This window comes from Ascidiella aspersa, chromosome 5 (genome assembly GCF_963924565.1).
Source record: "Ascidiella aspersa chromosome 5, kaAscAspe10.2, whole genome shotgun sequence".
NCBI classification, from domain to species: Eukaryota; Metazoa; Chordata; class Ascidiacea; order Phlebobranchia; family Ascidiidae; genus Ascidiella; species Ascidiella aspersa.
Genome location: NC_139451.1, coordinates 6,293,750 through 6,354,926, shown reverse-complemented (window position 1 = coordinate 6,354,926; position 61,177 = coordinate 6,293,750). Strand labels below are relative to the sequence as shown.

The window sequence follows — 61,177 nt, the reverse complement described above, 5'->3', positions numbered from 1 at the left end:
CAACATTTCTGTATTTAAATATCCTAGTCATGAAATTTTAGCCCAAACAAGTCTAAATAGTCCACAAGATTAAAGGGGGACATAAGATTAAACTATGACGTGCATTGTGTGCGAGCACTGCCGTATAAAAAAATTCGGTATGCTATGGTTTTAGCTTCGCTTTTTATCCAAATACGTGAAAGAACAATTTCATTCAATTGAGAAATCAATAAACACTGTTTCGGTCGATTAAATCCGTGAAAGTAACGGTCCTGTAAACGAATTGCTACCAAAAGATTTTTTGCAAGTTTGATGTGTCCATAAAAAATGTTGTTTTTCAACCAGGCCCTGTTAAAAAACAAACTTTAGCCAGGTCATTGTTAAAATTCAGGAATCAGTCGTGTAACTACTGCAATTACATGCGTCAGACTTCTGTAGCTACTTGTGTACAACTTAGTTTTACAACAAAATGCACATATAATTAAAGATGCCTGACATAATTTTTAATTAGCAATAGCTACCCAGTCCATATCACGAAAAGTAACAAAAAAGCAAAAAATGCCCTTGGCTTTTCTTCTCCCTTATGCAATAAATATCAGTTTTCAATAAATATCAGAAATTGCCGTGGAAAGTGTGGATGCTAAGGCCTGGGAAAACAAGGTGTTCAACGCAGTGGTTACTGGTCCGCCGGTGTTTAAACGCCATTTTGTGTCAGTGGTGTTCAAGGGAAAGTTATTTATCATTGTCAAACCGAAAGTTGAAATGTTGTTTTTTAACCAGGCCCTGTCCCTTTTTACGAGATCTCCCGCCATCCATTTAAATGTACTTAAACTAGAATTTTAGTTACATTTAGTAAACAACAACAATGATAGCCCAAGGTTTTGAGGTTATGGGTTTGAGATGCCCATATATGAAGTAACTTTGTGAAGGCCTTTCAAAAAAATCACGCTTTCAGTTATAATATTCAAATATTTAATAGACAAAGCTGTTCTACTTTAGCCCATGCTCCAAACACAATAAACTTAAAAATGCTGGCGGAGATAAGAAAAGTTCTACCGTCATGCATAATATCCCATATGTGCCAACTACCCTACGTTAACTACAACCTCCCGCCAAAATGTTCAAAATATGCTATACCTATTTCAGTATGGGCTTTGATAATCATTCTACTTTTAACTATAACCTCTATAGGCATTATCTTCATATTCATTGCACACGTTCAGAAAATGCCACCTATTTTCATTCCATTCATTCTACGTCTAATTACAACCTCTGATCATTTTCCTTCAAAACATGGAGTAAGTTTTTATCCGAAATCTTGCAACACAAAGTCCCCGTATGTACGTAAGGAGCATTAACTGTTGTTTATTAAGAGACACAACTACAAGACAGTAACGCATACTTAAAATACTTAATTTAAGATACAACAAATGCGATACGTCGTTACGAGCTTCAATAAAAATGGCATTTTTACCATTTATTGCACGTCTTTAATTGCGAGCTTGCAACTTAACGACGCATTCGCGAGGTGAAACAACTGATGAGACAATCTCATTGTCCACAGGAGGCAGGTGATCTGTTCCAGAATAAACGTGAAACTTCTGTAGGATCTTCACAAAAATGATAAAGATCTCGACCCTGGCTAGCGATTCGCCGAGGCAAAACCGGGACCCGATTGAAAACGGGATAATTTTGTTGGAAGCGACGAATTTTCCGCTCTCGTCGATATGACGGTGTGGATTGAAGTGCTCCGGATTGGGCCATGTTTGGGGATCCATTTGTGATCCGTATAAGTTAGGGAAAACCTGCGTTGCATATAGTCTCAAGAAATGTTGTAAACAAGTAATTGTAATATGACTTACAGTAAGTCCCAGTTAATTAAGCCATTCGTTAAATAACCCAAGTCCAAGTCAAGTCATTTGTAAAATAACTTAAGTTCAAGTCAAGCTTTTAATAATAAATCACAAGTCAAGTCCAAGTCAAGTCATGAATATAACAAGTTAATTCAAAGTGAAATGTTGTTATAAAGTATAAAAAGTAAACGTTAAACTACTAAAATTGGACCCAAAGCTCGCAAAAACACATCTAAAAATACAAAACGCAACATAGAGAAAGCGAATTCAATTTTTTTATGTAGAAAACCTAAGATATGTAACCAAATTTTATAAAACAAAAATGCCTAGTACAAACAGCTCGTTTTAACCAAAGCTTTTGCATGAAAAAATTGGGTAATGCTACGTCTTAAGTCATGTTAGGTATTTGCCCAAACGACTTAAATTAAGTCAAGTGGCTTAAGTGCATTTAAGTCAAGAAAATGATTTATGTCATTACAACACTGGTCTCAATTTGCACTATAAAAATGCCATAGGCTTAACAAAATAAAATAAAAAATAAAGTCCTAAAATGAAAAGAAATAATATATATCATGCTTATACATTGGTCGCGACATTTTATTATTTAAATGTTTACAGTGTTTTCTAGCAATTTGTAATAGCGTGATATCCTGTATACATAGTGACAATTCAAAGTGTATTCTGATCTTTATTTATTTTGGCGGAATATATATGGTGTTCAAACGTTGTCAATCGAAAATATGCAAGGACTTTTTACGAAAGGTTTATATTTCTTTATTATGAGTCCGTCTCACTGTTATGAGGGATATTTCGTTTTTTAAGGTTGGTTTAATACACTTGTTACAATTTCATTGTTGAACTTTTATCCTTTAATCCAAATTTTAAAGTTGTAAACGTGTCGCTATATTAGCGTTACCACTTACCCTTGTGCCTTTTGGAAGGACATATTGGTCGACTTTAACCTCTGTTGTGGTAAGGTGGGCAACAGCAAGTGGTGAAATAGTTCTTATTCTCATCACTTCTTGAATGAAGGCGCACGTTATTGGCATGTTCGGTCTGTGTGACATCGAAGGAAGGGTGGACTGTCCTGTAATGCATTATGTTTATCTAAACACAAGACTCATATCTACTAATCCCTGTAAATGATCGTATTTGTCCAATTCTAAACAAGGTAATGAGGTGGCATATATATGGACATGGTCAAGATTTCAATATAATTTGTCGTTCTTTAGTGTGACCTGATTATAATATCTATACAAGGATGTCCGATAATTGACATTTTAATCCGATAAGGATATAGAATTTTTAAACAGAAAATGTCGTGATCCAACCCCATACCAATGGCATTGTAATGCCCAAACAAACAAATAAGTTTAAATAAATATTTTCAAAGTGAATGGTTATTAAACCGAGTGAAGTGTAACTACAACGAGTTGTTAACCTACTTTATTAAAATAAATTTACCTTTCAAGTTCAAATTGCTACATTTCATCGCAAACCATGGCTAGTAAACCTATGTTTAATTGTTATCGGATCGACACCGATATTAACCAAGTATCGGACGACAACCGATACTGTCACTTAGCATCGGGTATCGGCGATCCAAAATATCGGACATCCCTAACATTCACTAATGTCTCTGAAAGTTTTTGCAAGATTCAAGATTCAGTTGACAATTTATATTTGGGTAACTTAAACAGGCACAAGAATACCAACATACTTTCCGGCCATCGATTTGGCTACAATTTCACAATATCCATCTAACGTCATTTCAATGTAGCATCAGCACCTTTTAGATTGGAATCAGTAAAAAACAGTGTTGTGAGGACTTTATTCAAAGTACACTTAAGTAACGGTGTTTAAATTACTTGACTTGACTTTTTTTTACAGATCAAAAAAGTTTTATAGACTAAAAACTTGATTGATTTAAGTCTTTTGGACAAATGACTTCGGTTGAAATAAAGTCTTTTTATTTAACAGTTATGTTTATATATTTGGGTTATTTTTCACAAATTGTGCACCTATATAGAGCCTATTAGCTTACCATATATTAAGTATAGCCTATAAACTGACGAGTTTACCAAATATATCTAACGTTTTCTTTTTACGACAAGGACTCAAATTAAAACTTGCCTGGGAATTGACTTGCTATTTATTCAAAAATACTTCAATTGGACTTAACTTATTTTACAAATGACTTGACATGGAATTAAATCATTTCAAAAATGACTTGTTAAGAACATTGTTAAAACTCACCTAACACATCGTCGACTTCTTTCAACATCTGGTCTTTGTATTTCGGAAAATTTAACAAATAAACAAGTAGCCAAGCTAGAGATGTACTCGTGGTATCTGATCCAGCTACCACAAAATCTCGACAAATTATTCTCAGTTGAATATCCTGCAATGATAGGGTTGTTTATGCTGTGTTTTAGTCTGGTATTTAGCATTGAGTCAAAGGTGTTTATCCTTTTTACTGAATGCGTTTTTTTTATAAATTCTAAAATCAGAGCTGTCGAGTCGGTTTAAAATAACACGGGTACGACTTCCTAGTCCGATTCCGGCCAAAACAATTAACGTAAGTCCGACTCCGGTTAAAAGAGTCCCGAATTCGGCTCTGACTCTACAACCAACAATACAAGTTGTCGCCTTTAGCAGGCATCATCCCACTTCTTAAATCAGTCTGACGTCACAACGATCGGTGTCCACTGACGTGTAATTTACACCAGAACCGAGCGTTATCGGATTTTTGCGATTTATTCTACTTTTTACGGCTTTTAGAACAATGGCTTGGATCACCGTGTTACGTTATCGTGTGTACTGACATTTGTGAAAATACTCGACGAGCAATATCAACTTAGTGTATAGTCAAGTCACTATGTCTACAGTTCAAACCGTTAAGGACAGATGTTTGAGCGAATTGCACGATGGAGTCAGATGTAACAAGGAACGTGTGAAAGATTAGGCAGCCACCGGCCCTCGCCTTAAGGACCAGCGCTTTACTTACCTGTAGCAACCGACCCTCAATCGGCCTAAATTAACATTGCGAAAACGTAACTAAAATAACGTGGATATTCATCAATCCACTCATAGAGGGGCGTCATAATTAATCCACCCACAATATAGTGCTGGAGAATATTCCACCATTTGCCATTACGCTTTTCCAAATACAGTTTGCTGCCTTACCATTTCAAAATTTGGAAATGAGCTTGCGCACGTCGGTCTCGGTTCTCGGTTAGTTCTACGTAATCTTACTCGAGTCCCTAGTCCTACTCCACTAAAACTAACCGACTCCGTTGAGTACCGAGTCCGACTCCGTAGCCCTGCTTTGAATGGGATATTCATGACTTCGTCGACTTTCCTGCCGGTCCGCCAAATATATTACAATTTTGTATCTCAATTGCAAAATGCAAGATGTTGAAGGCTTGTCTATCAAATTTAGAACTATGCCAGTTCCGTAATTTGCAGCATTGTGACGTAACATAGAGTTGATGGTCTACGTTAGACTTGATTATACGTCACAATGCTGCAAGTGTTGTGAACCGCTTAAAAGTGGGCCACAGCTCATTTAAGTCTTTAATTTAAGACCAATTGTATGTAAAAGCTAGGAAGACTTTTAGTTGCCTACTTTTGTTGTAATTACATTTTGGTTTGAATTTTTAAGGTCTATACCGGTCCGCAAATTTGTTTGGAAATTTTACCGGTCAGTAAGCTAAAAAGGTTGAGAACCACTGTTTTAAACCCTTGTCTATCGATAATAGTTTATATTAAAATTACAAAAAAACTTTAAGAAAAATAAATTTAAAATAAAGTTTTCAAAACATCTTACACTAAAACCTTGCTCTTTCGATTGCTTGTTGTGCTTTTGCTCATAAAGGAAGGCTTCAACAAAACTCCCAATGTTGTTAGGATCAAACTTTTTTCTTAACTCGTCTATGTATATTTCCATGGAATCTTGAAGATCAATACAGATATGTTTGAACAGCTGAAATTAGGTTTGGACAGAGACTTGAGTTACCTGCTATTTTTCTTGACAATTCGTTTTGGTAACGCTGAGATTCTGAAAACGGATAGATTTTGCTCAAAAATCCCCAAACCAATATTAGATTCCAGTTAAATACATGTTTTGGATGGGAAAATCTGCAAAACATAAGGAGGCTGTAGTGCTTTAGGGCTTTTTCGGCCTATTCGGTTTAGTTTCTTCCCAACAAAGAATGCTACAACCAACTTAGCCTAATGTAAAAACAATATACTAACATAACGATGTTTTTTAATACTGTGCATTGTACAAGTTCTATTTAGCTGGGTGTTGCGATTAAAAAAGCTTCCACCATACCTAAAAATTAAAATTAAGAAGGTTGAAAATCTACGACAATAACAAACGTACTCATCTGATCGATTTTAATAAATGGCAACGTTGGTCAAAACGGTTTTGAGCTATTGAGAATCAAAATTAATATAATGTAAAGCAATTTCTTTTTTTCCGCGAGTTTCAGTTTACTAATGATATGTAAGCCGTAATCGTTGGTTAAAAAGCAGCGTCAGAAGGGCTAGATTTCAGTTGTAAACACTCATATGTGTGTTCATATGTTTCATTGAATAAATGATATGGTACTGTGGATCCCCTTCAATATGAAGTTGCTTGTACTAACAGATTGAGAAAGCATTGGCGTATGGTTGTTTCTCGACAGAAAAACTTTTACTTACCCTAAATTTGTCCATTCCAAAACATTGCAAAAGTCTGGATCGTCGTATGCGAATCTTTTTCCGAATGTTAGCTGCGTAATAACGTTCGCAGCCATTCCAAAAAAAATTTCCTGCAAAACATACATTGCACATGATAACAAGCATCGGTCTAAGAATTAAGAACTGAGGATATCCAATTCTCGATATTTTATATATGACGTCAATATCAAGATGGCATTTAAACGCTTGAAGATATTTTTCCTGCTATTAAACCATAATTTTGTTTAGTGATTAGAACTTCAGGTTTTTAACCTATATATTTATGATCAATTTAAATTACTGCATTGGACCGCAAGTCACGGATGAATCTCCGAAATTAATTTAATATCGTAAAAAAATTAAAAACATATATTTGTACCATATTAAATGTGAACCATTTTTTACACTGACGATGTCATTAGGAATATTAAACGAGTATTAATACAGCAACTTGGCTTCGGTTATCGGATGCGATACGATATTATCGGACACCCCTTTCGAGGACCATGCTCTATTTTTTTAGGACAAATATTTCTTAAAAGTTAACTAGAAAATTGCCTGACTAAAAAAAGTTTATTTATGTTTTTTTTTAAATGAATACAAAATCTCTTTGATTTCTTTAAGATATATTGCCTTGGCTGGCAAAACCTATATGATCAGAAATCTGATCAGAAATTAAGGTCGACGGTTATCTTGCAAGGGTTAAGGTGATTTCCATTATCACATATTTATTGCTACATCAATGTGAATTTTTAACAAAATATCTATAACAATATATTACCTTTATCTTTAATGGTTTTCCGGTTTCGGCCAACAAACGACTAACAAAGAAGTCACCTTCATCGTTTATAATCCGTTCCATTTCCTTTTTACCCAGACCTTTTCTAGAAAAATAGTTACAAATTGCTTTAGATAAGTTGGCACGAAAGATAGAAAATTTAAACGTTAAATTATAGTTTTGTTTCCTTTAACATAGATGTAGTGTTTTTAGGGGCCGAACTTATCTCATTAATTAATCCAACGGCTTATTAAATCATAATAAATATTTTGTTTTGGCAAATTAAGGTGTTTCTACATACTTCGATGACTACCTGTTGTCTCCCGAAGTTATTTGGTGGCCTAAAAAACTGTTTAGCTTTTCAAATATTGTAAACTTACTCTCTGAAGTATTTCAAAGCGAAATGTTTCTGGGTCTTAAAGTCGTCGCCATATGGTTTGAAGACAATGCCGTGTTCTTTGGTATATCGAAATAACTCCATATACGGTCTATCGGAGATTGCATTTCCCGTTTTAACGAGTGCCTAAACGGAATTAAAATCAACATACAATTGGCAATATGAGAGTAATTCTACTTAAACGAATACTTTAATAATGAATAACCTATTAATTGTATTCTTACTTTGCTTTGTACATGTATATTACTTTACTTACAGCAGGGGTTCTTAAACTGGGGTCCATGGACCCCTTGGGGGTCCGTGAACTGATATTAGGGGGTCCATGAAGGGCTAATTAAAGAACTAGTGTATACTTAAAGTAATTAATTTTTAAAAGAAAACACTTAATTCAAAATTAAACGGTTTTGCACTGAATGTATAGTTAGACTCCATTTACCTTTCACATTTTTTGGACCGAAATAACAGAGTCATGAAGTTTATTTGTATTGTGACGTCAATTTATGACGTCATTTTGGAGCATTTCTTGTCTACCGGGGTCCATGCAAAGCAAAAAAAATGTTATGGGTCCGCGGTAAAAAAAGTTTAAGAACTCCTGACTTACAGGAACCGACGATGCCAGTTTAGGCGAACTATATCCTTTTTCAAAAAAGTTTGATTCTGTATTTTAAGCGACTACAGAATACTCTACCACAGCTAGTAATTTAGGGCAGACAATATTGAATGTTCAAGATACATATATATATTTTGCGAGTAAAGCCATCGTCAGTATATATGAATCAGGAGTTTTTAAACTTTTTTTTCGCGGACCACTTAAATTTATATTGCTTCGCGTGGATCACGGCAGGCAAGAAAATTTCAAAAAAGTACGTCATACCTTGACGTCACAGTACAAATAGACTTCAGTCCAAAGGTCCAAAAATGTGAAAATGAAAAGGATATTTCAGTGCGAAAACCGTTACTAACATTTCGATTAGGCCTTCACGGCCTAAAAACTACTTCACGCGTCCCCAATGGACCCCGGTTTAAGAACCCCTGATCTAAATAAACTAATGCAACAGTAGCAATATGAGAGCAATTCTACTTGAAGGAATACTTTGTTAACCTCGTACATATTCCTTACTTGATGAATGGATTCAAACGTATTGAGAACCACTACATCATCCATTCCAAAGCGCACTGACATTATCGGACCATATTTGTCCAGACTCCATTTCTTGAAGTCTTTAGCTGGTGCAGAAGACAAGAATGGTACAACTCCGAAGAATGGAAGCCCTTTAGGTCCAGGTGGAAATTTTGGATGCGGTTTTCTTTTCCAGTTGAAATATATGAGTACAACGGTAACAGCAAGCCATTGCCAAACGCTTGATGCTAACAGCATGTTAACTACATATTGTAGTATAGCTTGTACACCCATTTTAATTATTAGCCTACTAACTTGGTTTGAAATAAAGCTTTCTGCAATTATTGCGGAAAAGGTGTATAGGTGTAGGCTATGTAAAACCGTTAACTTAGGAGCATATTGGTTGGAGTTTGTAGTAAGACGTAGTAGAATATCAAAGCTAATACAAAAGTATAGGTATCAGGTATAAGTATAGGTATTTTGAACGTTTCGAATAACTATTTTGTCTGATAAAAATATTAAAGATTTATTTGAAACGTTCCAAATGATACCTTTTTCTGTATCGGATTTAACTTCTTACTAGGCTACGTAAAAAGTTCACTGGCATGTTAAATATATTAAATAAATGGGCGCTGGTCTAGAATCAACATCGAACATTGTTTTGGTTAGGGAGCGGGTTAGCGTTTGGGTAGGTTGTGCAATATTATTAAATAATATTACTTGACCAACCCTCACCCAAACACTAACCGACACCCTAACCGAAATAATGTGCGAATAACTGTTTCAACCCTGTGGTAGGATTCTAGACCAGCGTCCAATATTGCCTTAGCCATGTTTCAATTAGCAACTAGCTTGGTCTAAAATCAAACTTCCTACAAGTATTACGCTAACAGGTACGGTAACGGAAAACCGTAAGTTTATTGACATGTTACATATATGTTGCAATATTACCCCTAGCCCTATTTGAATGAGCAACTAGCTTGGTCTAAAATCAAGCTTCCTACAAGTATTACGCTAACAGGTACGGTAACGGAAAACCGTAAGTTTATTGACATGTTACATATATGTTGCAATATTGCCCTAGCCCTATTTCATTGAGCAACTAGCTTGGTCTAAAATCAAGCTTCGTAAAGTTTTACGCTAACAGGTAACGGAAAACCGTAAGTTTATTGACATGTTACATACATTTTGCAATATTTCCCCTAGCACTTTTTTAATGCTAACTAGCTTGATCTAAAATAAAGCTTCCTGCACCGTTAACCTGAATGGAAAAATAATAACTTCACCGCAAATTGTATTTCCGTAGCGTTAATTATTAACGCTCGCTGTCTGACGAGGCCGTTTTAAAGAATTACTTGTTGACTTACCACGCCAGATTTAAAGTACCTCGATGCGGCTTAGCAGTTTGCGGAATGTCGGCAATGTCCGATAATAGCCGAATCGGCTGGCTGCATTTTGAGCTCGGCTAATGCTGGAGTGACGACACACCTAGACTAGTTTGTGATTTTGAGGTGATTTAAATCTTTATATTCTAATAGATAAGAGCACTGTTTTAATATTTCAAGAAATAGTATTAAATTTATTTTATTATATGAATATGCAGTAAAATGACTATGAATTCGGCAAGCCTTTCCGCAGCCATTTTGTGCACTATAAAATGGGTGCTGTTATCATTATCATTACGACTTAAGAAGGGCTTGATAAATGAATGCACATTTAGCCGACATGCACGTTCCAATTTCTAACTTAAGTTTCATTCTAGCTTCTCATGAAACAAATCGCATCTGTCGCTTCCGCTATTTTGACTGAAAATGTTTTGCGCTATTTTGTAGGCGCTATTTATAAATTTAACCAGACTTTTAACCTGGCTTTCTACGAAAATATACAGTACGCAAACAACTGAAGATAACGAAACTTCTCAGGGCCAAAGCAAACTTTATCTTAATAACATTATGGCGTCAATGGAGGCTATTTTATTGGTTGTTAGCCAATTTAAAAAACAACAAAATGACAATGCTGCAATTATGACGTGAACAGTTGATCGTTTTGTTGTTGTATATTATAAAAGTCAAATATGGTGCGCAAATCCCATGAAGAACAATAACACAGTTATGGCCTAAAAGTGTGATTGTATTTGTTAAAAACACATTGGTAAATTAAAATTTTAATATTTAGTTTTGTAACCTGCTCTGGCCAACTTCAGCTAGGTGTGTTTATCTGGACGCCGGGCGGGATTAAGCCTATGTATAAACAATCTATGTATAAAAAACAGCTAATCAAAGACTGTTCACCCCGACACCCTGTAACTTCATAAAACAGCTTCATGCAGGTCCAATAATGTTTTAAAGTCGAGCGTTTTTATAAATACGCTAAAAAAATGCTGAATAGTAAATGAAGGACGCTGGTTTGAAGTATCTTATAGATATTGTGGCGTTACTAATAATGTTTACATGTAAGTTGTGCTTAACATCTATGGTAATACACTGTCTACATTACTTTTGTTGAACTACATGAAGATAAGCAGGAAAATTCAATATTTCCAGATAAAACCGAATCAGGGTGAAAAGTTTAAACCAAAAAATAAGTTTAAAACCAAAAATATGTCACCCAATAGCGCAAAAATTCTCATAAATCCTCAACCGAGATTTTTGTAATTTATGCGTCACTATAGTTTGTCAAATTGAACATATTTAAACTAACAACATCGCTGAACTGAAGGCATTATAAACCAAAGTTGTCCATATCAGATAAATAGGTAACAAAACGCGAGTTACGCTTGATTTTCAAGAATAAATATATGGAATAAACAGGATTGTACTACGAACCAGACAAGTCTATAGAAATTTTGCCTGTGGTGAAGTATATTATAAAAATCTGTATATAACTTTCCTAATGTATTATTTTTGATCATAAAAAAGCGCTTAAACCTATACGCTATTGTTTGGTTAAAAATCTCCGATTTTTTTAATGGGCGCGCCGTTGCTTTAGTTGCAGTTGTTTTTCATTGTTGAAAAGACAATTAGGTCACAGTCTTACTACGGAAGAAATATTTTGTCGTGACACGACATACAACGAGTAACAAACGTTTGATAATGTACACCGGCAGGAATTTACAACAAATCTACGAGAAGCTAACAAAAGCACAGCGTTAAACAAAGTGAGAGATTCAGAGAAATTAGATCTGGATGTTCGAACAGCATATAGTTTAATAGTAGCATGAGAGAAAAGAAACATCTTAGATGATGACATTACAGCATTTTCGACAAACAGGAAACAAATTGATCTAACCAAGACGGATCTTTTAGTGGTTCAAAGTGTAAACTCCAAAACAAATGTATCGGAGTTTAAAACATTGCAGTTCAAGTTGTCAGTGTGAGAAATTTAACGAAACAATCCGCCAAGCGATTTGATCTAATGCTTCCGAATGGCGGTCAAACTCAAAGCAAAAGTCAAATACAGTAGAACAAAATAACTATCTATCGGCATACTTGATGTCACCCTTTACACAATATTTTGCGATGAAAAAATCCTCCACTGACCACCCATTAACTCTAAACGTACATTGCAGTTTCTAGGCGCCATTACAAAGGCCAAGATTGCCTTGTCGGTTGGTGGTACACCGTCAGTCGCCGGACGAATTCGGAATTTCTGAATCAGCTTGACCAGGAAAATAAAGAGTTCCGCGCGGACCAGGCTTTCGCCAAGACAGAAGCGACCTCCCATTGAAAAGGAAATTACGTGGTTTGGGGCGAGAATTTTCCTTCGCGTTTGATGTGTCTTTTCGGATTGAAAGACCAGAAAATAAAAAAAGCAGAAATAAAAAAAATATCATTTCAGCATTATCTGCTTGCTTCCATGTGTTTTTATTTTATTTCTCAAAATACATTTTCTTGTGCCACTATTTCTACCCCATTAACTGAGTAGTTATGCTGGGTACCTTTATTAAATACAAGGCTAGTGTGAAAATTTCAACTTTTTAACGAAAAAAAGAATTGCTGTTGGCGTAGTTTGATTACAAAGGTGATATTTGAAGCAGTTTTGAATTTTTCTCTTATGAATTAATTTAAACCAAAATAAAGACAGTTTTTGAAGAGTGCGTCCTCTAGTTTATATCGTTAAGACAGTTATAGGTGAAAATCGCTAAAATTGATATTCATCTCATTAACATTTTTCGCAAAAATAACGTTTGCTAAATAGTTAAAGCTAATACAAGGAATGTGTAAAATCAACTTACAAGCGGCATTTACAACACTGTCATTGATACTACACATACATTTTATTCCGGCTGTTTTTCTCAGAATATTTATATATATCTGGATGTTGAGTTTGGCATTTGTAGTTTTTAGAATTCCTTTGGCCGACTTGCTGAAATCTATTTTTGCAACTATTACGCCGTTGGAATAAATTTTGAGTTATCTCATTTGTTATTCAATAGTGTCAATATTTACCGTGGTTGGATTCACCTAAAATCGTCTAACCTGTACAGCGATGTTATGTCTATTTACCAATCTTGTCAGTCAATAATAGTGCAAACAGTGTTTAATCGGTACAGATAATATAATTTACAACCTGATTCCACTTGTTATCACAATTAAATTTCCAACTTAAACAAAATATTTTAACACAGCCAACATTTCTTTTAAAAACAGTTTATTTAACCTATAAGTGAACTTTTGATACTGACCATGCTTTTGCTGGTGGTATGTACATATATATCTTTACCTGAATTGCAAGCTTTGCTTTTCTGCTGTTACGTCAACGTTTTTCAACTGGTATAATATTTATAGACTTCTAAACTGCACCAATAACAGCGAAAATAATTTAGCGAATGGTGTTGCATATTCCGTAGCCCAGGGGACAACGGAATATGTAACGAATAAACACCAACAGTTTATGCAAGTAATTAAATATAAACAAGTGGTGAAATTAACCTCGCCTGGTCGATGCAAAGCTATAAACTCCATAACTCAAAAAAAGTTAAATTTATTTATTTATTGACCTAATGATTACAATTTCGAAAATGTGCTTTAATTGAAACAGGTTATCAATGCAATAATTGTAAAATATACAGTAGGCTGTTTTTATTGGGAATTAGCATATTTTGTTTGAATGTAGGTAACTTCCTTCTATTGAATGGATGTCGAAGACGCTTCAGTTTATTGTGTTGATAAAATTCTCTGGACATCTACAAAACAGTTGTCTTTTTAAAAGTACCTCACATACACAATGGTGGCCCCAAAAGAAATTATATATTGCCTGTTAACTTGAAATAATTTTGACTGTTAAACAAATAACCAACATAACCGTACGAGACCAACGCTTAAATTAGATAGCCTTATTGTTCATTTACCAGTTTACATGCATCTAAGCTCCAAGGGATTTAACCGCAATTATATTCAAGGATTTTTTAGTATGCAATTAATGAACATCAGCATTTAAATTTTTGGGACAAGAGCTTAAAAACAAATAAATTGGGCCACAAATGTTGTTCACCAGATAGCTAGTAAGATTTTGCCAGCCTGCTATTCAAAATGCCTAAAGACGTGTGATGTTTAAAGACGTAAACTTAAAATAATTTCAACTGTTAGACAAATAACCAACTAAAGCATACAATACCAATGCGTGAAACTAGAATGGTTTCTCATGTAGCCTTATTGTTCATTTACCAGTTTCGATGCATCTAAACGATTTAACCTCAATTATATTCAAGGCTCTTTTAATATGCATTCAATCAACATAGCATTTAAATTTAGGGACAAAAGCTAAAAAAAAGAAATTAAGCTACACATGCTGACCATAAGGCTAGCAAGATTCTACCAGTCTGGTATTCATAATGTTTAAAGAAACATCATTTATAGTTATTTATATAATATTTCGCTTGTTTCCAAATGGTTAAGCAGTTCTTACCTATGTTGCAGTCTCGTCCGACAAAGTTCAAGTTGCATAAGCATGAATAGCTGTTGCCGTGAAAAACGCATTTTCCGTTTTCACAGGGGCTTGGATTGCACAAATCCACTGAAACAAAAAGGTTTCCTTAACAGTTTGTTTCCAAAAAGAAAATAGCGTCTGTTCAAGGGAAGGATACAGGGGCACGTGGCCATAACCCCTGAAGTGCATTTGTTGCCTACTTTAACTACGCAAATGCAATAATATATAGGGCCTTTCTTGAACCTGGTTGACGATTCTTGTATGTCTTGCCACATTTTGAAATATTTGTTTTAGGTCAAAGGCATTGTTCTCATTTTTAACAGCAAACTTATTACAGTTTAAATGTGAAAAATCGGCACATATTCTCACCCTTCTCGCATCTTGTGCCGGTAAAACCAGCTGCGCATTCACACGTCTGCCCATTAACACTATTGGAACACGTGCCTCCATTTTTGCAAACCGGGTCATCGAAGTGTTTTTGATCTACGAAGTAAAAATCATAAGTATTTAAAAAGTGGAAATAAGCTTAGGTACACTATACACGGATCTGTGATGAAGTTTAATATTAAACGTCAAAGCCATAAAGGTAATTGACACCATCTTGATAGGAACGTTTCGACATTTACTTGTGTTATCATCAGTTAATGTATTTTTCAAAATGATGTCGATTTAATCGAACTAGTTGGACTTAATTTCAGCTTCACATTTGTTGGAGCGAAAACAACATGTTTCTAGATGCTGTCGATGTTTTTGATTTTGAAATTCATAATTAGAGTATAAAATTTTATACAATAGGTGTATTCCGATCTACTAAGATGTTGATTGAAGTAAAATTTAAATTTATTCAAACCAAAATATTTGTAACAAATCCGTTGCATTTTTAGTGTTTTTCGATTTTTTACCCGTGGGTTCAATTTGTAATCCCAATATACTAGAAATAAGTTCTTCTGGCACTTATTTGTTTTAACTGACGCCGGATGTTTACACATATATGTACTGACAATGTAATATTTCCAATATACAAACTTTGAAGAAGACGATTTGAATAGATTGCCGAGAAGCTGAATAACAATTAGAATTACCAGGGGAGCTGTTTAAAGTTTGTGTTTTTAGCTATGTTGGTGCAGCCCGCAGGCGGCGAAGACTCGGGACTCGACGGAGTTGGTTTGTTTTGCTGGAGTCGAACTCGGAAATCGATTAAGACCACGTAAAACTACCCGAGTCCGACGTGCGCATGTGCATTACCAAATTTTTAAACTGATATGGTCGCCAACTGTAAATTGTAAGGCCTGAATAGCTTAACGTGGATATTTTGCCTGATTTAGTTACCGGAACGTAATTTTTTTTTAGTTAGGTAAATGAGTAAAATACAATCTGTAATGTGGCAAGCGGACTCGGGGCTCGACAAAATTGCCCATTTGGCCAGAGTCGGACTCGAGTTCCTTTTTTTGGCCGGAGTCGGACTCGATTTCTTTATAAACGACTTCGCAGCCGTGCCGCTGGAGTAGTAGTAAACTATGTCACGCGGCCCTCAGTTAGACCTGAGTTTGACATTCCTTTCATAAAGAGTGAAATAAATAATATAAAACTTTTTGTTACCAAATCGTGCTGTCCAGTCTAGTTTCACATCGGGCTGTCCCCAGCCATATCCATCGAGTCTTCTCACGATAACTGTGAATCCCCACAGGTGAATGTCGGTGACGGTTCCCTCAAAACGGTCCGGCCATTTATTGGATCCCTTAACCGTTGTAACGATGCTGAGTGGCTTGGTCTTTACACACTTGTCGAATGGCACCTGGTAGGTCTTTCTGTCTGACGTAAACTGGTAGTATGCGCCCACCAGGAACCTGCCTGTAACCTTCCCTGGAAAAACGTATGTATATCGTGAGTAGGAATGTCCGATACTTGCATTTTACCGCGTTATTAGCCACAAAATTAAGAAGTTAGTTACCTATGGGTGTTAATTTAACATTTTGTGCTAAATTTGCAATTCAATATTTAATTGCTGCGTTGGAACAAAATTCGTATTAAATTCCTACATTAATTTGGTATCGGGTCGGCACCGATACTACATTTGTATCGGACGAGTACCGATACTACCATTTGTATCGGACGAGTACCGATACTACCATCTGGCTTCGGGTAACGGCTCCGATCCGATATATAGTTATTAATGCGTGTGAAGTTCACTTGCGTTAATTTTGACATTAATAACCATAAAACAGTAAAAACGTTCAACGTTTTTTTTTTGTTATCAGGGAAGCATATATTACCTGTTTTCATACAATACAAGTCTTAATATGTTTAACCTATTTAACTGTTCAACTAATATGTTTGTTACAATTTAGCAAGTTTTTTGCGGTTTCTGCACTGTATGTTGCTAAGTCAGCAAACACTGTTTAACAGCTAGATTTAAATGTGTAACCTCTCATAAGAAAAGGACATGTAGAATAAATTAGCAATGTGCTTTAAACCACTTTATGTGTTAGTCTGTGTAGAATTGTTTGAAGTCTTAAAAAAAGTCTTAAAATGGGACATTTTATGATTATTGGAAAAAACATACATTACCACTTGTCGTTACACAAATGTAAATATTACATAATATCAGAATGTTTCACAGTTGAAGTAATATATTTGTCCCAAATTAGCAGTTATATAACCGATGTTAATTAATACATGGATTTGTGTTAATTAAAACATGAATTACTGCCCAAACAAATTTATGGGAGTTTATTTATTGTTAGAAAAGCTATATATTACCATATAATATATCACACAATAACTGTGCATAAAATCAGTTTACATTTTTGACTTTATTTATGATTAGATTTAACATATTACCAAATGTTATACCAAACTAAAATCGTGATTATGTTAAACCCTCAGTATATTGGCCACAATTTAGCAGGTACAGTCTGCCTGTTCAACGTTTTTCCACCGAATGGTAACACAGACTAGTGTTGTAATGACTCAAGTCAATTACTTTACTTTACTTAAGTGCACTTAAGTCATTGATTTTAAACGTCCCGGGCAAAAATATTTTACTTGACTAAAGTCATATGAGCAAATGACTTGGTTTTAAATGATCTTTTTCAGTAGTCACTTTTTTATAAAATGGGTTACTTGACTTTGCATATAAAACAATTTGCTTGCTATATTGTCGTATTTTTGTTAGTTTTTACTTATGTTATACTACTCATAATTGAACGAGATTACCAGTTTTAAAAGCTACAAAATATTTTTTTATGACAAAGCCTTGACAACTTGTAATTGACTCGATCTAATCATGACTTAAATTGTTATTTATTTAAAATGACTTGACTTGGACTTTATTTTGCAAATGACCAGGTATGGACTTGACTTTTTTTACAATGACGTGTTTGCAATACTGGCACAAACCGTTTTAAGATATAACACCAGTTTGCACTTACTGTATGAGCAGTATTTTCCCATGAAATCGGGCGTGCAGTGACAAGAAATGTCTCTGTACAAGCTGCTGCATTGGCCGCCATTCAAACAGGGACTCTTGTCTTCGTAGCTGGTGCACGTGTAGGCCTCTAAAAACAATAAAACAACATTGTGTGCCATTGGACCTTGAACCAAGGTTAGAACCGCATTAGGTTAATTTACTTCGAATTTGGCATCTTCTACCAACGTATTCTGTTGGGCAGTTGCAATGAAAACCGTCAGTAACGCTTCTCGTGCATTCTCCGCCGTTTACGCAGGGATGTTCGCTGCAAGGATCTTGTTCTACAAGAACGAACATTTATTTATTAAAGGCATTTAGAAAGCTTTTGGGAATAAAAAAAGTTAAAACCTATTCGGACTTTTACACCCGAAGAAATTGCAACTTATTATCGAATGATGCAAGCAAGGCACTAGAAAACTAACTAACAGCCTGCAGTGAGGTTCGAACTGACGAGTTCTATGACCGATGATATTTAAGATGTCGTTGGTCAAATCTTGATTTATATTCAATTTCGTGATGATTCTTATCTTTTTTTTACGGCGAACCAAGTATTTAGCGCACACCAACTTTGGCGACCCAATTCTCTTCATTAATCTTGTTATAAAACACAAACTAGACAAAAACATTAATAAGTTTAAATTTGTTTTATGTCAGTCATGTCGTTGTAATGCCTTCCGCAATATTCTCAAATTGTAGAAATCCTGCTGAAAAAACGTAGTAAAAATATATCAAAGCCGATAAAGAAGTAGATACCATTTTGAACATTTCGAAACATCTTGATGTTGAAAATGACTAAAGATGTTAGTTGAAACGTTCATAAGGATCCCTACTTCTGCATGGGCTTTGATATTCCTGTTACGTCTAACTACAACCTCGAACCAATATCTTCCAAAATCAAAATTTTATGTAAAAGTGTGAAGTATTGCAACCAGCGATCCAACCAAACCAAAAAGTGACCCAATTTTGTCACGCGACTAATAGGGTGAGAAATACTGCCTTAAACTATAACAATCGTTTTTTAAACTAATTCATTTCTAATCAATGCTCTTTTATACCAGTAAAGTTGCGACAACAACTCATAACATACATTTCTCGACATTCTATACCCACCAATTTGACATGTTACACCAGAGAACTGAGGTTCACAATGGCACTCTTTCCCTCCTTGGACATTGCGACATTGTCCACCGTTCAAGCAAATGTTGCTCTCAACTATAGTTACCGAATCTGTAACGAAACCAGTGTTGTAAACAAGTCATTTGAAACGACTTAAATCTCAGTCAATTTATTTGTGAATACCATAAATGTAAGTCAAGTTAAAAAAGACTAACAAGACAAGTCCGAGTCAAAGTCACCAGTTGCCCGAGTCAATCCCAGTCATGTTATTATTAGAGCAAGTCAACTTCAAGTTAAATAACTGACATATAATAAAACGATAAACTAATAAATTGGTAAACTCGAACGATTATGATCAACAACTCAATAAAATAACCAAAAACAAATAATAGCAAGCAAATTTTTACGTGCAAAAGTTGAGATAAATAGCTGAGTGTAATAAATAATAAATGTGTTATAAAACTGTGTTGATTGAATAAATTACTTTTTAAAATTGGCTGTCAGATTTGGACTCAATTTGGCCGCCATTAAAGCAGGGACTTATTTTTCAGTTGACGCGTATTAACCCCGCTGCTAATTAATGCTCCCAATATAGAAACGCAGAATAATTACAATTGCGTCCCACCCGTTATATAAGTAATGCTTTGAATTACTTTTCAGTCACATTAACTGAAGATGATACAAGTTCGTATCGAAACGACTTAATTAAGATGATGTCGATCTACCTGACTGTTTTTCTTTGCTATTTGTTGTCAAAAATCACTCAGGTCTGTATTTTCTTTGCCCACACACTCAGTCGACATCAGCAATCTTCCCTGGTGAGAAGCAATTACAAACTTATGACTTACCGAATAAGGCCTTCCAGTATATCGTTATCGGGGTGTTTTGCCAGTCGACACTGGTGTTAGTCAATACTGTCAGTTCCACAGTAAACCCCCAATCGAAAATCGCGTTCACCGAAGGGGAAAATACACTGGACAAAGCACCCGAGGCAAATGCTTCAACACTGGATGGCGCCACAATGAAGCAATTGTCGAACAGAACGGTGGTGATCATCATATCTCCATTTGCAAACAGATTAACCGATGAAGCCCCTTTCACAACTCCTGAAACGAACGAAAAGCGTTTATTCGCGCTTGAACAGCTCTATAATCGACAGCAAGTATATTTATATTTGCCTTCAGATTTTTTGTGTGAGGTGGTGGCATTAAAAATGTATGGGTTTACGTCACAAAGTCTAAACGTAACGTATTTTTTAAACGTAGCGTCAACGTAACAAGTGGTTAAAAACGTAAAAGTAGGAGATTAACAACTAGATATAATTAGACTTTTTACCGCAAAAGCACATTTTGGCCTATTAGCTCGGTAATCATTTCCTTTCAACGTCTATTTTTTCTACTGTGATTTCTTAAGCATTGTGATGACGTCATTTAATATCTGATCTGATCTGGATAATTTGTGTCCAAAAAATATCGTGGATCGGCATTGGAATAAAATCTCACTTATCGGACTTCCCTACTTTACCGAGCAAGCCTGCTGAGCATCTAAAGGTTCATGGTTCAATCCCGGTTCGAGGCAAACGTTTAATTGTTATAAATCATTTTTTTCTTACCCGCTTTGAAATGTCTTTTTTTAGATGATGTCGATTTACCCGCCGTATCTCGCTTTAGCGTGCATTTTCAAGCTACATTACATATCTGTGCATAGTGTACCTAAGTAACCTTACTTGTTGAACAAGTTGTTCCAGCGTAGCCGAGAGGGCACGAGCAGACAAATCCCTTGATTTCAGGCAGTTCAATACAAGTCCCTTCATTGTGACACGGGTTGGACCAGCAATGGCTATTTGCTAAAAAAGAAAAATATTGCTAATTGTGCCATGGATTTATATCAACAGATACTCTCTTTTTCACTTCTGAAAGACTTCATTCTCTTTAACGTTAGATAGTTCTTAAAATATTTTAAAGTATATTAACTGGAAGTTGCAATTAGACGTAGAATGACTATTAAAGCCCATACAAAAGTGACGTAGTGAATAGCAAAGCTCACATAGAATAGATAGCATTTTGCTAATGTTTCGAGCATTTTTAAGAAAATGGCTAAATATCTACATCCTCTATCCAATATCTTAAGATTTATCTCTATTTTCACGCCAAAATATTAAACGGTATAGTCGTATATTGGATATCAAAGCCTATATAAAAGTAAGAAACACATAATGATGTTGAGAATGAATAATAATTAATTATTCGAAACCTCTAAAAAAGGCTACCTGTACCTCTGTATGGGCTTTGATATTAGTTCAACGTCTTGCCTCAACACTTAGCCATTATCTTAAGATTTATTGGAAACGTTCGATATGCTACCTCATTATGAATGGGCTTTTGACATTCATTGTACGTCAAATTACAACCTCCAGCCATTATTTTAAGTTTTATTGCTATTCAAGTGCAAAAATATTTTTTAGTTAATCGTAAAATGAATATTAAATCTATACGGTTGTTTAAGTAACGTATTAAGATGTTGAGACTAAATAAATAATAATTTTTTTAAACAATTGAAATATAATAGCTATACGTCTGAATAGGCTTTGATGTTTATTCTTTTTCTAAAGGCGTATTTCTCTATTATTTTGCCCTCCTTTTCATTTCTATTTCATAGCGCGTTTTTATCTGGGTTATCGATTGTTAAATAATTTCACTGCTTTGTCATTTAGTTGTAGCACTTGCGGCTAGTGCACCGCTTGCCTATGATCAGTTTTGAGTTTTTATTGGCTTACATCTTTATTTATATTGTGTTAAGTTTTTAGATACTGATGATGCTTTTAGTAGCGAAATATATTTATCCAATAACATCCAAACAAACCGATTTCGGTTTACTAAGTTCTGTACTTAATTTAATCTCTATGATAGAATTAAACATTCAGTTGGATGAGACTAAACATGAATAAAAAATGTCTAAATACTAAAAAACTAAAAAACAAAAAATGCAAACAAACAAACAAAACCACAATTTTTATTTAAACACTGAAAAGGTTCATAACTTACCTATTTCGCATTTGTCCCCTCCGAAGCCTTGCTCGCAATCACAACTTATTCCATTCACACTGTTGGAGCACCTCGCATCGTGATAACATGGATTCTTCGTAAATTCGTGACTTTCTGGAAGTATTCAAGTTAGCTTTTACCATGGGCGGAATCAGGATTTGGCGATTAAAACAACTTTCAAACATGACGTCACAAGTTATGTCATAACGTGACGTCATAATTCAAGCAATGGTAAAAAGTGCGCTGTTATCGAACGAAGTGCAACTGAAGTTAGGTTAATTGTGCAAAGGGCGAAAACATTTGCGTTTAACTTGGCGAAACATTTCCTTTAGGAGACTGAAGCAATGGGCACATGAAACAAATAGAACATTACAAGATATATATGAGGGCCACTGACATGACATTTGAGTGGCTGAACCGAAAGTGATGGTCTTTGGAAAACGAATTCGTATCACGAGCTACCAATGGAAAATACCAAGAACCAAAATCTTGTTTCACCCGACACTCCAAACCAAAACCCTGAATACTCCGGCACAGAAAACCAGCAAACCTTGATCCCTTCGGTACCAGATTGTAACCTCTCCAACACATTAAACAAAAACCTAGTAACCCCTGGCACACCAGACCTTAACCTTAACATCTCCGGTACCCCAAACGAAAACCTAGATTCACCCGGAAACGTCAATCAAAACACAGAACCATCTGGCTTGTTAAATCAAAACCTGAAACAACACGGACGCACAGAACCAGAAGTATCAGAAACCAAAGACTCCAGTCTTTTTTCTTCTACCAACTGGTACAAATCTTCCTCCTCTGCTGAAGACGAAAATCATATGTCTACGGCATCGGAACACGATGACGTTCCAACGCAACGGAGATACACAAAAGTACAACTCAAGGAAATGAAACTGAAAGCAATTCTTCGGGAAATAGAAGAAGAAAAAAACAAGAACCACCGACGAAAAAACGTTCACCATCCTCAGATCAACAACCGGAAGCATCTAGTACCCCCACTGGTTTCTCTAAAAGAGCAAGAAGTTCCAAATCCTCTGAAAAAAAGAGGAAGAAGAAAAAGAAAACCAAATCCAAGTCGCCTTCTTCTACAAAGGAAACAATATCTGACCAGAACAACACCGTTTCCTAAATTTCTCCTCTCCTTTACTCTTCCCTTTTCCACTTTTAAGTGTCATTAATATAGCAACACTCAACATACAAGGAATCACCAAAAAACAAACCAAATTCAAAAATTTATAAAAACCAATCATATAGGCATCCTTGCCTTTGCAAGAAATGAAAAAATAATTATTATTAACTTATATTTTAATCCACATAATGCAAATATAAGAAAATCCCAACAAAATTAAATTGCCATTTATATAACGAATTTAGAACTATAACAAAAATTTCCACTCAAGACCTTTACATAACATTAACTGATTTATTTCGTTCTTTGAAAATTGATTTCGCTTTTCGGTGATGGCAGCTATGGCGATGATCTTTCTCTGGATCTGTTTACTTAATATATTCTAATTTTCTCTTGGTTATGGTAACCAACTTATTACTTATTGATTTAATTTTACATTTCATTTTAATGGCGAATGTTTCATTTTCATCATAATTTGGTGTCAATAATAATTAATCAAACGTGGTAATTCACCGGCAATTGGCCGAATAGGCACAATTGGTATGATGATATCTAAAAAAATGAAAATTTGAAAATTTTTAAATATATCTGACAATTTTGCCTAAAATAAAAAAAAAAGAAAAAAAATAAAATAAATAAAAAAGAAGAAAAAAAAAAGAAATCGAGCAAAAAGCTCATGAGAATGCATATATTGCGTTCATGTTGATTTAAAAGTTAGAAATAGGTGTTAATCGCGATATAATGGTCATACTGCAAGGACGTTATAAATCTGCCCAATCTTTGTGATGTCTGAAAATTGTCATACGCTCCAGTAAGAAAAATTATTCTGCTTTCACAACTGGTTGAGATTCAGATTCAATTTATTTTTGTGCAAATTTGCAAACGATGAAAAAAAAGAATAACACAAGGACAGCGAAAGGACCTTTCGGTCATCGAGGCGAGCTGCCCATGAAAAATAAATAAATTCAGGAAATGTTGAAAGTAACAATATTTGGAAACAAAAATTGGATAGATAGAAATATGTAGATTTTAACAGTTTAAAATAAATTAAAAAAAAATAACGACAAATCAGTGGAAAAACTAGCAAAAATGATAGGATAAGAATGTACTACATACGGTTTACGCACTGCAGGATTTTTTTCAATCTGAGCGACTGCGCCTACGGCTGGCAATTATTAGTAATTAAATTATTGGTGGATTGAAAGTTGGGAAGAATGATTGTTACCCTATCCATAGACCGCGGGCAACGTCTGCTCCGTTTTTACATTTAGTTGTCATGGTGAGAATATAAAAACAAAATCAAAAGAAGAAACATTAGCTAGAACTCACCAAAGGTCGCTTTCCAGAAGATTCGTACGCTCGGCTGACCCCAGCCCCAATTTTTCTGGTCAGTGCGTTGAACCAACGCCTTGAAGCCCCAGTCATGAATTTCCTGAATTGTGGCCTCGAAAGTGTCTGCGTATCTGCTCTGGCCGCGTACCGTTGCGTTGATGCGTCTGGCAACCCCGCTGAAACATCTGCGATACGCAACATCGACCAGTTTGCCCTTTGTGGGAGGATCGACGTAGTGCGTACCGACATTTTTGACTCCCCTGATTGTGTTCTCTGTTGCTTGGGAGTTGTAGCCTGTCGCACAATAAACAAGGATTTACCAAACTGAATAAATCTTTATGGCGAACTGTTGCTTTATTAGCCCAACAGAAATGTATTTCTTTTTAAATCAACGCCATATTATCTTTAAACCTAATTAACCAATAAAGAATTTTCAGAAATTTATTAATGGGGTGTTTTAAAGTTTAATCAAACATTGGAGGTTTTGACAAATCTCGCAACAACTGGGTTTCACCATGTTTCGCGGAAAGATACAAAAAAGAAAAAATTATATAGGCTGCAAAACTTTCGGAAGTAAAATCTCTCGCAGAAAATAAAATGTAAAAGAAAGATTATTGCTTTCGTATCAGATGATGTTAGGACCGTTTATAAAAACGCATATAAAACATAAAATTATTTCTTAAATATTTCGCCTTATGAATAGACATCATCAGTTACTGTTAAAAAACAAATTTGTATAGAATGTTAAATTAACTAACAAATTTTATTAATTTTCTATCGTTTCGACCACCTATTCGAGAAATCTTCTTAGGGCAATAAAAAAAACAGTCGTCGTGCGCTGAGGCGCCCGCAAAAAAATTTCCAGAGTGCGGCAAATAGAATACAAATAATTTATGATAATAATATGAAGGCTATACATACGATTTTATATGATTAGAAGTTTATATACAAATCAATATTAATCCAAAAACACTTAGTAAAACTGAATTAAAATATGAAGTCATATTTTTAGCCTTCATAAGTAAGCTTATTACACTTATAAACAATAATATTAATCGCATTTTGAAATTCTAAAGGGGGCAAGTGCTTGGTACCAGGTATCGGCTCCGATCCGAACTATTCGGTCATACATTTAGTTAGGGCTCTAGGTTTATCCCTAATAATTAGCAAATATATGCGATATATATATATATGATCTATATGTATATATCGTAGACAAACAATAAATAAAACAACCCAATTCGACATATTTCGGTTGTGCGAAAGCTTGTCAAGATTTTAACACAATTGTTCGTTAAACATTTCCACCTGATTTCCAGATTTAAAATGAGACAAATACGGTTAACAATGAAGATAAAAAAATTGTTTAACAATTATACTTTTCTTAAATGTTTGGTTATATTTCCCTAGTTTTTGCTTCATTGATTCTCCACTTCTGCCTAACAACATGTTTCACCGCTAAAACGAAATTATAGTTGTTTTACTCTTACCTTTAATCAAAAATACCTGAATCAATAAAGCGATCAACGCCGGAGTAGCCGCCATTGCGTAAGCTTGTTTTTCAGACTGGTCGGTGAACTGAATAGCTGACTGCTTTGACTTGGTTCTTTGACCTACTTGCAACGAAAATCCACTTTGCCAACAATCAAACTAAATAGGTTATAAGTGGAGTTGATCGCTTCGTCAAGTACGGAAACAATTGCGAGACCAGTTGCAGAGAAGCAAATCACTCCTGCAAACTGCAGATGCAAAATGGGGTCGACTAACATCCCGGGAAATTTGTGGGAAGTCGTACAATGTCAATTGCGCGTTTATCTCGGGTATTTTTCAAGCGGAAACTAGCATAACCTTTATTTTGTAAAAATTAAATCAAATAAGGTTGTGTGCACCAGGGTTTTTTGTTGCTACGTATTGGGGTGGTTTTAACCCTTGGAAGTTATAAATAACGCATATGCCTATGCTTTAATCTCACCATATCGTATGGTTCGCTTCAGGTCAATTGATCAATTAATGAGGGAAATCCTATTGGCAATTGCACAACGAGAAGTACCTGTTTTTGAAGTTGATGTTGTATGCTGCAGAAACGCATTGCCGATTTCTGTTTGAACTTAACTTATATTTTATGATAATTAAATAGGTATTTCTCAAAGGGAAAATTAGCATTACCCTTTTTTGTGAAAGTTTAAATCAAATAAGGTTGTGTTGCACCAGAGTCGTTGGGGTGGTTTTTCACTTTTAAGTAATGAATAACAAATGGGCCTATTCTTAAACTGCACCATATTCAATGGTTCGCTTCAGGTTAATTGTCCTATTATTAAGGGGAATTTTATTGGCAACTGCACAACGAGGATAGCTTGCTTTTAAGTGTATGCTGCATGCGCAGAATTTTTTTAAATGGGCATTTTCAAGCGGAAACTAGCGTAACCGCTATTTTCTAAAAGTTTAAAATGAATACGTTCGGGTGCACCAGGTTTTGGTTTTGTTTGTACGCATCAGAAAGGTTTTTCACGTTTGGAAGTTATAATTAAAATATAGGCCAATGCTTAAACCGCACCATATCCAAGAGTCGCGTCAGGTCAATTGATCCATTAATGAAGGAAATCATATTGACAGGTGCACAACGAGAATTACCTGTTGTGGAAGTCCAGGCTGTATGTGCCGAATCCTGATGATTTTCTGTTTGCTTTTACCTTATATTGTCTAATAATGAGGGGTTGGCGGATTGCTGTGTAATAAAATATGTTTGCTAGTCTAGTTACAAGCGAGTCAATGTTCCTTAAATATTTCTCTTGTATCGTTTTTTATCTCGGGACTTAAAAACGCATTCTTAAAACAAACATTTAAATCATAAATTTTATTGTCAAAATGTCAAAACAAAAACACTTTCTCTGTAGTATATAGTAAACGTAACCTTGACAATGTACATACCAGCAGTATTAAAATAAACATCAGTGAAGTTACACAATGTATGTATCTGTAATTAGAATTAAAAATGATTTACAAAGCCAATAAGTTGAATTTAAAAAAATTACAAGCCAATCAACTAATAATAATACCAGCTCGCATCGAAGCGTCGGTTTTAAGATTATGTCGAATTACTCGACCTATTTGGCGTTGACTTTCGTTTTCGAGAAATATCACGTTACTCACTGTGGAAAGCTAAATTTAATTAAAGTATACCAGTAAACAGTTTTTGAAACTTTTATATAACCCTATTAATCTATTATTTTATACCTTCGGTCCATTTGAAGAACATGTATAGATCAAAAAAACTATAGATCAAAAAAACGCCTTCATAACGTTAGGTTGGCAAAATCTTCATTTATGAGGCTGAGATAAGTTTCACGGCGCCTTTGTACTAAAAACAAATTATTAAAATATTAAAATAGAAAGGTATTCTAGAAATGTATAGTTGAGATTGGCGAAGTCATAAATTTGCATTTTGCGTGTCTACACCAGGCTTAACAACTGTTTTGGAGCAGTTTTTGGCGCTCTTTCACTATTGTACGTAAAAACTAATAAAAAAAAAAACTTTCTTCAAATGCCGCATACCACAACGCATATTGTTTGGGTTAGGGTGCGGGTTATCATTTGGTTGAGGGTGGGTCAAGTTATTATTAATAATAAACATAATATTACTTGACCCACCCTCACCCAAACGCTAACCCGCACCCTAACCCAAACAATATGCGTTGTGGTATGCGGTATTATTTTGTTTTGTTTTTTGCATAACTTTTCACGTACATAAGTGAAAGAGCGCCCAGTTTTTTGGTAATATATCCGCGGAAAGGAAATTACACTCTATTTTACTGGTATAGGACGGGACCCAAATGTAGGCTTTTTGGCCATTTTCAGTGGGCCGAGAACTATTTGTCATAGTAGTGTGCCGCGTGATAGACCTATATTCGTTGTACTTTATTTTAAAAGTTGGTGTGGCTTTGAGGTTTTATCTGGCTTATTGTTACATCACAAGGTCCTGACAGGGCGCAAGTTCGCTCAAGCACAACAGATTTTTTTATGAATAATTGCAATATGACGTACTTGGTGACGTCATTCTATGGATTTGTGGACCTGGGTCACCCCCTGTTTTAGCAGTGTGCCTTTAATTGCTCTGGAAAGAGTATTTTGGGCCGCGACAAAAATACCGCTTTAATGAGTATAAAAGGGTAAACCCCTATGCTGTGTTGCGATTCTCTTATTGTGAGCCTCCAATGACTTGTCAAATATAAAAACTTACTTCCATAAAGCTTGTTACCTTTAGCTGGCCCTTTTTGACACAAATGAATTTGTTCAGGAAGTAATTTATTCTTTTAGAACTTGCATAAAGGAGCAAAGTCCATTCAGGGTCGAAAGTGTCACTTTTAGTGCGGTGCTAGTAAAGTAGCATATTTCAGTTTGCAATTAAATTCGTTAAATTATTTTAAGCCCTAGTCCATCAAAAAACAAAACAATCGAAAAGCAAGGAAAAAGCAATTGAAATTCATTATTAAAAGACTAAAGAAGTTGATTTAATTGACAAGAAAGTAATCGACGTGTTCACACTGCAATGTTTCCAAGGTAAAACGCTTGCTTTGTAATTCATTGTGAATGTAAGAAACGTTTGTTGCAAATCTATTGTGAATGACATAACGCTATTGAAGTTTAGATTATTCTGTTTTCGCAACGTGGTCCTTCAAATCCCTTCTTGCAGTGACACCGTTGACCTTTAATGCTGTTGTGACAATAACCTCCAGGACCGCAGATAGGTTCAGTGTTAAAACTTAAGGGTTCTGCGGAGATTGAAGTGCAATCAGTTTGTATAAAAAATAAATGATATATCGTATAAAAAAAATAATAATAACAATAATCCAAATAAGAATTTCTATAGGCACTAAGATATTCTAGACCAGTAGTTTCCAATCTTTTTATTCTTGGCAAGCCCTCTTTAGTATTTCAAAACTTACGCGACACCCAAATCATAGAACATCGCTTTTTAGCGATAAACAGATTATACAACTTATGAAAAGTATAAAACTCATGAAAGTACATAAAAATCCTTACAATTGACTTTACAAGTAACTTCGAAGCGCCTTGATGCCGAAAATACTGCTATGCCACAATGTAAACAACTATATAAAACAAGAACATACGCGCAAAGCGCGAAAAAAAGTGCGTTTACATAGTTAAAGGTGGCAAAAAATACAGTTTGACAGGCACTCTCAGGGCCACATTTGGCACCCGGGCAACCAAACTGCGACAATATAAAATTATTAGCCACAATAACTTTTAAAATGGAGTGTAATGATTGTATTGCTATCACGCGGCCCACAACTTCGTGATAACACTAAACTATTTAAAAGTAACTCGTGGCCCACAACAACATTATGGAACTCATCATTTGAAAAATAGCTCGCGGAGCACTAGAAATGGCTATGCGCACAACATTTAGGCCGTGGCCCACAGTTTGCCGACCACTGTATTAGACGTTTAAAAACAGGAACTTAACGTTACGTTGATGAAAAAGTTTTCGGGAAAAATTTAACTACAATTTAAGAAAAGATACATACACATTCGTGCACAATCACTGTGATATAACCTTTCTCAAGTCATTCGTTTTATTGCTAGACGATGGAATATTGACTTTCTTTATACTAACGCACCCAATGATTTCTCATATGGCCAAAAGCATTTATAAAAGTACTCACCAAACCAAGCTGTCCAATATATGTCAAGCGGTTTGCCATCCACCCACGAAAAGTACTCTTTTCGCGCCAGTGCAGCTACAAAGCCCGACACGGAACCGTTTACCAACTCTATTGAAAGTAATGATTGGTCCCAAAATGCCCAGGTTGCCGACAAATCGACTTTGCTTGTGTTTCTTGAGAAGCATCGATCGTACACAATTTGCACGTGCTCTTTGTTTTTGCAGTATACGAAAGCTTTTTCAATGTGTTCCTGTCCCGTGATGTATCCTGAAAGTAAAGTTACTATTATAGCGAAATCAAGTTTAATTCTTGGCGCAACCGGGAACTATAGGGGACGTCAGACCATGGCCCCAAACTGTAATTCTTGCTGATTTGTGCTATATAAACCTACCAAAAAATGTCTTATACATGTTATTTTTATGTTTTGTTTCTCTAAAAGCGCCATGGCTTGTTGCGCCGCGTGACTTATAAATATAAAGCACATTTTGTGTTAAGTTTGTTTATATATGCCATTGTTTCGAGTAATATACGAATCTCTTTTATGTGCCTGTATGCGTCAGGTAGCAATTAAAAGTATCACTAATTAAAAACAAATATAAGCAACATATTTCGAGCTTCGCGCTATAAGACTTGCACATCTTTGCTCGGGTTCGCGGGCGAACTAGAGTTGGTTTCAATATTTATTGTTTTATGACATACTTTTCTGATGATAAAAAAGGTTTCAAATAGGCTATAAAACTAGTTCACGTGGCACAAAGGGGTCCATGGACTTCAGGTTACGAACCCAAGGACTAACACATTGATTTCCAAATGTTAAAAAAGGTAGGGTCATTGTGGTATGTTAGCAGATACAATATATTGTCACAAAAACAACAAACTGCGCATTACTGCAAAATATAGCACTATACTTACTGAGCGAGCAAGTGTCTCCTCCATAACCTGGACGACACGAACAAAAATTGATTCCTGTCGAAGTGTTGCTGCATATTCCCCCGTTTTCGCAAGGATTCTCGTGACAAAGCAACGCAGCTGTGAAAGAGTTTCTTTAAATTATTTCATCTTTTGTTGCGAAACTTTCTGAATAAAGCAGCTCACGGATGAAGACAAAATGTGTACTTGTTTTACTGCGGGCAGCCAGTGCTACATATACCAAAAGCTTTACTTATTGTGGGGGTTTCTATTACGCCGCTTATTTCTAGGGTTCGTTCTTTTTTAAGGGGCGATGAAAACACTGGTTACTACTTATTTTGTCTCATAAGTTTTATTAAAGATACGTTTTGATTTTCGGATAATTTTTTGGTGTTTTTTATTTATATGACTTAACTCGGGCTATTTTGGAATACAATTTTTAACATTTCCTGATCAATTTATATAGGTAAGATAAAATTTTCTGTCGAAAAACCTTCCGTGATAGTATACATCTGGTGGAATCAAATATTTGGTGTAACTGTTTCAATATTTGGTGTAACTGGTGGAATGAAATATTTAGTGTAACTGTTTCACATGTATACCTCTACAATTAAATACAACCCGCTTATAAAAATGCAAAACGGTGAATCCAAGCTTGTGATAAGGCTCATAGCTATAAGTTCAAATAAAACATTATTCGATCATGAATAAATACTTTTTGACTTTAAACGTTTATTGAAACAGTTACGTATTATTAATATTTGTTGTTTACTACGTAATATTTGCTTCACTGATTACGTGTTACCGCAGCATTTATCTTGGCATTGTAATCGTGGCGCTACTTACAAATCGTGCTCACTTTTAAAAAAAGTAAACAGACTTAGTAAAACTGAGAACACAACAGGAACTTACGTTTTGTGCTTTGTGTGGTGACTGATGCTTTGGTCGTATCCATCATCCCATCCCAACGAATTGAACGGTAACCTGAAAAAAACATATTTGTTATGATCTCGTTCACTCCTAGCAGATAATGTTTTGACACACCGATATTTGTTAGTTTCTACAAACCATGGTTGCGGAATCGGTTAAAAAACAACGCTTGTGTTTGGACTATTGCGTTTTTTTTTCTAAAAACATTACTTTTTTTCGAATCGCGAAACTCTATCTAAACTTTCTTTTTTGCCAAAATGTTTTTTTTTTTGAAAAATTTCATGTCCCCCCTTACAACAAATATCTTAAATCTGCCTCTATATGTTATGTGTGGCCCACAATCATCTCCAAATAAAATTGTGGCCTCAGAAACTGCCAAACTTAATAACCCTGGCCTAGTGTTTGTAACGTCAAGCCACCGAATTAAATTTGAAGAATTAACAACAAAACTTACCGAATTCGGCTCTCCACTCAACCTTGACTTCCTTCCAATCGGTTGAATTTATTTTAACCGTAAATCCATTATGTCTAAATACTTTAGATTTGTATTTAAACTTTTGGATTTTAGCTCCAGCCGAATTTCTCACAACACCTTTAACGTGGAGAAGGTAGCTGTACTGGAAAAAAGCCGTGTTCAGCCACGGAATAAAATAACGATTGTCGGTTTGCTTGTGAGTGATAATTGTGCTTCCATTTTGCACATCTAAATGTAAACGCTTATGTTAAGTTCACATTAAACATGAAAAATAAAGTAATTGCCTAAAAAAAATAATTTACAAACCACAAAACGTTTTATTGATTTTTATTTATAAGTACTCAATTTTATTCACACACATTGTCAGTTTTATGCATAGGTAGATCAACTACTAAGAAGTTTAATTTTTTATATGAGTGCAGTTGAAACAATAGGAATGGTTCATATTTTTCGACCTGAACATATTTCAAACTAATTTTGTCGATGCGCAGTCAAATAAGAAATAAAAGGAATACTGATTCATGGTATTACACCACCAAAACTATTTACATGATCTACATACGTTGACAATAAAAGGTTCGTTCGCAACGATTCATCAAAGCTGTCCGTTTAGATCAAGAAGTTTAGAAATGTAATTCTTGTTGTTACAGCATATGTTCGGTAATTAAACCTCGCGAACCAGTGTTTTTTAACCCATGGGTGGCGACCCGAAATTGGGTTGCTGTTTGATATAAAATTGGGTCTCTCGATCTGGCAGTTCATTTTAAGATTTTTTGCGATCGGTTCTCATCAAGATTTCCCAACGTTATAAAAGATTTCGAAAGCAGTACGAAAACATGGATCGTAGTAATTAGATTTTAAACATTTTGTGAAAAAATTGGTCACCAAAGCTTCGCTAGAATATTTAGGTTTCGTATTTGGGTGGACGCGAAAAAGGTTGGAAAAACACTCTGTTTAAACAAAATCTATCGATTTGCGTTACGTTTACAGTTATTCAAGAATTCAAGGCTTGTGTAAGTTTAGTTATTCAAAGTTGAATAAACTTATATACGTTAATTTAATACAATGTATGATAATAATCTTAGTAGGAAGTAAACTTTCTCTTATTTAACATACAATGGTTGCATTGTTTTCCCGCATATTTCTCTGAACACTTGCAGAAAAAAGTCGTTTTTCTGTTGGTACAATTTCCTCCATTTTGACAAGGCATCGAGTCACAAAATGGAATTCCTGCAGGAAAAGTACATGGAAATTCCTTACGTGAAAATTTGAACGCATTCATTTAAATTTTCTTTTCGAAATTTCGAACAAAATTGTCGTACGTATTTTAGTTGAAAAATACACACACACTTGTGTTCAACAACTGTGATCTATCATTCAACGAAAGATGCACACACATATGTGTTCAACAACTGTGATATATTACTTATGTAGTGAGAATTGCAATACTGCGACTATATTAAAAGAATTTGTTCTTTATTTTAGGGTCATTTAAATTTAAAAACAATGGATTTATTTCTTAGTTTGTCTTGTTTCTAGTCTATCTATAATATATAGAAAGCCAACAACACTTCACACAACACAAAGAGAGTTGCATAACATTTTCAGAAACAAATAATTTGTATTGTAGCATATTAAACCAAGATATAAAAAATATAAAGCTTTTGCACTTGCCTCTATGTGAAATGGTACATTTTTGTTATGTTGTTGCAATATTGTGCTGTTAAAAGAAGTTAGATACTTATTACGTTAAGCTGTTTTCAGAATCTCTCCATTTTTGATTAACTTAGAGAAATATAGGTCTAGAAGGGTATATTTACGTTTTTTGCAGGCGTTTGTCGTCGAATTCTCGTTGCATATGCACATGGGTCCTCTGATGTAACGATACTCGGCGTTGGATTCTGGTTTTCCACTTTTGTTTCGGTTTTCTACACGAGCACGAAAAATAAAGTTATGTTTATTTCCCTCGATGTGCTCGTTTATCGGAATCTAAAACGAGTGTCCGACTACCACATAACGTTTTTCTTTCCGCTAGCTATAACAATCTATTCAAGTTGTTTTAGTCCTAAGCAATGTCTTTTGTTTGGCAGATTTGGAGTATGGTTGACAGAATTAGATATTGTCAATAAAGTAACATTTTTAACGTTTCGAGTATATCTTTATTCATTTTTAACTTCTCTTCGACAGTTGTTTCTATAGGTTTGTTTTACGGGTAATGGAAAGACTTTCGGCTGGAGTTGGAATTATTAAGATAGTTAGTGATAAAGTTTGGGCTAGGATTCACGGTTAAGTTCAAGCTTATTGCGCACATATTTTGGCTAATTAGGTCTTAATTATTCCGAACTGTTTTTATTCCGACTTGTTATTTTTAATTTTGTTCTTATAGATGGCGTCCCTCACTGGCTCATAGGGAAAAGGGCCGAGAAACAAACACGGTACCATTGCTTGCTGCATGCTGTTAGTACAACCAACTTAACCTAAATGAGATATTGTGCATTTTCATGTCAAGTCAACGGACGATACACAAAATTGAACTAAAACTCTGATCCAACTGAGATATAGTACTAAAATTGTTGTAGACGTATGTTGAAGTATTTTTTATTGTCCAATGTTTAAATTTTTAATAATGCACTTACCGAACAACGCCATCCATTTAAACGTTACGGATCCGGGTCCGAAGCCTTCTGAAAAACCTTTAACGCGAAATACTCTCGCCTTAAAGCCCCAAGGATATTTTTTCGCCACTTTTGCTTTAAATATCGAAACGTCGTCGTACTTTATCCTTTGAGTCCTAAACTTTATCTTGTAAGGCTTTAGCAGTGGACACCAGTTGTAAGTGGCGTTAACGTATTTTTCTTGTGGATACAAAGGAATGTAATCGCTCACACTGTTCAGGACATGAAAAGACCCGCTCAGATCTGTTAAAACAAAGATGTGATGATTTAATGCATGGGTGTTCAACCTTTTGATTGACCGACCTAAGTTAAACAAATTGAAATCAGCATTTACATAGGATTTTACATAAGTTAATGGATGAACTAGAAACACAAACGATTGAGTATGCCAAAATTTTTACAATTCCCCAGAACTGCGGCTATACACGTTGTACCAACATAAAAAGGTTAAATTAACACATGGAAATAAAATTAACATAAGAATTACTATTTTCAATAATTTGCTATAAACTCATTGCGCTTGCTTAAACCACGTGCGCAATAAAGCCAGAAAAAACTAAAAATTGGTGTGTGATAGGGACCCTATGAAAGGGTACATTGGCCTTGCGACCCATAAGTTGGAAATCCTTGGTTTATTGTATGGTTGTTTTAAATATCAAACTTATTTTGTAAGTGAATGCTAGGGTTTGTTGGTCGATAAATGCCAATATAAGGGGGATTTGCAACAATGAAGTACAAAAATGAACACAAGTGGGATATTTAGGTCGAAGCTATCAGTTTTGTTAAACAGCTGATTTCGTTCAGCTGTAGGCAGTTAGTCCACTACAAATATATAAGTGACTTAAGTTAATGACTTGACTTAAGTCACTGTTTTCAAATTACTTGATTTAATGTAAGTCGCTTGGGCAAAATGACTTGACTTGACTTGACTAGACTTAAGAGTTTTGCACAATCAGGTTAAAATGTGTTTACATTAAGCATTTTTTTATTAAATTGGGTTATTTATCTCAAATACAACAATTCGCTTCTCCATATTGCTATTTTGTTGTTTTTATCATAATTAATCAAACGAAGTTTTATTTTTGGGGACAGGACTTGGAATTGACTTGCTCTAATAATGACTTGCTGGGATTTAACTTGTTATTCCACTAAATACTTGACTTGGAATTAAGTTATTTTACAAATGACTTGTCTGGGAATTAATTTCAAAATGACTTGTTTACAACGCTGACATACAGTGAACTGTTTTGGTAAAATATGTGTGTAACCTTATAATTTAAACATCGTAGTCAATTGCTGGTCGTATACTTCGGTATTGAGTTTATTTCGAAATAATATACAAGCTTTGATATTGAGTAAGCTCTAATGGAGAACCCGTTAACGGCGATATAATTATACCACTTTAGTTCGCTTATTACGGCAACTTAAATTCAACAGATCATAACAATATAGATTTTAGCTTAAATATAGATAAAAATCATACTTACACTTTGCGTGACAAAGTGACACGAAGAACAGTGAAACAAACCAAACAACTTTCATCATTTTTAACTTGATACAACAAAATGTTTCTGATGAAAACTAGATACATTTGCAGATAACAAACCGATTTTTGGTTTACAAAGTTCTGTATTTAGTTGATTCGTTTGCGGACAATGCCACGTTCTTATCGTACGCAAACTGCGCAACCTCATAAATTGTACGCATTCCTCAACTACTACAGCCAAACTTGGATAACAAGGTAATTCTAGTTATGAGAGCAAAATGCGGATAATTCTAATTCAATTTGTGAATATCTTGTGGACTCTAATTCTAGTTCTAATCTAATTCGGATTTGACCATAAATGCTATACTTTTGCCCTACGGCATTTTACACAAATAAAGAATTTAAAAGCTCTTTGGTGGGAACTACTTGCTAGTAAGTTTTACAGTCTGAAAAGCATATGCTATGCTGAAAGGCATACAAGCACATAGGGTACATATGTATTATTCACATTCCTATTAGAACAATTCGCGATTTAAATGAAATTGATTGTGAATAATCAAACGTATTTCTAGTTCAAATTCTACTTGTTGAAATTCGTTTGGTTAAGAATTCGTTAATTCTAATTCGAATCTAACATGAGAAAACTCAAGATGATCTAATTGTAATTCTAATCTAATTTTGTAAAATAAATCGAATTCTTTAAGTCTGACCACAACGTTACCTTTCGCCAACTAAATGCATTTGCCTGAAACACGATTCTGAGTTCTTAATTGGTTGCCCTTTTTCGATTATTTCCGGTATGATTCAGGAAGCTATATATGTTCTTTCGGAAGTTTGTGCGATACAAGAATATACAAAGCTTTGTCAGAAATTTGAATTTTTGTTGTTACTACCTCATTGCTGTTAAGTTATATTAATAACACCATATCCAATGTCAGGAAGTATAAGCATTCTTTATTTAATTCTAAAATTAGTGCACATAAATAAACCAGAGAATAATTGCATGCACAATATGGCCAGACCGATGGATGACAAAGATCTATGAGTCAGCTATCCCGTAAAGAGGAAATGAAATTGCAGTACAGTAAGCTATTTTGTTTGCAACAAAACGCAGAAAACAAGAAAAAAATATTGATTTTTCATTAAACCTTTTTTCATTTTTCGATAAAATTTTAAACTTTAGAGAAATCTTAAGTTGCTTTAAAACGCACAAACAGGAAAAACAATAAACATGAAAACAATATATAAGTTTATTTTAGCGTTGTATAAAAGTTACCATATATCTCTATGTATTGTAGGCCACAGCTGTATATTTGAGTTTTCGGGGCTTACAGTTTATACTAATGCACTACTTTTTTTTAAATGTGATATTTCATAAGATAAAATACCATAAATATACAATGATTGTGTGTTAAGCAAGATGGTATTGAGCAGGTTTGACTGAATGAAGACTAATTGCAGTTAAGGTGGTATAACCACCGAATGCTCTCAAATCCCGGAAGCAGTGCTGCAGAGTCGGTGAAAAAAAAAACGAGGCCGACTGTAGTCCAAAAATTTAAACGAAGTCTAACTACTAAGTCCGACCTAGGCCAAATGTGTGAGTCCGGCAAAGAGTCTATAGCCTGTATTTAACCCATTTACTTAACTAAACTAAAGTCAATATTTAGTAATCCACTTATAGTGATGTCATGTAACTCATCCATCCAGTATACGTGGTTGGAAAATTAACCATATGTGCTATTTCACCTTTACAATTTAATGTCCACGGCCATATTAGTTTCGAAAATTGATTAACATAGGAATATTACCTATGATTTGCTCAATATTAGAGCAATTTCTACCTTAAAGGTGAATTCTTGAAAAACTGTAGGCTAACAAAATTAAACTTCCCCACGATAATGATTTTATCGACTTCGAATCAGATAGCGATACTTTTAGTCTTAAATATTGGGTATCGGTATCGGAATTAAATGTCAAGTATCGAACGTCCCTACGAATTCTGGAGTTTCGAAATTTGTTATTGCGCATGCGCACGTCGGACTCGGGACTTAGGCAGTCTTACTCAAGTCGGACTCCAGCAAAATTACACGGCTGAATCACAATTTTGGCAAATTAAAATTACAATTTAGAATTACAGAATGAAAATGACTCAATTATATTAGAATTACAATTACATTTTGGAGCATAATGGTTGGAGGTTGCAGTAAGGCGTAATAAGAATATTAAAGCCCATACAGAAGTAGGTATCATTTTGAACGCTTCGAATAGCTCTTTATTCATTTTCAACATAAATACAATTACATTAAAAACTGTAATTAATTACATCTATTATAAAGTACAAAAGTCCTGAGTGAACTTCAGCAAAATTACACGACTGACAATTTAGGCAAATTACAATTAGGCTACAATTAGAAGTACATAATTACAATTACATTAAAAACTGTAATCAATTACATCTATTTACAATGTCAATTAGAATTACGTAAAATGAAAAAGCCTCAATATCATTAGAATTACAATCACATTAAAAATTGTAATAAATTATATCCATTACAATTACAAATTACCAAAGTTTTGATTCGACTTCAGCAAACTAACACGACTCCGTCGAGTCTCGAGTCAGACTCGAACTCCAAAGTCCTGATAGAAAGTGAATTAGTCAGAGGTTGGGTATTTGCAGACGACAGAAAGGAACGGCGTAGCTATTTGCATCGCCACTCGTGTAGTATCCATTTTGAGATGCAGGTCTTCCGGGACGTGTTTGTACAGTCAATACCACACCAGTGCTAGTAGTCATCGTTAATTCCGTGCGTATATGCGTGTAAACCGGTCCGCCAGTGGGGCTATAGACCGCTCCGTTCTAAATGTAAGTAATACAGTGGCTTTTAAAAAAAATTGTATTTTTTAAAACAAAAGTTTTGAGGAGTATGGTTGGAGATTTAGTTAAACGTAGTAAAAATATCAAAACCCATGTAGAAGTAGGTAATATTTCGGAATAACTATTTATTTGTTTATTTTTTATGTATAAATACTGCTGAGGCAATAAGCAGAAATAAAGGAAACAAGGATAAATTTACAGACTACACCGAGGTGGGCCTCTCCCTACAGTTTCAGATAGTATTTTTGTCATTTAGGCCTTATCCCGACAGATTTAGGTTTATTCGGACAATTTGTGTTCTTATTCTGGCGTGGATATTAATGTGTATTTGGCTTTATGATGTCGTTGGTCTTAATGCTACGCTAAAATATACTCTTCTACTTTAGATGTTTTTGCTTTGTAGACTTTTTGATGCATTAATATACATTGCTTTATACTTGATGCAGCACTATTTGGCATTATATATAGGGCCATATATATATATATATATATACTAACAAGCAGGGATTCTTAAAATGGGGTCCATGAACTAGTTGTGGGGGTCTTTGAAGGCCTAATTAAAAAATTAGTAAATATTTTGACGTAATCAATTAAAAATAGGTTTTGCACTGAATGTATTTAGACTTCATTTACCGTTTACATTTTTCTGCCTGAAATCATTTCTCAAGTCTATTTATATTGTGACGTCAATTTATGACGTCATTTGAATTTTTTTTCTTGCCTACCGTGATCCACGCGAAGCAAATTTGTGACATCAATTCATGACGTCATCTTAGAAATTTCCTTGTCTACCGTGGTCCGCGCGAAGCAAAAAAAAACAATTTTAGGGAACCCCGCTAAAATAAGTATAAGAACTACTTCTGCTTTAGATATTGTTCTTTGCAGGTTTTTTGATGCATTCTATACGTGGCTTTATATTTTTATGCCGAACTACTTGGCTTTGTATATATATGAAAATGTAGGCAATCGTCAAATACCTTATATCCCATTGCTAGCCACACATCCATCGCAGTGTTTGTTGGATCATTGCTGTAGAGATTCCACGTGTCTTGAATATATTTGTAAACAGCGTCATACATTTCCTTGCTTTCTATGACGACAAGCGAACCGTTGTAGAAAGCACAAAGATCCTGAGCCTTCGTCTTATAGAAGGTCCCTAGCTCTACAACACTCCGCGGCAACCAAAAGCAGGTTCCATTGAAAACCAGTCCCGGACACCGCTTTCGGTCTGTGGTAAAAACGACAGAAAACTGAAAAAAGAGGAAAAATTGTGGTAATTTTTCAATGGCGACATTGGCTAAATGTAGAACAGCGGTTCCGCGGACCAACTGGTTCCGTACAGCATTTTCAGATGGTCCGCAATGAGAATTTGTTTTTAAGTTTTGAAACATTAGGATTTAGCGAATCTTTTTAAACGTTAGTCTATGTTTTAAACATTATCTGTCATCTTTATGACATTATAACGCATCTATTGTGCTGTGCTGACCTGCTATCAGCGAATCGTTTGTATTAGTTCAGTGGTTCTCAACCTGGGGGGTCGCAACCCCCAAGGGGGTTGCAAAGGGCTGTCTGGGGGGGTCGCCATGTACAATTTCATTAAGGAAATAATCATAAGAATTAGGCAATATGAACTAACAGTTTAGTAGTGTAGAAGGAGCAAAATAACCGCCGGTCTAACATTTGTCTTTGTGCGGATTTTGCTGCAGTGAACCTGTCGCGTTTATGACGTCACCATTACACTTTCAATTAATAAATCAAGCCTAGCTTCAGTCAAACGATGTCTAATAAAAATGAATGGACGCTCAAACCAGGATTGCCAGATGGCCTAAAATTTGGAAACAAAAGCAATAAATTGTCCTAATTTAACTGCTGTGTCCGACGGTTTGCAATTCATTAGGACAGTAAGCTTTCTTTCCTAATTTGGCCGAATTTATTTGAAACATTGTGGGATGAAGTAAAACCACGGGCTCCCGATGCCTACAAACTTTGTTTATACCAACTTTAACAACATTAATTGAAAAATTGTTCGCGATTTTGATGCCTATTTCTGCAATAATTTTCTGCAGTACTAAATCGTCAGGTGTAGTACAGGGCGCTTTAGTTCCAAATTGAAATCTAGGCAAAGTAACATTAAGAGTTGTGCTAGGTTTACAATAGGTTACAGGTAAAGTATTTCTACTTTTCAGCGGTATCATAAAATTTTAAATAGCTTTTTCCAAAACATCCACAGAATACCGGTAATAAAATTTTGGTCTTGCCGTTTTGCCAAAGAGAAATATAATTTACAGACAGCTTTATTATTGCACTGCTGTTAACGACTAACCGTTTTGTAAATTTGTAAGGAATTTTGACTGCTCACCAAGAACAATTACCTCCATTGATTACCTTTAGTTTCGCACTAGGTTCATGCTAAATATTATTTGACTTAAAATGTCAATCTCTGGCAACCCTGACCCAAACCGTAAATTTAGCTTGTTGTGCATAGCACATTTTAGCCAAATTTTGATACAATCCTAAACTAGATTTTTTCCCTTTTGAATTTTGCCAATTTTAAAATGTGTTTTTAATTTAGTCAGATTTATTTTTCATACACTATAGTTGGGGGGGGCGCGCAATCGAAAACTCAAAGGGGGTCGCGAGAACAAAAAGGTAACCACTGTATTAGTTAGAAAGTTGTTACATTAGAAAGAACCGTGACTGCACTACTATAAGAAACATGGGTCAACTGATCCTTGAGTTTTTATGGGGCCGTGAAATATCAAAATAATTGCAACGGGTCAACAAGGCAAAAGTTTTGGAAACGCTGGTGTAGAGGATTGAGGCCGATACCCTAACCAAGTGGTAGTATGGAGTATAAATAAAGTGTTGTACTAACTTAAGTTCACCTAAGTCACTGTTTTCTTGACTTGGACTTCATTCATTGAGCCAAATGACTTGGGTTGAAGTTAAGTGTTCTTATTTAACGTTTTGTTGAATTATTAATCTCAATTGTTGCATGCAAAATATTCATATTGCTACTTGTTTTTTAGTTTTTTTAGTTGATTGCCCCTAATCGGACGAGGTTTCCAAGGTTTATCTTTTTATGTTGAAATCAGTGATTGATGTGACTTGGATTTGGCCGGGACTTAAATCATATTAAAATGACTTGTTTGTAACACTGATAGGGACTCGTCTGATTGTAGGGTGGTACGATACCGTATTGATTAACAAATTTAGGCCATAATTTGCAACCCAACGCAGGAATTCTAACTTAAAAGGTAGCAGTGGCGTAACCAGCCGAAAAATTGGAGGGAAAAGTTTGAACTTTTTTATTTGCCTTTTGCCATTGTATGTACTGCCGTGTCGTACACAAATAAGTATGCTAGCAAACCGTTTCGAGCAACAAGTAACTGAGTTTTAACATTATACTTAAAACTAATTGAATGAGCAAAAACAAAATAGTGCACCCAACGTGACAATCGCTACATCGTTTGTGACGTAACAGTGCATGACAATTGGAGGTGTGGCATGCCTGTGATCGACTCTTGTGGTACTGCTCATAAACGCTACAAAACAAATTATTAAGATAACAACATTTATAAATCTTTTTTTTGGGGGGTGCATGTTCCCTGAGCAACTTTTCCCCCCAGATATGGGGTATCGGGTATCTGAATATAATTCCAAGTCTCGGACATCACTCATTACCACTTAAAACGGCTTTCACTTTCTGTTCAATTGTTGAATTAAGCTCATGGGGCTGTCCTTGGGGTCCTGGGGGGCCAACCGGGCCTTGGGTGCCGGAAGGGCCAGTCATCCCGACTGCACCCTGGGGTCCGTCCATACCAGGAAGTCCAGGCGCCCCTTGGGGTCCAACTGGCCCTTGGGCAAGCGTTTTCCAAGCTAAAAAATAGTTTAGTTTTATTGTATGGACAAAATGCAAGCGCTATTTGAGTGTCTCTATTATTTCGTTATTCTAGTACTCCGATAAAGGGATGTCCGATAATATCGAATCGGAGCCGATACCCGATGTAAAGTGATAGTATCGTCACTCGTCCGATACTACGATGATATCGGTGCCGATCCGACGGTAATTTAGCATAGATATATTTTAGTCATGATTTGCTACATAATCGAACGTTTTCTACTTTAAAGGTATTCTTCCTTTTAATACTTTATTCTTTCACTTTTATGTTATTGACATCCAAAATGGCTTGTTAACAATAAAATAAAAATTAGATTAGAACTAGACTCAGAGCATAAAAGCAATTTACGAACTAGATTAGAAATAGTGGCATTTTGTTCTAATTTATTAAACTAGAAAACTAGAAATATCTAGTTGTCCAGGTCCGCTATAGGTTGTCATAACTCATAATCAACTTAACAACTACTTACATGTCTGACACGTTTTGCCAGTGGACGGGGGTGTACAGGAACAGTATAAGGTGTCCTTATTCTTTAATTGATCGCAGCTGTTTGCATCTGAATATAAAACAACATAAATGAATTACTTGGCGAATACTGTGCATGTCACACAAAAAGTTGCTGTACGTAAAAGTTGCCATAGCCACTAAAATGTTATTTTTAAAGGTACACAAGTGAAGCTTACTTTTAGCCATCAACTGTAAAAATTTGTACCACCCTATAACAAGCGATATTTAAAAAAATGTTTTTTATTTTGCTACAAGGTATAATAGAGTAAGGTCATGAGATGAACATAAAACCTTTCCATTGCGCCTACAGAATAAGACAGGTTATCCGATCTCCTTAACGCTGCTCTTTATGTTATTAAAGTATAAAAAAGTAGTACGCCAATGTATAAAGTATATGTTTAAGACGTGATAGTTCTGACACATACCTGTTCGGAAATCTTCTAACGCCAAAAGCAGAAGCAACACAATCCACATCGACGCCATGTTAAGGGTTACAATTAGTTTAGATTCTGACAATCTCCAACTATATGCAAGAAATTTTCTATTACTGCCTGCCATTCTTTAATGCTATTACGCCGTCTTAGTTTACGCATACTTCCTGTGTAAGCTGTCAGCTGTAAGATCCTTATTTAAACCAACCTACACCACGCAAGAGAAGGGGATTATTTAATGACGCATAAACCTTTACGATACAGGGAGGTCATGCTTGTCTTCGAGCAATGTCTTAAGCAAACAAGTCATTTCAAAATGACTTAAGAAGTCTTAGTCACGTCTTTTCGTCAAATAACAATGTCCAAGTCAACCATTTGTGAAATAACTTCAAAGTACAAGTCAAGTCATTTACAGCAAGTCGATTCCAAATCAAGTCCTTGTCTCATAAAATGAAATGCTAAACTATTAAAACCGGTAAACTGTACCGATTAGGGGCACTAACTCAACTAAAAGTCATAAATCATTACAATACTGTCAAGAGTTTCCGTTTTATAGCTTTTATCACCAAGACAGCATTGCCATGTAGATTCCCGTTATATAAAGTAACACAAAGCGACTGCTACTGCGTATGCTGCGATTAGACACCAGTGATCGGCGAACATTTTTTTGCTGCATAAGCAAAAGTCACAAAGTTATATTGACGTCATTAAGTTATATTGGAAAACAATTAATTTAAATAATGCCTGTTGTTCTCGTGCAAACTCGTGCGAAAATATGCTATTGAAATCCAGTCTAATCGTGCGTGTCGTGTTTAATTTGGCGAAACTTCATTAAGATTCAACTTTTGCTCAAAATAACGACTCAATAGTCTACTATAATTCAAGACAAATTGTACTTTATGGAGTTTGAAAGTCACACGGCACAACATGCCGTAGTATGCAACCCCTTAGGTTAAATTGATTTAAAACGGTATAAATATTGCGCGAAACACCTAACATTTTGTATGTAAATGGAAACTTGGGTAAGGGTCGAGTCCTGGTCTATAAGTCAACAATGGACTGAAATAACAACTTTTTGCAACACAAAATTTTAAAATGCATTACAATCAATGTGCGGCTATAACGCCCACAGTTTGCTGACACACAATAAGACCCACAAGGCAACAATATCTAAAGCAGAGATAATCTATAAATCATAGTCCATATAGTATTAAGACCAACAACATAATTAGGCCAAATACACAGTAATATTCAAGACATAATAAGATCTAAGTCGTCTGAATAAAACCGAAACCTGACGAAATAAGCCTAACTTCATCGGAATAAGGCTTAAAAGGCGAAAATAACGCCTGAAACTGTGGGGAGAGAGTATGTGACGATCGGAGGACATGGGTTTTCGTTTTGGTGTCGACGTTTGGACACACTAGTTTGACCAGCGCCTATAGGACTATGTAGAGGCACAGTAGTCCTTTTTGTCTTATTTTGAATTGTTTGTCATTCCTACGTTGAGGCTGTTTTTATTTTAGTCTAATGGCGGGAGTCGACCACTGGATTAAACAAATGGCGTAATTCAACCGTGATTGGTTGCAAGCTGTAGTGTACAGTGATGTTCCTGGGTTGTGATTGATTAGCGAAATACGCCTATAGGCCACTTCCTTCGCAACCTGTAAGATATATCGTACGTTTTAGAAATGACGCAATGCTGGCCGTCTATATGAGGGATTTTACGGGCACCAGACAGAACTCATCATGGTTGTGTGAAAAGAACCTTTCAGCCGGCCACAAAACAACCTGGTCGCTGTACAGGCTTAAATAGGCAATTTACTTTCCGTGTGTTTAAGAAATGATTTGAAATTCGCCACAGCATGACTTCACAATTCATTGCAACACTCCAGTTCATTCAAAAATGCTGCTAAATTTGTCCTGTGCTAGCATCTTTTTTGTGTGCCAAATCCCCATTCACGTCTCCTTCTAAATTAAACGTTTTGTCCATTTAAACAAGACAAACGTATTTTTGTTTGACTTGTTTGCTATGTTCTAACTAATCTATACGGTTAAAAATACTCCATTTATTGGAATGTTACCAATAAACGATAGTCTAGATCAGCGTGGTCCAACTTCTTTTCATCGCGGGCCAAAAACAATTTTGTTTTTATCTTTCGGGCCAATGTTTTTAAATAGCGATTATTAGGCTTAAATTATATTTATACTTAGCCTATGGCATATATACTCTAACTTTATGAAATGTACACCTACGTTCAGCTACGGTAGGTATGAAATAATTTCAATACCAATAATTTAAATAATTTCAACACCAATAATGCCACATAATTTATTGATCAATGGGACGTCTGAGGTAGATATTCTATTTTTGAACAAAGTGGTATTGTTATGCACCACAAAGGATCATTCACAATTGTTTTCGTCAATTACAATAACAAAGAAACAAAAATTAAAATGAAATTGCTAGATTGAAGCAAAGCTGACTATCAGTTCGCGGGCCAAAAAAGCGGAACTCCTGCAGTTGGACCACACTAATCTAGATTACCCCCTAACATGTAAAATTAACCCGTACGATGCATACCAGCAATCAACGGACGAAGAGCTATGAAGCGGTGTTTTTTAACTAGTTTTTGTACTTTGAAGTAACTAGTCTCAATAAAAGTATTTTAATTTCCCGAAGTCGTGTGTGCGTCATTTGCTAGAGAGCAAATTAGTACAGTGTTTGTGTAAAAAAATACCTATTCCATTTACTCAAGACTCTTTGCATGCAAACTAGAATGTCCATTAACTATATTACATTATTTTTGAACACAAAATGACGGTACCGCGAAATCGATCATGCTTTTTCGCGCGAATCGATAATGTTTTTGCAATATTGCTGCTGTTGCTGTGTGTTATCACATCTTTTGAAACACGATAACGCAAAGTTTAATTCTTGCGCTTACATTTTTATTTGCGCTGACATCGCAGCCGTACAACTCTGGAGTAAATGCCACTCTGGAGTGAATGCCAACACGTTTGTCAAAATCATCTCGTGCACAAGCAATTTATTAGGTGTCCAAAGCTAAAATCCTCCTAAATTTACAGTTTAGCGCCAATTAAACCGAATTTTTACGCGTTTTCGCGACCGACGACAAACGTCACTATTTTCAAGTTGTCTCAGTAATATTTAATTAAAAAGGCCGAAGTGCTTTTCGTAGAGAGGGGGGGGGGGGGGGGCGCAAGGCATGGGAAAATTACCAAGGGGACACGGCTGAAAAAGATTAGGAACCACTTGTGTATGTCATCAGGTGGTTCTCAGCAGACGCTTTCTTTAAATTTACAACAATAAAGCAAAATATAAGCTATACATTTTAATGCTAAAAAGGAAAACTCTGTTTACTGAAAACTCCGCAGCCCTGTTCACGGCCTTACCTCTTTGTGTATTACCGCCACAGTACAATGAAATACGATTTGGAGAATATTTGAAAAAATCGTATTTGGAGAATTTTGCTATTTGCACCTGTTTCGTATGTTACTCCAATCCAACATATCAACACACAATTTTAAGTTGTGTAGGCCTGGTGTTGATATGTTGGATTGGAGTTGCCACCAGATTTCGCATCTAAATTTTCGGCGGTAAAATATGTTGTTTCTTAAGAGCATTAAGTAATTTTACTAAAGAGAAGCCTCTTTTCAAAATGCAAGTCGCACGCGCCCAGTTTTGGATGAGCCACTTCGCACAATGAAAGTCTCGCGCGCGGTACAATAAAGCGCAGCAGGCGGTGAGTCGCCTTGTCACTTCACAAGCTGGACAAAGCAAGCAAATATGAACGAACTCTGTATGAAAGTTTTTCTGCTGCTAGATGGCAGTCGTTAGCTACAGAGAGCTAAAACGCAATATTTCAGGTTTTTGCCCCCCAATGAAAGGCCCCTGGGCGTACAGCCTCATAAACTTCTACAAAGCACCTACATACAACTCTACGCCATGTCTGAAAATTTGAAGGTTCTACGATGTATACTTTTTCTATAAAGCTTCGGACAAAAATCGGTCTGAAACATGCAAATATAATCATTATCTTTAAATGGTTAACGCCTAGTATATACGCTGCATGCTCTATTGTTTCTGCAAGCAAAAACAGATATGGGCCGAAAATTTCCCCACTTAATTTACGGCTTAGATGCGAAAGTGGTTCAAATATGGCGTAGTATTTGGAGAATGATCGAAACATATATTTAATAAATAGAATTTACGCAAATAATGCGTACGGCCGTATTATTAAATTTCGGCCAGCTAACATGTTTAAAAAAAAATATTATTATTATCTTTAAATGATTTAACGCCTATTGTTTGCTATGCTTTTTCAATTTTACTCGGTAATTTTTACCATGGTTTGGTCCGCGCAACCACTGTTAAAATAGACTTAAATCTGTTGGTTCGAGCAATATGCAAAACACGTTTATGTGCCTAATAAGTCACATTTTAAATCGAAAATTTGCGATTTTAAACTAAATAAACACAGTGTTCTTAAAGATTTATTTTTGTATGAAGCCATGTTATGACGTAGCTTTGTAACTCGTTGCTAAAAATGTATAAAACTTTAGCATTTTGTTGTTGCGGCTTCGAGTAATTATATTTGTTTAGGCCTGGTGTTGATATGTTTAAATGGAGCAACAATTACAATAGGTGCTAACAGAGAGGTAATTCGCATTTAAATTTGCGCCGACAAAATATGTTGTGTTGTAACAGCAATAAGCTGTTATACTAAGAGAAGCCTCTTTCTCACGCTCGGCTTATTACCCCAGTGACAATAAAATACGCAGCGTGGTGCCAAGTCGTTTCGCGAACTTAACAAATCAAGCGAATATTGACGAATTCTGTATTGAAGTTTTTCAGCCGCTAGATGGGAGTCGATAGCCACAGCGAACTGAAACGATGACGTCACATATTGTTGTTTGTCCCTACGTCATGTCTGAAAATTTTAGAATTCTACCATGTACACGTTTTCCTTAAAGCCTCGGACAAAAATCGTGTCCCCAAAATAAACTTTCGGCCCATATAATAAGAATATCAAAGCTCATACAGAAGTAGGTAGCATTTTGTGACATTGAAAATATCTCTTTAAATCAATTAAAAAGTGGGTTCTTCTAGCAAATATTTATTCTGTGCCGACGTTTCGATTACCTATACAAGTAATCTTCTTCAGGGCAAATTAACTTGTAACCTTGCAGAAAGATATATATACAGTGAGTAAAACGACTAACAGAACTTAATGAAGATTTTAACCGTTAACTATTTTAACGATAATAAATACTCAGAGGTTAAGTGGGTTAAAAAAGCAGAATTTTCTATTTAAACTATCGACATTTGTACTTTAAATAAGTGTTTAACGCTCGTTCAATATTTACATTTACTTTATTATCAAATTTTCGTTGAATTCACAAAATCATTTCTCACATTCCATACAATAAATAGTTTGTTTTGTTCTTTTTTGTTGTCTCAATGTTTATTAGTTTGAAAAGATTCAGAAGTAAAATAAAATATGCATTTGAAAGAAATCGTTAGAGCGATTTTTACTAGTTTTGTTTTCCTATGGTTTCTTTAGAGTGAACTTTTTTGTGTCTACTTAGACTTCCTGCCTTGCCAAAACACTTTTCACATTCTGTACATTTGTAGGGCTTTTCTCCAGTGTGAATTCTTTCATGATATATAAGACTTCCTGCATGGCTAAAACATTTTAGGCAATATTTGCATTCATAAGGTTTTTCTCCAGTATGAACTCTTGCATGATTTTTAAGACCTCCAACATGACTAAAACACTTCTCACAAACTTTGCATTCGTAAGGTTTTTCCCCAGTGTGAATTATTTCATGATCTTTAAGATGTGCTGCCTGAATAAAAAATTTTCCACAATCTTTGCATTCGTAAGGTTTTTCCCCAGTATGAATTCTATTATGATTTTTAAGGCCTTCAATATGACTAAATCGCTTTTCACAAACTTTGCATTCGTAAGGTTTTTCCCCAGTGTGAATTAGTTCGTGTCGTTTACGGTTGTCTGCTCGATTGAAGCATTTATCGCAATAAGCACATTTAAAAGGCTTTTCTCCAGTGTGAATTCTCATGTGAATTCCTACTGCGGTTATTGTTCCAAAGAGTTTCTTGCAAACTTGGCATTTGTGTTTCTTGAAGTGAAATGTGGACAAATGTATATTAAGCTTATGAGGCTTTTTAAACAACTTTTCGCAAATCTTGCATCGAAACGCCATTTTTTCATTTGTATTTTTGTTCTTCTTTGTTGGATTATCCTTACTTATATCCTTCTTAGAAATATCCATTTGATCCAAGTCACTTTGTTCTTCACAATCGGAATCTTCACTTACTGGTTGATGTTCTTGTGATGACCAATCTGTAATCGTGGCAACAGAGTCATCAGAAAATCCATCATCGCTCCCTTTTGTCAGTTCCATCGTAACAAAATTGCTTTGCTGGTTTGACATGTTTTAGTTTTACTTCTGAAAAGTATGAAGTAGCTAACTAATAATACGAAGCACTGTATACCCACGACCTTTTGGCAATGATCTTTGATATTTATTGTTGCAACTAAGTTAAATTCGCCTTTTTTTACGTGTCTTAAATTTTATATACATCTTAAGCGCAAATGTGTCACCAGACTTTTATTGTTATGTTGCACAATTAACAGAAAAACGTTTATCGTTTACCAGAATCTTTCAATAGCGATTTGCTTTCTATTTTCAACCACATTCTTAGTTTATCTGTAACTTACAAAATACCAACGCAACAACACTAGAGATAGGCCGATATTTGGCTTCTACCGATATATCGGTATCGGTAAATGTAGGCCGATATTTTAGTACAAAAATATGATCTAATTTTTCCTGAACAACAAACAACTTACCTATTTTTTTTGAAAAATTTGGGTTTTATCATTACGCCAAGGTAATATGCAAAATAATAGTTGAATAATAATTTATAATCATTAAGGGCATATAAACTAAAACGTTATTTGGATTTTATTTTAAATTAGTTTAAGTCGTAAACATTTTCCAGCTCTATAAAAAATCGATATCGGCTATCGGTCCCAAAAAGTGATATCGGCCGATCTCTAAATAACACAAAGGAAAGATCGACACCAAATATCGAAACGAGACTAACAGCGTTCTCGTAACTTCATGATAATTACAATATTAAACAAATGCTTTCAAATATTTTATCGAGTTTATATATCGCCCCTTAAACAAAAAGATGTTAGGTAAGTCCTTTCTTAACTAATGTGTAAAGTTGCAAAATTAGTTAAAAATCCCAACTAGCGTTAAACACAGCGTTTGGTGTTTTGACTTTGACATTCGAGAAGTCTACTAAAAGGCTCTAACGTCCTATCAGTAATTGGAACTGCCGCCTAGATGTGGTTCGTATATAGATGGCTGTCATATGCACACTAAAATATAAGCAATGCTAACACTTTTATCGCACATTGCCACTGCACGCCTTACAGTACTACAACTATGCACATTGCACGGCTTGCCCTGTTGATATACAAAGCTTGGAACTGTTACCTTGCTGTGTATAAGGTGCTATGTGCACACTAAAGTATACTTGTGTTTAACCTTATAATTCAAAATCTTAAGCAACGCTTTTATCGCACATTGCTACTTTATGTGCTACTGCCCGCATTAAAGATGTGTGACTATGCACATTGCACAGCTTGTCTGAAACCAATAACTTCCGTTTCCGCACCCCCGAAATGCGTGGATGATTTTATAAAGCGCAAAGCTGGTTTCACATACAAACAGGGTTAGCGTAATTTATTTATTGTTGTTATTAAATACTTATTAACAGTCACGCAGTTATATTCAGCAGGACCGGATTAAGGGTGTAGGCCTAAGGGCTGTTTACTAGAGAAGGGCCTAATTTGGTAAACAACGCTCAAAGTAATAAAAATACTGTCACGAAAAATTGAGATTATTTACTTCAAAATAACACAAACATAACATAAAAATGTAATAAAACTGCCATAGACTCTTATTGTATTTTAATGTACCTATATTAAAATTACATTTTGCTTGACTTACAGCTAGCATACGTAACCTACAGGTTGTTTACACTAGACGCGTTTTGCCTCTAGCGTTAGCGTTTGGCGTAAAACGCTAGCGTCGTCCAGTTCACACATAACGCGTTCCCAGCGTTAACGGTAAATTTCCTCGCTTCTAACTGAAAGCGTCAAAGTTAAAATATTCCACCGATATCATCGACATTCAAACCTTTAACAACATCACTCCCTATGCCTAAAAGGGACTCCAGCCATAAAAAGAACGAAATAAGAACAACATCAAAGGTCGGGAGAAAGCACAGTTCTTAATTAGACCAGGACTAACAATTTAACATCAATAGTCGTAGTACCAATTGGTCTAAATTGGAATAAGTCCAAAACCGGTCGGAATAAGACATAAATGGTCAGAATTGGGCCTAAAACACTTTACCTAACCTCAAACCCCACCACTAAGTACATCACTAATTCCCCTAATAATTTTAACCCAAACCCGTTTTCTAACCCCACCCATTACCCACCAATAACCCAATAGAACAAAAATTCGATGCAAAAACAGCGGCGCCGGCGCCGGTAAAACTAGGGTCGCCGTTGCCTGTTACTTCCTGTTCGTAAATCTATACTGTGGTGAGGTTCGAACGCGCAACTTCGGTCATAGATTTTAAGAGGACATGTATTGATTTAACCTTGTCTCGTGCGTAAGTACGAGCAGTGATCAACTAGAACTACAACTCCAAATTGGCTCGCCACATCCTGAGGCTATATTTCCTACAGTCTTGCTTAACGGACTGTAACAATATATGTAAATCGAGAAAACAATAAACGCTGAAGATTTTACAAGCTAGCCGCTAGCGGATTTAATATACTGTTTCCCTTGTTTTATGGGGCTTTAAGATCTTTACTTGTTGTTAAATGTATGAAGTTTGGCAATAGTCGGTTCAATCAACTAGTTCAAATTTTAATGCTTATTGTACCTGGTGTTTTATTTTTTAACAAAATATAGATAAATATTAAACTACAATTGAAACGAGACCATTATAGCTTTTGTAAACATATAGTTACACAATACACCCACCCCTGTCCTTCGATATCATTGAAACTGTTTAAAAAGGAGAGTTACTATCAACTAAGAACGTTTTAGGTTTGGAATAACAATTTCGAATTACGTGTAACTTTAGCCAGCTTAAATATATGCATGTTATTTCACAGGTATGTATTAACCTATAAGTGTTGTCACCAGTTTATATGTTTAAAAAAAAAAATTTTAAGTTTTTTTCAAAGTAATTTTTTGTTAATTTTTTTAGGGTTTGTTTTGGAATGATTTTCCAGTGTGAGTTAATTCATGTGTTTTGGTAGACTTTTAGATGATTAGGTATAATAAATAAAGTGCAAATTTTAGTTACTATATACGGATCTGTTCATAAGTTTAATGGTGAAAATAAAGCATGTCGCTTTTAACGTCTATTTGGGCCGTTATTTTCACCATTAAGCTTTTATTTGTTTTATTGAAACAAAATTTGCTAAATTTAAGATAAACCTTAAACTGCAAACAGAAGGATTAAACACATTAAACGGAAACAACAGGAACCAGCCAGTCCACGTATATTCACTAAGGTCATTAACTCAAGTCTAGATAAAAAGAAATATTAGCCAGACTAAGAGAGAGAAGAGAATAGTGTTGTGTTAAATATGTTATCAGTAATTCGCACCCGCACCACGCTAAGATAAAATCAAGCACTTTACTCCATCTATCACCTTTATGACAAAGGTTAAGAGCAACATTTGTCATTTGTTTGAAAGGCGGAGAATGTCGTAATGTCCAAGGAGGGAAAGAGTTCCATTGTGAACCTCAGTTTTCTGGTGAGATGTCAAATTGGTGGGGAAAGTAGGCGAGAAATTTAAATTAAATTTATGTCAAGAATTGTTGCTGCAACATCACTTTTGGTTACGAGGAAAAACTTTTAGAAATCACTTGGCATAAAAAATGATTGTTGGGTACACTACACGGATCTGTAATTTAGCGTGTTAATGAATTACAAAGCCAAAATGGTTGAGTAGATCGACATCATCTTGATTAACTGAAGATGCGATACAAGCTCGTATCGAAACGTCTTAATCAGGATGATGTCGATCTACTCGACCTTTTTGGCTTAGCAATTCATTATCGAAATGATCCTTACCGTATGCAGTATTTCCCAACCTACTAGTCGCAACACTAATTTGGTTTACTGTTTAAATTGGTTGGATTGCTGGCTCCTATACTTTACATGGTTGAAGTTTAAATAGATTTTCTGAGCAAGAATTCTCCAAAGTTTGAGAACATTGCGGATAGCATGATATGGCACAACTGATTTGTGTTTTTTTTTATAATTTGTGTTTTTTTCATCTTAAGCTTATAAATCGTTTGCCAAATATTCGCTTAATGCTTTTAAAATTTGTTAAAACATTTACGCCATGTTACCTATTTGAAAAAGAAAGACACACATACTTATGTGTGTTCAACAACTGTGATCTAGCCCGTCTAAAAATGCATTTTAACCATCGATTACTGTTGCGTGTCATTGGTCATGAACCGGAGGTCGTAAGTTCGAATCTCATTGCGGACAACTTGTTGTTTTTCTAGCCGGCTTGCTTGCATCATTGGTCGACAAATTCGGTTAGTGTGTGATGGCTTCCGGTGTGTTACTCCAAATAGGTTTTAATGTTTTCCTTTCCCAAATGTTAGAAATATTTACAACAAATAAATGTGTTTTCCGTAGAACAAGATGCTTGCAGCGAACATCCCTGTGAAAAAACGTTATCAACGGTGTTCACTGCAACTGCCCAACAGAATACGTTGGTAGAAGATGCGAAATCCGAGGTAAACTAACCTAATGCGGTTCTAACTTTGGTTCAAGGTTCAATTGGCACACAAAGTTGTTTTATTGTCATTAGAGGCGCGTACACGTGCGCCAGCTCCGAAGACAAGAGTTCCTGTTTGAATGGCGGCCAATGCAGCAGCTTGTACAACGACTTTAATTGTCGTTGAACGCCTAATTTCATGGAAAAATACTGCTCATACAGTAAGTGCAAAATGACCTTATATTTTATATTTTCAACAGTTTGCGACATTGTTTAAAACAAGTCCCATAATTAAATTACTGCTTCAATTCGTGCAAGTCCAAACACGAATTTAGGGATAAGCCAATTAGCTGCCTTTGTTAAAAGCAATAGAAAATAAGCAGCAATTTAAAAACGATTTTCTTGTGATGCGTCGTTGGTTTAAAAAACTACATTGAACGAATTGTGCAAACTAAAAAAAAATTGCAAATTTATAAGAAGATGTTGCTCAATGTTAAAAATCAATAGAATTTAATTCCGAACAAATAACTGCCCCTCCTTTCTTTTGTTTTCACAGTTTCACGTTTTTCACCATGTATGACGGAAGGACTAGCCGGCATGCTGGCCGGCTTGCCCATACCAGCCAACCAAACTGCGTGGACTTGTATTCAGAATCCGACAATCCCCATTGGATAAGTAGGTGATTCATCAGGCAAAGACAATTAATGAGAACTCCTAATCTACCAACTTGCTTCAATGCCATACTATCTAAACTGAAACACTTTTCGAAAATAAGGAAAATAAAATGTAAAAGAAAGATTCTTGCTTTCGTATCAGATGATGTTAAGACTGTGTCTAAAAACACATATAAAACATGAAAACCATATCTTAACATTTTTCAGTCCTTATGAATACGCATCTTCAGTTTGTGTTTGTTACGTGCGAGTCTTAAAATCAGAAAGAAAATAAATTGATTAAGGCTGATTTGTTTCCAATATTCATTTCGATTAGCTTTTGTGATTAAAGCTTTCGTGTTTTGCTTGCCTAAAATTCACTTTGTTTCTTCAAAACCATCATTCATGGTTAAACCGCTTTTTCTGTCCCGTAAAACATAGTAATTGGCGAACCTTTTTAAAGCGCGGTTCACGAAAACGACTTTAGACCATGAAAATAAACAAGTGGGCCATACTGTAATATAATTTACGGGTTAATGGTAATGCTGCTGCATCTTTTCCAGAAATATTATCATACTTAGATTGCAAATGGTAATCCATTTGATTGCTAGGGCATTTTAATTCAAGTTGCGAAAATTAAGATTCGCATCAATATTAAGAACTTCGTAGAATCCTCGGCGGTACACAATCATGATAACACCATGAATGTTAAGCAAGACACATTTCTTGCACCTTACGCGTTCTCCCGTTATTCGCGCCTTGTTTCCCTTTTTTCGCCTCGTTTTGCCGCGTTGTTTTTTTGTTTTTTATTTTTTGTCTTTTGACTCACTTCATTTATAATCTTCTGTAAATTATATACTAGTCTTTTGCCCTAAAGACGATTACTCGTATACGTGATTGAAACGTTGGCGATAAACACAATATTTGTCAAAAGAAGCCCTTTATAGTAATATTAATAACCTATATATTGAACCACAGGTAGTATCAAACGAATTATCCAGATTACCAATAAGCCTCTTTATATACATCTTTCGCGGGCAGATGAGATTAAGATTCAATCCGGATTGAAAAGTAATCCGTTCCAGCGTCTTAATTACATGGCGCGAAATTTAAGCCAGCTTGAGTGTACAAACTGCACTGATATGCATTATTACGTAATATTCCAGTAAACCTCTGACGCACAACCGATTTTTTCGGCTAGGCTATTACTTAATCTATTGTTTGTTCGTTTTTATTAACCTAAAATTGAAAAAAAACAATTACTTCAGTTCGGTTTGCCGATTTAGTACGTTTTTGACTGTATAGTGCTTCAGTTTACCTGGCACACATAATGTAAGCGCAAGAAAGTTAAGCTTATGTGTGCTGGTCAACGCTATATACAAGGCAGAGTGGACAAAAGAAGGTGATAAGATGTAACATGACTAATGAAAACTGTATTTGGCGCTGGCCTAGAATCCTACCACAGCATTGAGAATATTATTAAAGTATTGTACAATATTTGCGTGAAGGTAGGCCAAGTATTACCATTTAAACCTACCCAAACCCGCATCCTCATCAAAATAATGTTCGATTTTGTGGATTCTAGACCAGCGCCTCTGTCACAAATTAGTATCTAACGAGTGTATGTGATAATGTAATTTTCTTTCGTTATGCGCTAAACATGTTGTTTTGTTTACGACTAGCCGTCGTGTTACGTCATAATGCCCAAAATTGGCGTGATGTTTATTGCGTTAAAGCAGGTCATTCTATATTAAACAATTTCGGCCGTCAGCGAAACGAACAGATTAAGCGGCGAACGGATTTAAAACCACTCCTTTTGACCGATTAAGAAACGAGAGAACTTAATTCATTCCAGCGCCAAAACAAGAGAAAATGAATTAACGAAATAGATTCGAATCCAGCTTAAACGTGCATATAAACGGGCTTAATGACGCTGTAAGCATTGTATTTGAACAGCTTGGTTTTAATTTAAGTGCGATTTCACAAATTTTTGGCGGAACACTATTATTTTCTAAAATATTCTAGTCTCGCGTTTGTGGAAAGTTGTTCAAACACCCCCGGGCTAGGAGGGCTGGGTGTACTTGGCCGTCCATCTTGTATGTTGGAAAACGTACTTTGGAAACGCTTGTTAAAGCGAATAATTTTATTATGGAAATTGAGATTGACAATAATACTGGGACCCAACAGAGGCAAAGCTACAGTGTAGCAAATCTTTGAGAATATTGGTTGGATGTTGTATTGAGACGTAGAATGAATATCAAAGCCCATACAAAAGAAGGTAGCATTTTTTGACCACTTTGAATAACCCTTCATTCAGTTTCCTTCTTTTCCGCTGTCTGCCTCAGCAGTAAACTTATAACCAGCGCCTTCTCACTTTGTTGAAATATAAATAAAGAGTTACTCGAAACGTTCAAAATTATGCCGATTTCTGTATGGGAATTTATATTTATTCTAGATCTTACCTCAGCAAGTATTTTCACGATAACAAAGGAACTCGACAGAAGGTACATGCTATAAGGGTTGCATATTTATTATACCAGACAAACAAGAGGAAAATACACAATTGTGCGAAAGCATGTCCATTTTTTAACACAATTGTTCGTTAAACAGTGCCACCTGATTTCCAGATTTAGAATTAGACAAACACGGTTAACAACAATGGTAAAAATATTTGACTAAACATTTATTCCAATGTCAAATATGTGGTTCTATTTTGCTAGTTTTGTAAAAAGTCTATGCTGGGTCACAAACGTCATCCGTTCACCCCTTCTGCGTAAAAACATAGTTTAATAGTAACAATACTATTTTACTGTAACCTTTAATCAAATATACCTGAATCAATAAAGCGATCAACGTCGGACTAGCCGACATTGCGTAAGCTGTTTTTTTTAGACTGGTCGGCAGGGCTGCGGAGTCGGTTAAAAATAACCCGAGTCCGACTCCGGTTAAAAAAATAAACTCGAGTCCGACTCCTGAGTCCCGAGTACGCTTCCGGTCAAATGTGCGTTTTCGTCGAGTCCTGAGTGCGGCCCTGACCCTACAGCCTGTATTCCGCTTATTTACGTAACTAAAATAACGTACATATTAAGCAATCCACGTATAGGGGTGTTGTGTAATTCATTCACTGACAATACATGGTTGAAAAACATTCTACTGTATGCTTTTCCACCTTTACAATTTCCCGTTGGTGGCCATTTCAGTTTCACAATTTGGCACTGCGCATGCGCATGTCGGACTCGGGACTCTGGTAGTTTTACGTGGTCTTACTCGAGTCCAGAGTTCGACTCCAGCAAAACAAACCGACTCCTCGAGTCCCGAGTGCCGAGTCCCGAGTCCGACTCCGCAGCCCTGCTGGTCGGTGAACTGAATAGCTGACTGCTTTGACTTGGTCCTTCGACCCACTTGGTCAACAATCAATCTAAATAGGTTATAAATGGAGAAACATTTGCGAAACCAGTTGCGGAGAAGCAAATAACTCCTGCAAACTGCAGATGCAAAATGGGTCGACTAACATCCCGGGAAATTTGTGGGAAGTCGTACAATGTCAATTGCTCGTTTATCGCGGGTATTTTTTAAGCGGAAACTAGCATTAACCTTTATTTTGTAAAGTTCAAATCGAACAAGGTTGTGTGCACCAGGGTTTTTTCTAGCTACGCCTTGTCGTGTTTTTTCACGTTTGAAAGTTATAAATAACATACATGCTTAAACCGCACCCAATCCAATGGTTCGCTTCAGGTCAATTGATCAATTAATTAGGGAAATCATATTGGCAATTGCACAACGAGGATTCCTTGTTTTTTCATTGCCGATTTTTTTTTCTATGATAATTACATGGGTATTTTTTAAAAGGAAACTAGCATTACCCTTATTTTCTAAAAGTTTAAATTAAATTAGGTTGTTTGCACCAGGGTTTGTTGTTGCTACGTATTAGGGCAGTGGTTCTGAAACTGGGGTCCGCGGTCCATTTGGGGTCCACGAGACAATTTTCTGGGACCGCGAAACACCTTTACAAAAATCAACAAAAGCTGCGATTAGTTGTTCATTCACGAGATTGCATGCTTTGAGCTGAATTGTGCATTGTGACGTCATAATGATGCGTTGTGTTAATAAGAATTACATTTCTACAGCTTGCTGTGCTGCCATTGTGGGTTGTACGGTCGCGGTTTTAAAACTTATCGTGATTGCTTCACTCAAATAAAGTGATTTTGTTAGCGTTACAATATTAAATACGGCATCAACAAGCATACCTAAGATTGTAAGTGCATCCGTCCCATCCAAACGTGTTATTTTATGTTTATTTGTGTGTATTTTTTAAGGGGACCGTGAGCAATTGAAAAAATTGCTAGGGGACCGTTGCATAATTTTTTAGAAAAAGTTTGAGAACCATTGTATTAGGGTGTTTTTTCACGTTTGGAAGTTATAAATAAAACACATGTTAACCCTCACCATATCCAAGAGTCGCGTCAGGTTAATTGATCAATTAACGAGGGAAATCATATTGGCAATTGCACAACTAGGAGATTACTTGTTTTTTGAATCCATGCTGTATCCTGCAGAAACGCATTGCCGATTTCAGTTTAAATTTAACTTATACCTTTTTTTTAAATTTTTTTAAATTTAACTTATTACCATAAAAGTTCAAATCAAATAAGGCTGTGTGCACCAGGTTTTTTTGTTGCTACGTAACGTGGGGTTTTTCACGTTGTAAGTTATAAATAACATAAATGCTTAAACCGCACCCAATCCAATGGTTCGCTTCAGGTCAATTGAACAATTAATTAGTGAAATCATATTGGCAATTGCACAACTAGAATTACCTGTTTTAGACGTTCATGCCTTATGATGCAGAAACGTATTGATTTCTGTTTACATG

The 61,177-nt window shown here is 35.4% G+C and overlaps 2 protein-coding genes and 1 pseudogene across 2 annotated transcripts; all 3 read right to left on the bottom strand.

Annotated features, from left to right (window-relative positions):
• Positions 1-1,469: 1,469 nt before the first annotated feature.
• LOC146141634 (cytochrome P450 2D20 pseudogene) lies at positions 1,470-4,116 on the bottom strand (annotated as a pseudogene).
• Positions 4,117-13,587: 9,471 nt separating this feature from the next.
• On the bottom strand, positions 13,588-20,468 carry LOC146141633 (cubilin homolog). The gene is made up of 8 exons (XM_083390264.1): positions 20,214-20,468; positions 19,360-19,476; positions 18,411-18,530; positions 18,212-18,337; positions 16,380-16,643; positions 15,150-15,263; positions 14,760-14,867; positions 13,588-14,037 (listed from the first exon to the last, which is right to left on the bottom strand). The coding sequence occupies exons 1-8, from the start codon at positions 20,422-20,424 to the stop codon at positions 14,009-14,011; spliced, it is 1,089 nt and encodes a 362-aa protein (XP_083246390.1). The 5' UTR covers positions 20,425-20,468; the 3' UTR covers positions 13,588-14,008.
• Positions 20,469-21,077: 609 nt separating this feature from the next.
• Positions 21,078-51,242, bottom strand: LOC146141632 (uncharacterized). The gene is made up of 15 exons (XM_083390215.1): positions 51,056-51,242; positions 44,294-44,380; positions 43,607-43,801; positions 35,577-35,801; positions 34,704-34,811; positions 34,000-34,113; positions 32,863-33,111; positions 32,391-32,462; positions 31,482-31,598; positions 30,570-30,836; positions 27,517-27,610; positions 26,376-26,518; positions 24,883-25,179; positions 22,410-22,523; positions 21,078-21,211 (listed from the first exon to the last, which is right to left on the bottom strand). The coding sequence occupies exons 1-15, from the start codon at positions 51,240-51,242 to the stop codon at positions 21,078-21,080; spliced, it is 2,403 nt and encodes an 800-aa protein (XP_083246341.1).
• Between the last annotated feature and the right edge of the window lie 9,935 nt (positions 51,243-61,177).

What these genes read in the sequence shown, in the direction of transcription:
- LOC146141632 (XM_083390215.1), bottom strand. Translation starts at nt 51,242, where the DNA reads ATGTCAAACCAGCAAAGCAATTTTGTTACGATGGAACTGACAAAAGGG. An exon ending in TATTTCTAAGAAGGATATAA is followed by an intron (nt 44,381 to 51,055) that starts GTAAGGATAATC and finishes TTTTATATTCAG; the next exon opens with ATGCAAACAGCTGCGATCAA. An exon ending in CACCACACAAAGCACAAAAC is followed by an intron (nt 31,599 to 32,390) that starts GTAAGTTCCTGT and finishes ACTCTTTCACAG; the next exon opens with CTGCGTTGCTTTGTCACGAG.
- LOC146141633 (XM_083390264.1), bottom strand. Translation starts at nt 20,424, where the DNA reads ATGATGATCACCACCGTTCTGTTCGACAATTGCTTCATTGTGGCGCCA. An exon ending in ATACTGGAAGGCCTTATTCG is followed by an intron (nt 19,477 to 20,213) that starts GTAAGTCATAAG and finishes GTTTCGTTACAG; the next exon opens with ATTCGGTAACTATAGTTGAG. An exon ending in CGGACGAGACTGCAACATAG is followed by an intron (nt 14,038 to 14,759) that starts GTAAGAACTGCT and finishes ACTGTTTTGTAG; the next exon opens with ATGTCCAGAGAATTTTATCA.